Here is a 72,089-nt window from a genome sequence, read left to right as displayed (position 1 = left end):
ATAGACTATAGGGACAGATCACTACTGGGTATAGACTATAGGGACAGATCACTACTGGGTATAGACTATAGGGACAGATCACTACTGGGTATAGACTATAGGGACAGATCACTACTGGGTATAGACTATAGGGACAGATCACTACTGGGTAAAGACTATAGGGACAGATCACTACTGGGTAAAGGGACTGGGTATAGACTATAGGGACAGATCACTACTGGGTATAGACTATAGGGACAGATCACTACTGGGTATAGACTATAGGGACAGATCACTACTGGGTATAGACTATAGGGACAGATCACTACTGGGTATAGACTATAGGGACAGATCACTACTGGGTATAGACTATAGGGACAGATCACTACTGGGTATAGACTATAGGGACAGATCACTACTGGGTATAGACTATAGGGACAGATTAGACTATAGGGACAGATCACTACTGGGTAAAGACTATAGGGACAGATCACTACTGGGTAAAGGGACTGGGTATAGACTATAGGGACAGATCACTACTGGGTATAGACTATAGGGACAGATCACTACTGGGTATAGACTATAGGGACAGATCACTACTGGGTAAAGACTATAGGGACAGATCACTACTGGGTATAGACTATAGGGACAGATCACTACTGGGTATAGACTATAGGGACAGATCACTACTGGGTATAGACTATAGGGACAGATCACTACTGGGTATAGACTATAGGGACAGATCACTACTGGGTATAGACTATAGGGACAGATCACTACTGGGTATAGACTATAGGGACAGATCACTACTATAGGGACAGATCACTACTGGGTATAGACTATAGGGACAGATCACTAATGGGTATAGACTATAGGGACAGATCACTACTGGGTATAGACTATAGGGGCAGATCACTACTGGGTAAAGACTATAGGGACAGATCACTACTGGGTAAAGACTATAGGGACAGATCACTACTGGGTATAGACTATAGGGACAGATCACTACTGGGTAAAGACTATAGGGACAGATCACTACTGGGTAAAGACTATAGGGACAGATCACTACTGGGTATAGACTATAGGGACAGATCACTACTGGGTATAGACTATAGGGACAGATCATACTGGGTATAGACTATAGGGACAGATCACTACTGGGTATAGACTATAGGGACAGATCACTACTGGGTATAGACTATAGGGACAGATCACTACTGGGTAAAAAGTTTATCGAAATGATACACAAATAATCAGCTGGTTACCAGCACCACACTCTAACACACACACACACACACACACACACACACAGTAACACACAACACACAAAACACACATTGTAACACACACACACACACACAATGTAACTCACACACTGTAACCACGACCTCTGTGACCCTCCAGAATGTATTAATAAAGCCCAGCTGCCCCAGTCTCCACTTTACAGGACTAATCTCTCTCCAGGTCCAGTCTCTTGATAACAGGACTAATCTCTCTCCAGGTCCAGGACCAGTCTCCTGATAACAGGACTAATCTCTCTCCAGGTCCAGGTCCAGTCTCCTGTTAATAGGACTAATCTCTCTCCAGGTCCAGGTCCAGTCTCCTGTTAACAGGACTAATCTCTCTCCAGGTCCAGGTCCAGTCTCCTGTTAACAGGACTAATCTCTCTCCAGGTCCAGTCTCCTGATAACAGGACTGATCTCTCTCCAGGTCCAGGTCCAGTCTCCTGTTAACAGGACTAATCTCTCTCCAGGTCCAGTCTCCTGATAACAGGACTAATCTCTCTCCAGGTCCAGGTCCAGTCTCCTGTTAACAGGAATAATCTCTCTCCAGGTCCAGTCTCCTGTTAACAGGACTAATCTCTCTCCAGGTCCAGGTCAAGTCTCCTGTTAACAGGACTAATCTCTCTCCAGGTCCAGTCTCCTGTTAACAGGACCAATCTCTCTCCAGGTCCAGTCTCCTGATAACAGGACTAATCTCTCTCCAGGTCCAGTCTACTGTTAACAGGACTAATCTCTCATCCAGGTCCAGTCTCCTGTTAACAGGACTAATCTCTCTCCAGGTCCAGGTCCAGTCTCCTATTAACAGGACTAATCTCTCTCCAGGTCCAGGTCCAGTCTCCTATTAACAGGACTAATCTCTCTCCAGGTCCAGTCTCCTGTTAACAGGACTAATCTCTCTTCAGGTCCAGGTCCAGTCTCCTGTTAACAGGACTAATCTCTCTCCAGGTCCAGGTCCAGTCTCCTATTAACAGGACAAATCTCTCTCCAGGTCCAGGTCCAGTCTCCTGTTAACAGGACTAATCTCTCTCCAGGTCCAGGTCCAGTCTCCAGTTAACAGGACTAATCTCTCTCCAGGTCGAGTCTCCTGATAACAGGACTAATCTCTCTCCAGGTCCAGTCTCCTGTTAACAGGACTAATCTCTCTCCAGGTCCATTCTCCAGTTAACAGGACTAATCTCTCTCCAGGTCCAGTCTCCTGTTAACAGGACTAATCTCTCTCCAGGTCCAGGTCCAGTCTCCTGTTAACAGGACTAATCTCTTTCCAGGTCCAGTCTCCAGTTAACAGGACTAATCTCTCTCCAGGTCCAGTCTCCTGTTAACAGGACTAATCTCTCTCCAGGTCCAGTCTCCTGATAACAGGACTAATCTCTCTCCAGGTCCAGTCTCCAGTTAACAGGACTAATCTCTCTCCAGGTCCAGTCTCCTGTTAACAGGACTAATCTCTCTCCAGGTCCAGTCTCCTGATAACAGGACTAATCTCTCTCCAGGTCCAGGTCCAGTCTCCTATTAACAGGACTAATCTCTCTCCAGGTCCAGGTCCAGTCTCCTGTTAACAGGACTAATGTCTCTCCAGGTCCAGTCTCAAGTTAACAGGACTAATCTCTCTCCGGGCCAGGTCCAGCCCGTCGGCTCCCCCAGGTCCGTCCCTGATAACAGGACTAATCTCTCTCCAGGTCCAGGTCCAGTCTCCTGATAACAGGACTAATCTCTCTCCAGGTCCAGGCCCCCCAGGTCCTCCCTGTTAACAGGACTAATCTCTCTCCAGGTCCAGGCTCCCAGGCTCTCCTCAGGTCGAGTCCCGAACAGGACTAATCTCTCTTCGGCCAGCCCGTCGGCACCCCCGGTCCAGTCTCCTGATAACAGGACTAATCTCTCTCCAGGTCCAGGTCCCCAGGTCTCTCCCTGAGTCTCCAACAGGACTAATCTCTCTCCAGGTCCAGGTCGACAGGCTCTCCTCAGGTATCCCAGACAGGACTAATCTCTCTCCAGGTCCAGTCTCCTGTTAACAGGACTAATCTCTCTCCAGGTCCAGGTCCAGTCTCCTGATTAACAGGACTAATCTCTCTCCAGGTCCAGTCTCCTGTTAACAGGACTAATCTCTCTCCAGGTCCAGGTCCAGTCTCCTGTTAACAGGACTAATCTCTCTCCAGGTCCAGTCTCCTGTTAACAGGACTAATCTCTCTCCAGGTCCAGTCTCCTGTTAACAGGACTAATCTCTCTCCTGGTCCAGGTCCAGTCTCCTGTTAACAGGACTAATCTCTCTCCTGGTCCAGGTCCAGTCTCCTGTTAACAGGACTAATCTCTCTCCAGGTCCAGTCTCCTGTTAACAGGACTAATCTCTCTCCAGGTCCAGTCTCCAGTTAACAGGACTAATCTCTCTCCAGGTCCAGGTCCAGTCTCCTGTTAACAGGACTAATCTCTCTCCAGGTCCAGGTCCAGTCTCCTGTTAACAGGACTAATCTCTCTCCAGGTCCAGGTCCAGGTCTCCAGGTGTTGAACAGGACTAATCTCTCTCCAGGTCCAGTCTCCTGTTAACAGGACTAATCTCTCTCCAGGTCCAGGTCCAGTCTCCTGTTAACAGGACTAATCTCTCTTCAGGTCCAGTCTCCTGTTAACAGGACTAATCTCTCTCCAGGTCCAGTCTCCTGTAACAGGACTAATCTCCAGGTCCAGTCTCCTTTAACAGGACTAATCTCTCTCCAGGTCCAGGTCCAGTCTCCTGTTAACAGGACTAATCTCTCTCCAGGTCCAGTCTCCTGTTAACAGGACTAATCTCTCTCCAGGTCCAGTCTCCTGTTAACAGGACTAATCTCTCTCCAGGTCCAGTCTCCTGTTAACAGGACTAATCTCTCTCCAGGTCCAGTCTCCTGTTAACAGGACTAATCTCTCTCCAGGTCCAGTCTCCTGTTAACAGGACTAATCTCCAGGTCCAGTCTCCTGTTAACAGGACTAATCTCTCTCCAGGTCCAGGTCCAGTCTCCTGTTAACAGGACTAATCTCTCTCCAGGTCCAGTCTCCTGTTAACAGGACTAATCTCTCTCCAGGTCCAGTCTCCTGTTAACAGGACTAATCTCTCTCCAGGTCCAGTCTCCTGTTAACAGGACTAATCTCTCTCCAGGTCCAGTCTCCTGTTAACAGGACTAATCTCTCTCCAGGTCCAGTCTCCTGTTAACAGGACTAATCTCTCTCCAGGTACAGGTCCAGTCTCCTATTAACAGGACTAATCTCTCTCCAGGTCCAGGTCCAGTCTCCTGTTAACAGGACTAATCTCTCTCCAGGTCCAGGTCCAGTCTCCTGATAACAGGACTAATCTCTCTCCAGGTCCAGTCTCCTGATAACAGGACTAATCTCTCTCCAGGTCCAGTCTCCTGATAACAGGACTAATCTCTCTCCAGGTCCAGGCCCAGTCTCCTGTTAACAGGACTAATCTCTCTTCAGGTCCAGTCTCCTGATCACAGGACTAATCTCTCTCCAGGTCCAGTCTCCTGATAACAGGACTAATCTCTCTCCAGGTCCAGTCTCCAGTTAACAGGACTAATCTCTCTCCAGGTCCAGTCTCCTGTTAACACGACTAATCTCTCTCCTGGTCCAGGTCCAGTCTCCTGTTAGCAGGACTAATCTCTCTCCTGGTCCAGGTCCAGTCTCCTGTTAACAGGACTAATCTCTCTCCAGGTCCAGTCTCCTGTTAACAGGACTAATCTCTCTCCAGGTCCAGTCTCCAGTTAACAGGACTAATCTCTCTTCAGGTCCATGTCCAGTCTCCTGTTAACAGGACTAATCTCTCTCCAGGTCCAGGCCCAGTCTCCTGTTAACAGGACTAATCTCTCTCCAGGTCCAGTCTCCTGTTAACAGGACTAATCTCTCTCCAGGTCCAGTCTCCTGTTAACAGGACTAATCTCTCTCCAGGTCCAGTCTCCTGTTAACAGGACTAATCTCTCTCCAGGTCCAGGTCCAGTCTCCTGTTAACAGGACTAATCTCTCTCCAGGTCCAGGTCCAGTCTCCTGATAACAGGACTAATCTCTCTCCAGTTCCAGGTCCAGTCTCCTGTTAACAGGACTAATCTCCAGGTCCAGTCTCCTGTTAACAGGACTAATCTCTCTCCAGGTCCAGGTCCAGTCTCCTGTTAACAGGACTAATCTCTCTCCAGGTCCAGTCTCCTGTTAACAGGACTAATCTCTCTCCAGGTCCAGTCTCCTGTTAACAGGACTAATCTCTCTCCAGGTCCAGTCTCCTGTTAACAGGACTAATCTCTCTCCAGGTCCAGTCTCCTGTTAACAGGACTAATCTCTCTCCAGGTCCAGTCTCCTGTTAACAGGACTAATCTCCAGGTCCAGTCTCCTGTTAACAGGACTAATCTCTCTCCAGGTCCAGGTCCAGTCTCCTGTTAACAGGACTAATCTCTCTCCAGGTCCAGTCTCCTGTTAACAGGACTAATCTCTCTCCAGGTCCAGTCTCCTGTTAACAGGACTAATCTCTCTCCAGGTCCAGTCTCCTGTTAACAGGACTAATCTCTCTCCAGGTCCAGTCTCCTGTTAACAGGACTAATCTCTCTCCAGGTCCAGTCTCCTGTTAACAGGACTAATCTCTCTCCAGGTACAGGTCCAGTCTCCTATTAACAGGACTAATCTCTCTCCAGGTCCAGGTCCAGTCTCCTGTTAACAGGACTAATCTCTCTCCAGGTCCAGGTCCAGTCTCCTGATAACAGGACTAATCTCTCTCCAGGTCCAGTCTCCTGATAACAGGACTAATCTCTCTCCAGGTCCAGTCTCCTGATAACAGGACTAATCTCTCTCCAGGTCCAGGTCCAGTCTCCTGTTAACAGGACTAATCTCTCTCCAGGTCCAGGTCCAGTCTCCTGATAACAGGACTAATCTCTCTCCAGGTCCAGGTCCAGTCTCCAGTTAACAGGCCTAATCTCTCTCCAGGTCCAGGGTTTCAGGAGTTCCATGAGACTTGCTCACACAGGGCCTACACTACACAGAGGCAGGGACAGATAACAGCACTAGGTGTGTGTGTGTGTGACAAAGAGGGAGAGAGTATTTGTGCAGCTCTCTCCCCTGTCCTTGACTCCATGCAGGCACTTCCCGTTAACATCATCGAGAGACTAATGGAGGGTTTATCACTGGAAGCTCATCTTGAAGACATAATACATTTTCTCCTCAACTCTGTTTGTTATGCATCAACACGAATCACCATGGTTACACACACACGCGCACACTAACACGCACACGCACACACACACACACCACTCTACAGATCCTAATCAGTGTTGAGGAGTAGTAATTTAACTACAATTTGCAGTAGCTTATTGGTAGTTGAACTAAATGTTAATCTAGGTAATGTTTTCAGTAGTTCATTTTTTTGTTGTTGCCATGTAGCGGTGTAGCTAACTACTGGAACTACACACTACTGTTTAACCATGTAGCGGTGTAGCTAACTACTGGAACTACACACTACTGTTTTACCATGTAGCGGTGTAGCTAACTACTGGAACTACACACTACTGTTTTACCATGTAGCGGTGTAGCTAACTACTGGAACTACACACTACTGTTTTACCATGTAGCGGTGTAGCTAACTACTGGAACTACACACTACTGTTTTACCATGTAGCGGTGTAGCTAACTACACACTACTGTTTTACCATGTAGCGGTGTAGCTAACTACTGGAACTACACACTACTGTTTAACCATGTAGCGGTGTAGCTAACTACTGGAACTACACACTACTGTTTAACCATGTAGCGGTGTAGCTAACTACTGGAACTACACACTACTGTTTTACCATGTAGTGGTGTAGCTAACTACTGGAACTACACACTACTGTTTTACCATGTAGCGGTGTAGCTAACTACTGGAACTACACACTACTGTTTTACCATGTAGCGGTGTAGCTAACTACTGGAACTACACACTACTGTTTTACCATGTAGCGGTGTAGCTAACTACACACTACTGTTTTACCATGTAGCGGTGTAGCTAACTACTGGAACTACACACTACTGTTTAACCATGTAGCGGTGTAGCTAACTACTGGAACTACACACTACTGTTTTACCATGTAGTGGTGTAGCTAACTACTGGAACTACACACTACTGTTTTACCATGTAGCGATGTAGCTAACTACTGGAACTACACACTACTGTTTAACCATGTAGCGGTGTAGCTAACTACTGGAACTACACACTACTGTTTTACCATGTAGCGGTGTAGCTAACTGATGGAACTAAACACTACTGTTTAACCATGTAGCGGTGTAGCTAACTACTGGAACTACACACTACTGTTTTACCATGTAGTGGTGTAGCTAACTACTGGAACTAAACACTACTGTTTAACCATGTAGCGGTGTAGCTAACTACTGGAACTACACACTATTATTTCAGCAAAAAGAAAATATTGGTGAATTAGCAATCATTTTCAAAATGTTCCTAATTCTCAAGTGAAACATTGTTTTTTTTTTGTTTAATAGGCTAATTTACACATTCTGTTAACATCTGATTCCAGAGTGATCTGTTCTTGCAATTTGTAGTCTATGACGGTTCAGATTTACATATCATATTTTTCTCCAAAGTAGTTTTGGATGTAAACTTACTTAAGTAAACTATATTTTTCTTAAAAGGTAGCTTTAATATAGCTTAACTTCTGTCAGTGTGAAGTAATTATTAGCTTGGTCTTCCAGGCCAGAGTACTGTAAGTGTTGTGTTATTTACAGATGTAAACAAATGTTTACACATCAACGGGGTGAAGGGCGGTCAGCTTACAAGGACACCCACTTATCTCAACAACTTCTCTCTTTCCACAACTCCAAGTGTCCCCTGAAGGAGGTTCAAAGAGACAAAGAACAGACGTTTTCCTGTAGAGCAACAGACCATCTTTTCCTATTTACATGTGTTACAGGGGTTTACCAACTAGACTTTCGGGCACCTTAGATGTGGATTCCAAGAAAAGGGGGTTGAGGTTATGATAATCCTTATAAAAAGAGGGGAAAAGTATCACCAACTGCGCCAGTGACATTTTGAACAAACTGAAGGATTCATAACATCTTGGTACAACTTGAAGGATACTGTGAAATTTTCCTTCTGATGTTTCTACGTCATAAAAAAAAAAGGGGGGGGGGGGGTATAATGTGTATTTGCTGTAACGTGAAATGTACAGTGCATTCGGAAAGTATTCAGACCCCTTGACTTTTTCCACATTTTGTTACGTTACACTTTTATTCTAAAATGGATGAAATAGTTTTTTTTTTCCTCGTCAATCTACCCACAATACCACATAATGTAAAGCAAAAACAGTTTATACTTTTTTTTATTTTTTGCAAATATTGTAAAAATAAAAACAGAAATATCACATTTACATAAGTATTCGGACCAGTTACTCAGTACTTTGTTGAAGCATCTTTGGCAGCGATTACAGCCTTGAGTCTTCTTGGGTATGACGCTACAAGCTTGGCACATCTGTATTTGGGGAGTTTCACCCATTCTTTTCTGCAGATCCTCTCAAGCTTGGTCAGGTTGGATGGGGAGCGTCGCTGCACAGCCATTTCCAGGTCTCTCCAGAGATGTTCGATCGGGTTCAAGTCCGGGCTCTGGCTGGGCCACTCAAGGACATTCAGTTCAGAGACTTGTCCTGAAGCCACTCCTGAGTTGTCTTGGCTTTGTGCTTAGGGTCGTTGTCCTATTGGAAGGTAAACCTTCACCCCAGCCTGAGGTCCTGAGTGCTCTGGAGCAGGTTTTCATCAAGGATCTCTGTACTTTGCTCCGTTCATTTTTTCCCTCAATCCTGACTAGTCTCCCAGTCCCTGTCGCTGAAAAACATCCCCACAGCATGATGCTGCCACCACCATGCTTCACCGTAGGGACGGTACCAGGTTTCCTCCAGATGCGACAGTTGGCATTCAGGCCAAAGAGTTCAATCTTGGTTTCATCAGACCAGAGAAGGTTGTTTCTCATGGTCTGAGAGTCTTTAGGTGCCTTTTGACAAACTCAGTGAGCTGTATTTTATTACTATGGATCCCAATTAGCTATTTTCCATTTTCCATTAAGCTTCGCTGAACACGGAAGCCAGCTGGACCAATGTGATTGTTATGATCAGTGATTAGCTGCCTTTGAAGTGAGGGATCTAACATTAAGTAGCCCTATTTTGAGATGTGAGATATCACGATCTCTTTCAATAATGACAGGAATGGAGGAGGTCTTTATACTAGTGAGATTGCTAAGGCGAACACCGCCATGTTTAGTTTTGACCAACCTACTTGTAGATCGAGGCACAGACACGGTCTCAATGGGGAAAGCTGAGCTGACTACACTGACTGTGCTAGTGGCAGACTCCACTAAGCTGGCAGGCTGGCTAACAGCCTGCTGCCTGGCCTGCACCCTATTTCATTGTGGAGCTAGAGGAGTTAGAGCCTTGTCTATGTTCGTAGATAAGATGAGAGCACCCCTCCAGCTAGGATGGAGTCTGTCACTCCTCAACAGGCCAGGCTTGGTCCTGTTTGTGGTTGAGTCCCAGAAAGAGGCCCACTTATCTACAGATTCTATCTTTTGGGAGGGGCAGAAAACAGTTTTCAACCAGCGATTGAGTTGTGAGACTGCTGTAGAGCTCATCACTCCCCCTAACTGGGAGGGGGCCAGAGACAATTACTCGATGCCGACACATCTTTCTAGCTAATTTACACACTGAGGCTATGTTACATTTGGTGACCTCTAACTGTTTCATCCTAACATCATTGGTGCCAACATGTTTTAATTTAAAAAAATATATTTCTCCTTTATTTAACCTGGTAGACCAGTTGAGAACAAGTTCTCATTTACAACTGCGACCTGGCCAAGATAAAGCAAAGCAGTGCGACACAAACAACAACACAGAGTTAAACATGGAATAAACAAACGTACAGTCAATAACACAATAGAAAAAGTCTATATACAGTGTGAGCAAATGAGGTAAGATTAGGGCGGTAAGGCAATAAATAGGCCATAGTGGCGAAATAATTATAATTTAGTGTCACGCCCTGACCTTAGAGATCCTTTTATGTCTCTATTTTGGTTGGTCAGGGCGTGAGTTGGGGTGGGCATTCTATGTCCTTTTTTCTATGTTTGGTATTTCTTTGTTTCGGCCGGGTGTGGCTCTCAATCAGGGACAGCTGTATATCGTTGTTGCTGATTGGGAGTCATACTTAGGCAGCCTGTTTTCCTTTGGGTTTTGTGGGTGGTTTATTTTCTGTTTAGTCATTTTGTTACCTGACAGAACTGTTTGGCTGTTGTCGTTGGTTTATTTTGTAAAGTGTTCTCTTTTTCCATTAAATTACAAAGATGAGCACTAACCACACTGCGCCTTGGTCTACTCCATTCAACAGCGGTTACATATAGTAATTAAACACTGGAATGGTAGATGTGCAGAAGATGAATGTGCAAGTAGAGATACTGGGGTGCAAAGGAGCAAGATAAATAAATAAATACAGTATGGGGATGAGGTAGTTAGATAGATGGGCTATGTACAGGTGCAGTGATCTGTGAGCTGCTCTGACAGCTGGTGCTTAAAGCTAGTGAGGGAGATATGAATCTAGGAACTGCCTCGTTCAGAACGACAGATTTGTACATTGTCAGCTCAGGGATTTGAACTTACAACCTTTCGGTTACAAGTCCAACGCTCTAACCACTAGGCTACGCTGCCGCGCCGTACAAATCAATGATCAAAACCATGTCTACTCCTGGTTGGAAACCTCTCTACGGTTTCACGGCCGACGTCGACCTCTCAAATTCTCTCTTTCAATTAATAAGATCATATGGTTCTCAGAAGTCCTGTTATGTGCTGTTGTATTCGCAGCCTACTGATCAGTGGAGATTCTCAATAACTGGGTTGCATGTATCTGGGTTGCATGTATCTGGGTTGCATGTATCTGGGTTGCATGTATCTGGGTTGTATCTGGGTTGCATGTATCTGGGTTGTATCTGGGTTGCATCTGGGTTGTATGTATCTGGGTTGCTATCTGGGTTGCATCTGGGTTGCATCTGGGTTGTATGTATCTGGGTTGCATGCATCGGGTTGCATGCATCTGGGTTGCATGTATCTGGGTTGCATCTGGGTTGCATGTATCTGGGTTGCATCTGGGTTGCTGATCTGGGTTATATCTGGGTTGCATGTATCTGGGTTGTATCTGGGTTGCATGTATCTGGGGTTGCATGTATCTGGGTTGGCATGTATCTGGGTTGTATCTGGGTTGCCATCTCAATGTACCCGGTCTTGTTATCGTATATTTTAATTACCACATTTTCCAACTTATTTCGTCATGTAAATAAAACCTTGAATTAAGAGTTTGTGGTATTGAAGTGACTTGTGAGAGACTGGGTTTGAGCCCAGAACCTCATCAGAGAGAGAACATAGTATCTGACTGTTGATATAGTGATTAATAAGGATAAAAGGGTTTCTCTATATCCTTAATTAATGGTGCCCCTCTTAATCTGCAAAAACATATTCAGCACATCAATCAGTAAATGATCTTGAATATCAATATTAGGTAATAACAGTGTGTGTGTGTGTGTGTGTGTGTGTGTGTGTGTGTGTGGTGTGTCTGTGTGTGTGTTTTGTGTTGTGTGTTGTGTGTTGTGTGTGTGTGTGTGTGTGCTGTCAGCAGCAGACGGATCCTAGCGCTCCTTCAGACTCTCAGAGCCTTTCTGGGTGACCACTCAGGACAAAAACACACACCTACAGCTGCTGCTAGGAAGAGGAGAGGGGGAGGAGAGAAGAGAGGAAGAGAGAGGGGAGGAGAGAAGAGAGGAGAGGGAAAGAGAGTAGAGGGGAGGGGAGGAGAAGGAGAGGAGAAGTGAGGAGAGGAGAGAGGAAGAGAGAGAAGAGAGGGAAGAGAGAGTAGAGGGGAGGCGAAGGAGAGGAGAGAGATTGGAGGAAAGGGGAGGAGAGAGAGAAGAGAGAGGAGAGGTGGAGGGGAAATGAGAGGAGAGGGGGAGAGCAGTGGGAGTGGCTATACTGGCCAGAAGTAAAACATTCACACAACATAACTACAGATCAGTGAGGGTTGATATACCGACCACAACATAACTACAGGCTGCCACCCTCACACACAGAGAGACAGAGAGACAGAGAGACAGAGAAAGAAAGAAAGACCGAGCGACAGAGGAGAGAGAGAGAGGAGAGAGAGAGAGAGGAGAGAGAGAGAGGAGAGAGAGGAGAGAGAGAGGAGAGATAGAGAGGAGAGAGAGAGGAGGAGAGGGCGGGAAGCAGGAGAGAGGATCAACTAGTTTGGTCACATCACTCAACTGTCTCTGTCTGTGTGTGTGTGTGTGTGTGTGTGTGTGTGTGTGTGCATAGGTGCGCATGTGTGTGTGCATAGGTGTTTGCATAGATGCGCATGTGTGTTATCTTGTGTGTGTGTGTGTGTGTGTGTGTGTATCAGAGTTTCACTCAGTCAGGGTGACTCATGTAAATATACAGTTGATCTGTCTACAATTAATATTATCATGATGTGTGTGGAGCTACTGAGATGGAACCCGCCTGGTCTTTAGTCAGGTTATTGAGACAACTCTATGGAGTGGAGCTACTGAGAGGGAACCCACCTGGCCCTTAGTCAGGGTATTGAGACAACTCTATGGAGTGGAGCTGCTGAGAGGGAACCCACCTGGCCCTTAGTCAGGGTATTGAGACAACTCAATGGAGTGGAGCTGCTGAGAGGGAACCCACCTGGCCCTTAGTCAGGGTATTGAGACAACTCAATGGAGTGGAGCTGCTGAGATGGGACCCACCTGGCCCTTAGTCTGGGTATTGAGACAACTCAATGGAGTGGAGCTATTGAGATGGGACCCACCTGGCCCTTAGTCAGGGTATTGAGAGTGGAGTGTCATGACTCTTCTGTGACGATCTGAAGGATCAGGTTACAGCGGGTCCGTTCTACAGCGTGCTCTCTCTCGTAGAGGGGAGGGGGGGAGGAGGAGGGGGAGGAGTGGGTTGTCGGCTGTTTTATGGCGGTCATAAAATACGCTGCCTCTATGCGCTGTAGTGTTTCGAGAGTGGAATGTAAACTGTGGAACACAGAGAGAAACTAGGACAATCAAAATATTTTTTTTTTGAGAACGTGTGTATTTAATAAAGAACAATCCTGTCAAAGTGTGTTTCATTTGGTGACCTCATGAAAAGACAGGGTCCCACCATTGCTGTATCTCTGGTTGTGTACACTTTTCAATGATCAGATTCACATCTAGGATGTTGGATAAAATGAATAAGGAAATATGAAACTATTTGTGAGAAGATGTGATGTGATGTTGGCCTTCTAAACGAGATACTTGTTAAGGTGTAAAGTTTTAACTAGTCAGTGGCCACGCCCACGTGAGCATAGACTTGGTCGGTGTCATGGACCACCTCCCCTTTCTTCCACAGAGTATAAAACCCACTTCCTACAAAACGTACATTAGGTCAGAGAACGCCGGGACGGAATCTGGTTACAATTCTGTAGGCCGTTTGACCAGAAAGGCGAAGGAAAGGAGAGGTAGCTACCTTGTTGAAATGGTTAAGAACTACAACTCTACCAAAAGGACAAGACCAGAGAACGTGGAGATCATTCCCACGTTGAAACGGCGAAGAAATCTACAAACTAAAGAATAATTATTCAGACTGCAGCTGTTTAAATACTTCAGTCCGATTCTAAGAACAGTTCCGAATGGAACTCTGATGTATTTATTCTAACTACGACAGACTGTGACTTCTGGGAGAACCCAACCAGAGACGTTTCTGTCGACTCTCTCCAGCGAATGGACCGGTGACCACAGAGAGAGGGAGAGAGAGGGAGAAAGAGAGAGAGAGAGAGAGAGAGAGAGAGAGGGAGAGAGGGAGAAAAAGAGAGAAAGAGAGAGAGAGAGAGAGAGAGAGAGAGAGAGAGAGGGAGAAAAAGAGAGAGAGAGAGAGAGAGAAAAAGAGAGAGAGGGAGAGGGAGAAAAAGAGAGAGAGGGAGAGAGAGAGAGAGAGAGAGAGAGAAGGAGAGAGGGAGAAAAAGAGAGAGAGAGAGAGAGAGAAAAAGAGAGAGAGAGAGAGAGGGAGAGAGGGAGAAAAAGAGAGAGAGAAAGAGAGAGAGAGAGAGAGAGCGCGAGGGAGAAAGAGAGAGAGAGAGAGAGAGAGAGAGAGAGAGAGAGAGAGAGAGAGAGAGAGGCGAGGGACTACAAGAGAGAGAGAGGGAGAGACAACAAAACATACGCTTGTAAATATGGAAATTGCAATTTCTTTTCAAATGAGCGGTTGTTGAAATTCAGAGTTTTAGCAATATTCTATGAGTGTAGGTATCAGCTATGTGTTTCCCGCACTTGAGCGGTCCCCAACCCCCTTTCCTTTGTCTACCAAGCCGTCATATCAGTTTGGTCCGCTAGGGACTTTTTCTTTGTATCATGTAACACCCAATGTATAACTAATTGTGTGCGTGATTATGTAATTCTGTGAGATTTTATTAAGTTAGTTAGTAAATAAATAATTTAACCAATTTGTATATCGCCGATTCATGATTTAGGCTAGGGTTCGCAGATATCCAATGGTTTGCGAAGTTCAAGAATATGACTGATGAGGTAATAACGATACATTAATACAAGACTGTACTCAATAAGATATGAAAACATCTGAAGAGTTATATTCAGCAATTGAAACTCTATAAACAACATATTCCCGTGGTGCCCCGACTTAATAGTTAATTCAAGTTACATGATTAGTTTAATCAAGGTAATTAAATGACAGAGAATTGATTTGATAAGATACAGTCTTCAAATTTAATGATCGTCAACGACACAACAGGAGCTACTGAGACGTGACCCGTCCAAGCCCCGTCTAACAGCCCAAGCCCCGTCTAACAGCCCAAGCCCCATCTTACAGTCCAAGCCCCGTCTAACAGTCCAAGCCCCGTCTAACAGCCCAAGCCCCGTCTAACAGTCCAAGCCCCCTTTAACAGCCCAAGCCCCGTCTAACAGTCCAAGCCCCGTCTAACAGTCCAAGCCCCGTCTAACAGTCCAAGCCCCGTCTAACAGTCCAAGCCCCGTCTAACAGTCCAAGCCCCCTTTAACAGTCCAAGCCCCGTCTAAGAGTCTAAGCCCCATCTAACAGTCCAAGCCCCGTCTAACAGTCTAAGCCCCATCTAACAGTCCAAGCCCCGTCTATAGAATTGTTTTAAGGTCATACCAAAGATAATTTTGATACTTGATTTTGAATTGTAAGACCCCTTGAAGTATCAAAAAATGTATAGAAACACATTGAATAACAGATATTCCTTACTGCTATTAGCCCATAGAAACACATTGAATAACAGATTACTGCTATTAGCCCATAGAAACACATTGAATAACAGATTACTGCTATTAGCCCATAGAAACACATTGAATAACAGATTACTGCTATTAGCCCATAGAAACACATTGAATAACAGATTACTGCTATTAGCCCATAGAAACACATTGAATAACAGATTACTGCTATTAGCCCATAGAAACACATTGAATAACAGATTACTGCTATTAGCCCATAGAAACACATTGAATAACAGATTACTGCTATTAGCCCATAGAAACACTTTGAATAACAGATTCATTACATGGAACAACAGATAGTCCCCAAAATATAATCTATAGGAAGTTTGTTCTGAAGTGTCTGTATCTGAGAGATAGAAGAGAGAGATCTTATCTTTGGAACTGAACCATCTCCATATATGCTTCCAATCATTTCGTTCAACTGGTACCGGGTGTATCGATGTACGAGTCGGGAAGCAAATTCAGGGAGTGAATACAATTTAATAAATAAACAAAACAGCGCACCGACATGAAAAGCAACAGAAACAATGACGACTGGGGAAGAAACCAAAGGGAGTGACATATAAAGGGCAAGTAAACCAGGAGGTGATGGAGTCATTATGCGCATAGCGCTGGTGACAGCAGCCTGGTGACCAAGAGGCCGGAGAGGAATCACACGAGTCACCGGGGAATCTTCAGACGAGTCACCGGGGAATCTTCAGACGAGTCACCGGGGAATCTTCACACGTGACACCGGGGAATCTTCAGACGTGACACCGGGGAATCTTCAGGCGTGACACCGGGGAATCTTCAGGCGTGACACCGGGGAATCTTCAGGCGTGACACCGGGGAATCTTCAGGCGTGACACCGGGGAATCTTCAGGCGTGACACCGGGGAATCTTCAGACGAGTCACCGGGGAATCTTCAGACGAGACACCGGGGAATCTTCAGACGAGTCACCGGGGAATCTTCTGACGAGTCACCGGGGAATCTTCAGACGTGTCACCGGGGAATCTTCAGACGAGTCACCGGGGAATCTTCAGACGAGTCACCGGGGAATCTTCAGACGAGTCACCGGGGAATCTTCAGACGAGTCACCGGGGAATCTTCAGACGAGTCACCGGGGAATCTTCAGACGAGTCACCGGGGAATCTTCAGACGTGACACCGGGGAGTCTTCAGACGAGTCACCGGGGAATCTTCAGACGAGTCACCGGGGAATCTTCAGACGAGTCACCGGGGAATCTTCAGGCGTGACACCGGGGAATCTTCAGGCGAGTCACCGGGGAATCTTCAGACGAGTCACCGGGGAATCTTCAGACGAGTCACCGGGGAATCTTCAGACGAGTCACCGGGGAATCTTCAGACGTGACACCGGGGAATCTTCAGACGAGTCACCGGGGAATCTTCAGACGAGTCACCGGGGAATCTTCAGACGAGTCACCGGGGAATCTTCAGACGAGTCACCGGGGAATCTTCAGACGAGTCACCGGGGAATCTTCAGACGAGTCACCGGGGAATCTTCAGACGAGTCACCGGGGAATCTTCAGACGAGTCACCGGGGAATCTTCAGACGAGACACCGGGGAATCTTCAGACGAGTCACCGGGGAATCTTCAGGCGTGACACCGGGGAATCTTCAGACGAGTCACCGGGGAATCTTCAGACGAGTCACCGGGGAATCTTCAGGCGAGTCACCGGGGAATCTTCAGGCGTGACACCGGGGAATCTTCAGACGAGTCTTGTGTAAAACACAACATGTGTTTATGAGAGTCTCAACATTTAGAGAGGTCATAATAGTTATTTTAGGCCAAACCGTTCGGACGCTACAGACGATTTTGTGAGAAGACAGATTTTCAGGATGTCTCATGGTGTGAAAAACACCACCCTAGCTCTGTCACCTTTTTACCGCAGATGAGGAAGTGCGACATAGACGGATGTGGTGGATTGAGAGACATCCAATGCACAAACATCTCTAGCTTAAACTGATGAATTTTTATGGAGATGTTTTTAATTATGCTAGAAAGGCAGGAACCTATGAAAAACCCTAGAGGCACCAGGCTCTGAGGGGTGGCCAGTCCTCTACTGGCTGTACTGGGTAGACCAGAGGAACCAGGCTCTGAGGGGTGACCAGTCCTCTACTGGCTGTACTGGGTAGACCAGAGGAACCAGGCTCTGAGGGGTGACCAGTCCTCTACTGGCTGTACTGGGTAGACCAGAGGAACCAGGCTCTGAGGGGTGGCCAGTCCTCTACTGGCTGTACTGGGTAGAGAGGAACCAGGCTCTGAGGGGTGACCAGTCCTCTTCTGGCTGTACTGGGTAGACCGAGGAACCAGGCTCTGAGGGGTGGCCAGTCCTCTACTGGCTGTACTGGGTAGACCAGAGGAACCAGGCTCTGAGGGGTGGCCAGTCCTCTACTGGCTGTACTGGGTAGACCAGAGGAACCAGGCTCTGAGGGGTGACCAGTCCTCTTCTGGCTGTACTGAGTAGAGAGGAACCAGGCTCTGAGGGGTGGCCAGTCCTCTTCTGGCTGTACTGGGTAGACCAGAGGAACCAGGCTCTGAGGGGTGGCCAGTCCTCTACAGGCTGTACTGGGTAGACCAGAGGAACCAGGCTCTGAGGGGTGACCAGTCCTCTACTGGCTGTACTGGGTAGAGAGGAACCAGGCTGTGAGGGGTGACCAGTCCTCTTCTGGCTGTACTGGGTAGAGAGGAACCAGGCTCTGAGGGGTGGCCAGTCCTCTTCTGGCTGTACTGGGTAGAGAGGAACCAGGCTCTGAGGGGTGACCAGTCCTCTTCTGGCTGTACTGGGTAGAGAGGCACCAGGCTCTGAGGGGTGACCAGTCCTCTACTGGTTGTACTGGGTAGACCAGAGGAACCAGGCTCTGAGGGGTGACCAGTCCTCTACTGGCTGTACTGGGTAGAGAGGAACCAGGCTCTGAGGGGTGACCAGTCCTCTACTGGCTGTACTGGGTAGAGAGGCACCAGGCTCTGAGGGGTGACCAGTCCTCTACTGGCTGTGCCGGGGGGAGATTATAAGAGTACATGGCCATTAAGGCTAGATCGTTCATCAAGACGTTCAGAGAGCCAGACTACATTCGATCATAGGACCTACTGAATAGATGACTACTGACTTACCTCTAGGTTTCCCATCCCTCTCTCCTCCCCTTTTCTCCTCTAATAATCCCTCCCCTCCTCTGCCCATTCCTCCCGTCCTCTCTCCATCCCTCTCCTCCTCCTCTCTCCATCCCTCTCCTTCCCCCTTTGTCCATCCCTCTCCTCTCCTGTCTCTCTGCTCTTCCCTCTCCTGTGCTTCAGTCCTCATCCTCTTCTCTCCTTCGCCCATTCCTCGCGTCCTCTTATCCTCTGACTAGGACAGAGCTGTGGATAAAACATTAACAGCATGTCACTACTAGGGCTGTGACGGTCAAGACATTTCGTCAGCCGTTGATTGTCAAGCAAATAACTGCCCGTCTCACTGTAATTGACCGTTAATTAACATAAACACATTTAGCATCTCCTGGCTTCCACACACAGCCTACAAGCCACTGATGCAGACCCTGGAACATCTACATTTTAATATAGTCTACACCATCACAATAAATCCATTGTTTATTTTAGACAGGTCTAAAGAAACATGATATGAAGAAAATGTAGTCTATTTCAGAAGAACAGAATAGCATACTCTGAGTTGTCCTGATGTTAGGTCCTGATCTGGCTGTGCCAAATGGCTGTGGGGCTACGCTGGTTCATTTAGCAGACTAGATTTGCTTAGAATTCAGTGGCATTATTTTATATTATTTTATAGTATGAAGAATACAATTGAAAAAAGCTGAATAAAATAGAAAATATATTTTCTCCAAACGATTTTACGGAGTGCGCATGGCTGTTCTGTGTTGAGTGGTTAACAAAGAAATAGGTCCTCCTATATGCTTAATTTAGAGTTATTAATGTAACTTTAGTTGTTCTACAAACGTTGGACTATATGTCTAGATTTATAATACATTGTAAGGCTGCATGACGAGACTAATGGTGATTTGAAAAAAGTCACTTGAAAGGCATGAGCTCTGCTTTGTTTTTTTGCGCAGGCTGAACACACTTCATCAGTCTCTCTCATTCACAATTTGACAAGTACTTGATAATGTCTCGAATTTCCCGGCAATATCCCCTTTGTGTGGCCGTAATGCCCCCCAAAAAGAATCCCTGCCTTTTGCGGCCAGTAGCCGTTGTGCTCTTGGGCTGAATATAACAATGATAATTCCCTTCTCCCGGCTGTGTGCTCCGAAGCACCTCTCACTTACATGCCTCTCTCAGATATCTAAATTCTTATCAGCCAACGCCCGTCACGTGATCGGCTCTTTCTCACAGGCTACAAGTGAAGACAGACACATCGGAGACTCAACTGCGCACGTCCTTATCTGAGGCGCACGTTGAAGATATTGGAAGAACTGTCCACATTTACCTTTCGTCGTTTTGAAATCTCACAGTATCAACTTCGCTCTATCTTTCTTTTACGCCTGCTACGTTACTGCAGACGCGGTCATCTGAGACATCCGAATTGCCAGCGGTAGGCTTATAGTGCACTTGATTTACTCTCTGGGCCCGCCGGGAAGGCAGAGTTTATACCTTCAGTCACATGAAATGGTTCAAAATGGCAACAGTTGCCTACCCGGCACTCAGGATGGCTGAATCGGGTGCACCTACTGCCAACAGCCCATGAATAATACAATTAAAAATAGCAAGACAAGGCTTTATCGTTGGGTTTTTTTACAGAAATGTTTGGCGACCGACTAGAAATGCCTTTAAGATGGACCAGTGGACCGTGATCGCCTAGGAATGCCTTGGAGATGGACCAGTGGATCGTGATGGACTAGGAATGCCTTGGAGATGGACCAGTGGATCGTGATGGACTAGGAATGCCTTGGAGATGGACCAGTGGATCGTGATGGACTAGGAATGCCTTGGAGATGGACCAGTGGATCGTGATGGACTAGGAATGCCTTGGAGATGGACCAGTGGATCGTGACCGACCAGTTGGTGACCACCGCTCTAGAAAGTGGAGTGAGGTTCAGTCTCCTGCTTCTCTCTGTGGGCTGATATTTGGGAGCTGAGCTGTAGTCTTGGGCTACTGCATGCATGCCCGTACACGCTCAGATTAGAGGGAACATCTCCACCCCGCTGATCCTCAACACTGGGGCCCCACATGGGTGCGTTCTCAGCACTCTCCTGTACTCCCTGTTCACCCATGACTGCGTGGCCATGCACGTCTCCAACTCAATCATCAAGTTTGCAGACGACACTACAGTGGTAGGCTTGATTACCAACAACGACGAGACGGCCTACAGGGAGGAGGTGAGGGCCCTCGGAGTGTGGTGTCAGGAAAATAACCTCTCACTCAACGTCAACAAAACAAAGGAGATGATCGTGGACTTCAGGAATTCAGGAAACAGCAGAGGGAGCACCCCCCTATCCACATCGACGGGACAGTAGTGGAGAAGGTGGAAAGTTTTAAGTTCCTCGGCGTACACATCACGGACAAATTGAAATGGTCCATCCACACAGACAGCATGGTGAAGAAGGGGCAACAGCACCTCTTCAAACCTCAGAGGGCTTAAGAAATGTGGCTTGTCGCCAAAAACACTCACAAACTTTTACAGACGCACAATCGTGAGCATCCTGTCGGGCTGTATCACCGCCTGGTACGGCAGCTGCTCCGCCCACAACCGTAAGGCTCTCCAGAGGGTAGTGAGGTCTGCACAACGCATCACCGGGGGCAAACTACCTGCCCTCCAGAACACCTACAGCACCCGATGTCACAGGAAGGCCAAAAAGATCATCAAGGACAACAACCACCTGAGCCGCTGCCTGTTCACCCCGCTATCATCCAGAAGGCGAGGTCAGGACAGGTGCATCAAAGCTGGGACCGAGAGACTGAAAAACAGCTTCTATCTCAAGGCCATCAGACTGTTAAACAGCCATCACTAACATTGAGTGGCTGCTGCCAACATACTGACTCAAATCTCTAACCACTTAATAATTAAAAATTGGATGTAATAAATGTATCACTAGTCACTTTAAACAATGCCACTTTATATAATGTTTACATACTCTACAATACTCATATGTATATACTGTATTTTATACCATCTACTGCATCTTGCCTATGCCGTTCGGCCATCGCTCATCCATATATTTATATGTACATATTCTTATTCATTCCTTTACACTTGTGTGTATAAGGTAGTTGTTGTGAAATTGTTAGATTACTTGTTAGATATTACTGCATGGTCGGAACTAGAAGCACAAGCATTTCGCTACACTCGCATTAACACCTGCTAACCATGTGTATGTGACCAATACAATTTGATTTGACATTGTTCACAAGTGATAATATTGTCACCCACAGACTATTCTTGATTTAATCTCATCTTTACATATATTAAATAATTTACGTGTTAGAATGGACCATTATCATACAGCTGTATCAAAACAGGGGAAAAATACATGTCGTGGCCAAAAGATTTGAGAATGACAGAAATATAAATTTTTCACAAAGTCTGCTGCCTTAGTTTGTATGATGGAAATTTGCATATACTCCAGAATGTTATGAAGAGTGATCAGATGAATTGCAACTGAATCCCCCAAAAAACATTTCCACTGCATTTCAGCCCTGCCACAAAAGGACCAGCTGACATGTCAGTGATTCTCTCGTTAACACAGGTGTGAGTGTTGACGAGGACAAGGCTGGAGATCACTCTGTCATGCTGATTGAGTTCGAATAACAGACTGGCAGCTTCAAAAGGAGGGTGGTGTTTGGAATCATTGTTCTTCCTCTGTCAGCCATGGTTACCTGCAAGGAAACACGTGCCGTCAGCATTGCTTTGCCCAAAAAGGGCTTCACAGGCAAGGATATTGCTGCCAGTTAGATTGCACCTAAATCAACCATTTATCGGATCATCAAGAACTTCAAAGAGAGCGGTTCAATTGTTGTGAAGAAGGCTTCAGGGCACCCAAGAAAGTCCAGCAAGCGCCAGGACCGTCTCCTAAAGTTGATTCAGCTGCGGGATCAGGGCACCACCAGTACAGAGCTTGCTCAGGAATGGCAGCAGGCAGGTGTGACTGCATCTGCACACACAGTGAGGCAAAGACTTTTGGAGGATGGCCTGGTGTCAAGAAGGGCAGCAAAGAAGCCACTTCTCTCCAGGAAAAACATCAGGGACAGACTGATATTCTGCAAAAGGTACAAGGATTGGACTGCTGAGGACTGGGGTAAAAGTCATTTTCTCTGATGAATCCCCTTTCCGATTGTTTGGGGCATCCGGAAAAAAGCTTGTCCGGAGAAGACAAGGTTAGCGCTACCATCAGTCCTGTGTCATGCCAACAGTAAAGCATCCTGAGATCATTCATGTGTGGGGTTGCTTCTCAGCCAAGGGAGTGGGCTCACTCACAATTTTGCCTAAGAACACAGCCATGAATAAAGAATGGTACCAACACATCCTCCGAGAGCAACTTCTCCCAACCATCCAGGAACAGTTTGGTGACGAACAATGTCTTTTCCAGCATGATGGAGCACCTTGCCATAAGACAAAAGTGATAACTAAGTGGCTCGGGGAACAAAACATCGATATTTTGGGTCCATGGCCAGGAAACTCCCCAGACCTTAATCCCATTGAGAACTTGTGGTCAATCCTCAAGAGGCGGGTGGACAAACAAAAACCCACTAATTCTGACAAACTCAAAGCGTTGATTATGCAAGAATGGGCTGCCATCAGTCAGGATGTGGCCCAGAAGTTAATTGACAGCATGCCAGGGCGGATTGCAGAGGTCTTGAAAAAGAAGGGTCAACCCTGCAAATATTGACTCTGCATCAACTTCATGCAATTGTCAATAAAAGCCTTTGACACTTATGAAATGCTTGTAATTATACTTCAGTATTCCATAGTAACATCTGACAAAAATATCTAAAGACACTGAAGCAGCAAACTTTGTGAAAATTAATATTTGTGTCATTCTCAAAACTTTTGGCCACGACTGTATGCCCTTAAATAGTGACTGGAGGACGCTTTTCATGCCAGCCAGGTAGGCTATACTCCTGTTGTAAAGAGAAGCAATGTGCTTTATATTAAGAATGTTGAGAAATAAATATAGTAGACCTAGCTTATAGAAAGCTGATGGGATCCTCCTCTTTTTAGTAGAGGCCATCACTCCCGTTTTCTCATGCAATCGCATAGCCTATAGAACTGTTACGCAACATGAGCTCATGGGCTCTCATGAAGTGTTTGATTAGATTTTCCATTACATTTGCATTGATGTCAGAGTGATTAGAGGGACAATAGAGTGCTGAGTACCAGGCAGTTAGCAAGTTTGGTAGGTTACTAATGACCAGCAGGAGCAGCAGAGCTTGGAGAAGCCTAATGACCGTGACTAAAAGGTCACATTGAATTTGACTGCCTTCATGACTCGTGACCACCGGCGTGGCGGTAATACGGTCACCATAACAGCCCTGCCTCTGGCCACCGTAACGTTCTACAAGGGGCTTGGCGGTTAAGACTAACGTTCTACAAGGGGCTTGGTAGTTAAGACTAACGTTCTACAAGGGGCTTGGTAGTTAATACTAACATTCTACAAGGGGCTTGGCGGTTAAGACTAAGGTTCTACAAGGGGCTTGGTAGTTAAGACTAACGTTCTACAAGGGGCTTGGTAGTTAAGACTAACGTTCTACAAGGGGCTTGGTAGTTAAGACTAACCTTCTACAAGGGGCTTGGTAGATAAGACTAACCTTCTACAAGGGGCTTGGTAGATAAGACTAACCTTCTACAAGGGGCTTGGTAGATAAGACTAACCTTCTACAAGGGGCTTGGTAGTTAAGACTAACCTTCTACAAGGGGCTTGGTAGATAAGACTAACCTTCTACAAGGGGCTTGGTAGTTAAGACTAACGTTCTACAAGGGGCTTGGTAGTTAAGACTAACGTTCTACAAGGGGCTTGGTAGTTAAGACTAACATTCTACAAGGGGCTTGGTAGTTAAGACTAATGTTCTACAAGGGGCTTGGCGGTTAGGACTAAGGTTCTACAAGGGGCTTGGTAGTTAAGACTAACGTTCTACAAGGGGCCTGGTAGTTAAGACTAACGTTCTACAAGGGGCTTGGCGGTTAGGACTAAGGTTCTACAAGGGGCTTGGTAGTTAAGACTAACGTTCTACAAGGGGCTTGGTAGTTAAGACTAACGTTCTACAAGGGGCTTGGTAGTTAAGACTAAGGTTCTACAAGGGGCTTGGTAGTTAAGACTAACCTTCTACAAGGGGCTTGGTAGTTAAGACTTCTACAAGGGGCTTGGTAGTTAAGACTAACGTTCTACAAGGGGCTTGGTAGTTAAGACTAACGTTCTACAAGGGGCTTGGTAGTTAAGACTAACATTCTACAAGGGGCCTGGTAGTTAAGACTAATGTTCTACAAGGGGCTTGGCGGTTAGGACTAAGGTTCTACAAGGGGCTTGGTAGTTAAGACTAAGGTTCTACAAGGGGCTTGGTAGTTAAGACTAATGTTCTACAAGGGGCTTGGTAGTTAAGACTAAGGTTCTACAAGGGGCTTGGTAGTTAAGACTAAGGTTCTACAAGGGGCTTGGTAGTTAAGACTAATGTTCTACAAGGGGCTTGGTAGTTAAGACTAAGGTTCTACAAGGGGCTTGGTAGTTAAGACTAACATTCTACAAGGGGCTTGGTAGTTAAGACTAACGTTCTACAAGGGGCTTGGTAGTTAAGACATGTCCGTGTTCTGAACTCTGTAATAACCTTATAGAGACTCAACAGGATCTCAAGATGCACAGCTGAGTAGGTCAGAGCAGCTGCATTATAAGGAGGGGCGGTGAGGGTCAGCCGCCCACCCACCCACCCAACCCACCATACCACACACAGACACACACACAGCTGGGGGAGAGGGAATGTGGTGTGTAGTCGTGTACACCGACACACCCACCAGGACAGAAACGTGAGGAACATGACCGTTCGGTTAATATTTTATTACAGCTCGTCGGTTTAACAGTAGGTCTTCATCTCAGTGTTGAAACAGTTTAATGTGATTCCATCATGCTGAAAACAGCCTACGACAGCACCGTGTCGCTATACACACACACACACACACACACACACACACACACACCACCACATCACCACCGTTACGTCATACACATCGTCACCTTCATTTATGCTTTTAAAAACCTCTCGTCTTGAGTAGCAAATAGCTATAAAAACCCATTTCTATATATATATATAAAAAAAATCTAAAAAAAGAAGGAAGAAGAAGTACAGGATAAGTTAAATAAAAGAAAAACCCTGACGGTGTCATTGAGTTCAGAAGAAACAGAAAGGAGGTTGAACCCTGAACTATGACCTCTGTGACCTGGGCCATAGAACATGCACCTGATGCATACACGTCGTCCGTCCGTCCGTCCGTCCGTCCATGTGTGTGTGTGTGTAGTGACAGCACCATTAACACAATATGTGTGTCTAAGAGTATCAGCAGTGTTTGTGATCTTTGTCTGCCAGAGCCCTGAGAGTGAGAGACTGAGCTGCACTTCCTGACCTCCTGCTAAATGTGTAACCAAATTACAGACACATATTTCACACAGAACCACAAAGAATTTGAAAAAAAAAAAAATAAAAAAAAATAATAATAATCTAAATAAAATCAAACATTGACTATTTGAAATGTTGATATTTTTGTAAAAACCTTTTTTGGAGTGCAATGTTTACTGTTAAATTCTAATCGGTTTTTTTTTTTGGTTGTTGATGTTTTGTCTTCTCGCTTTTGTTTATTATTTTTTTTCACTTGTAAACATGTTCTCCCGTGCCAATAAAGCCCCTTGACAGAGAGAGAATGTCTATTATCAACCTCCACCATCTCAGGACGTAGAAATGTATTGTGTAGAACAAACACGGAGGTCTGTTATGTAGAACAGGGACTCGTTCCAGCTCTAGTTAATCTATTTCTATCTGCAACGTTCTGAACGCTTCACCTCAACGATAAAGCACTGGAGCTGACAGAGAGTATGATGTCACTCCTCTGTCTCCTTTAACCTCTCCTACTGCCCCTCCCTGACAACGCCGCGGCAACCACGGCAGGCTCCATAGCGACCGCTGAGTGACAGGGAGGTGTGGCATGTGCTACTTCTTTCCTCTCGCCTTTCAACATCCCTCCCTCCCTCCCTCCCCAGGCTGCTTCCAACATCCCTCCCTCCCTCCCTCCCCAGGCTGCTGGTAAACGACAGAGATATACCCACATTAGTGTTAAAGAGCTGCACTCTCCCTCTCTCTCTCTCTTTCTCTCTCTCTTCTCCTCCCCCCACCACATACCAACAGGGAGCGATAACGAGAGATAAACACTCTGTAAACATTGATTTAATAAACATTGTGATTTAGCAGAGAGATAGCCCAGTCTCTGGCTCAGCTCAATGATCTAACGAGGTGATCTGTGATGAAAGCTATTTTTCTGTGGACAGGAGTGTAGGTGGCAGAGAGGACCTGTAACATCAGCATGAAGTGGAGGTGCAGAGAGGACCTGTAACATCAGCATGAAGTGGAGGTGCAGAGAGGACCTGTAACATCAGCATGAAGTGGAGGTGCAGAGAGGACCTGTAACATCAGCATGAAGTGGAGGTGCAGAGAGGACCTGTAACATCAGCATGAAGTGGAGGTGCAGAGAGGACCTGTAACATCAGCATGAAGTGGAGGTGCAGAGAGGACCTGTAACATCAGCATGAAGTGGAGGTGCAGAGAGGACCTGTAACATCAGCATGAAGTGGAGGTGCAGAGAGGACCTGTAACATCAGCATGAAGTGGAGGTGCAGAGAGGACCTGTAACATCAGCATGAAGTGGAGGTGCAGAGAGGACCTGTAACATCAGCATGAAGTGGAGGTGCAGAGAGGACCTGTAACATCAGCATGAAGTGGAGGTGCAGAGAGGACCTGTAACATCAACATGAAGTGGAGGTGCAGAGAGGACCTGTAACATCAGCATGAAGTGGAGGTGCAGAGAGGACCTGTAACATCAGCATGAAGTGGAGGTGCAGAGAGGTCCATGTCCCGTCAGAAGGACCTGTAACATCAACATGATTCATTGACTTTTATAAGCTGGTTGTTGCTACATGATCCAACAGATCTCCTTTAGCCCTTATATATAGACACTACACCGCCCATACAAGGGCAGACACACGTGTGTGTGTGTGTGTGTGTGTGTGTGTGTGTGTGTGTGTGTGTGTGTGTGTGTGTGTGTACATGTTTTAGTTGTAATTTCAGTCAGCTGTGTCGTGCTAGGACAACAACCAAAACGTTGTACCCAAGAGGGGACCCCGGGACCGAGTTTGAGAAACCTGCTGTACAGCAAAACACACTGGAGATGAAAGCAGCCGATCCTGACTGATTAAAGCCCATAGAATAACATGTAGAACAGCTATGACCTCTAGGACCCTGGAGCTCCAAGCCAGCGTCACTGTTCCCCTCTAATCAGGGACTGATTTAGACCTGGGACACCAGGTGGGTTATTCCCCTCTAATCAGGGCCTGATTTAGACCTGGGGACACCAGGTGGGTTATTCCCCTCTAATCAGGGCCTGATTTAGACCTGGGGACACCAGGTGGGTTATTCCCCCTCTAATCAGGGCCTGATTTAGACCTGGGGACACCAGGTGGGTTATTCCCCTCTAATCAGGGCCTGATTTAGACCTGGGGACACCAGGTGGGTTATTCCCCCTCTAATCAGGGCCTGATTTAGACCTGGGGACACCAGGTGGGTGATTCCCCTCTAATCAGGGACTGATTTAGACCTGGGGACACCAGGTGGGTGATTCCCCTCTAATCAGGGCCTGATTTAGACCTGGGGACACCAGGTGGGTTATTCCCCCTCTAATCAGGGACTGATTTAGACCTGGGGACACCAGGTGGGTTATTCCCCTCTAATCAGGGACTGATTTAGACCTGGGGACACCAGGTGGGTGATTCCCCTCTAGTCAGGGACTGATTTAGACCTGGGGACACCAGGTGGGGGATTCCCCTCTAATCAGGGACTGATTTAGACCTGGGACACCAGGTGGGTGATTCCCCTCTAATCAGGGCCTGATTTAGACCTGGGGACACCAGGTGGGTGATTCCCCTCTAATCAGGGACTGATTTAGACCTGGGACACCAGGTGGGTGATTCCCCTCTAATCAGGGACTGATTTAGACCTGGGGACACCAGGTGGGTGATTCCCCTCTAATCAGGGACTGATTTAGACCTGGGGACACCAGGTGGGTGATTCCCCCTCTAATCAGGGACTGATTTAGACCTGGGGACACCAGGTGGGTGATTCCCCTCTAGTCAGGGACTGATTTAGACCTGGGGACACCAGGTGGGTGATTCCCCTCTAATCAGGGACTGATTTAGACCTGGGGACACCAGGTGGGTGATTCCCCTCTAGTCAGGGACTGATTTAGACCTGGGGACACCAGGTGGGTGATTCCCCTCTAATCAGGGACTGATTTAGACCTGGGGACACCAGGTGGGTGATTCCCCCTCTAATCAGGGACTGATTTAGACCTGGGACACCAGGTGGGTGATTCCCCTCTAATCAGGGACTGATTTAGACCTGGGACGAATGATAAAAGGTAGGAGAGCAGCAGGGTCAGAGCTGCTCTAAGGTGTCTACGTAGTAATCACTGAGTCAGTCAACCTGCTGTAAAAACCTTTATATCGTCTGTCCAACGGGCCGTTCATCCACACACCTTCAGATACAATTCTAAATCAACACCTGGAGTGTCCACACGTTTCCCCCCCCCAAAAAAAATCATTAAAAAACACAGAAAAACCAAAAGAGAAAATAACTTTAAAACCTCCTGGGTTGTGTCCATCTGTCTATGAGACCAGTTTGGGCAGCACGGTGCGGAGGGGTACGGACCCTGCTGAGTCTCCCATCATGTTGGCTCTCAGTTTGTTGTGATTTGCCGCTGCGCCGCTCCCTCCTTTAGCCGGCAGGATGGACGGGAAGGAGGTAGAGTGATGTTCCGTCGCTCCCTTCTTCTCCCCGGCGGCGGGGCCCAGGGGTTTAGGCAGACGTCGATACAACCAGGGGTGTCTGAGGGCCTGACTAGGGGTCAGTCTGCTGGAAGGGTCCCAATCTAGACACCTTTTAATAAAGTCCGTGAAGGTGAGATCTTCACATCCCTTCAGGGCCGCGCTCCACTCTTTACTAGCCGGAGGACCCCGGAGCTTCCCCCTGCGCGATCGGGAGCCTGTGAAAACCGTGGCCCCGCTGGGCAAGGTGTTAGCTCCGCAGTAGCGCGGGTGGCCCTTGGAAGAGATGAAGTTCTTGGCCCTCTTGGCTTGCTCCAGTAGCTTGGTAGGGGGCATGCCCAGTAGCTCCATGACACAGGCTAGCTGATCCCCTTCGTCCTCCCCGGGGAACATGGGATATCCTGTCAACAGCTCAGACAGGATACAGCCAAATGACCACATGTCAATGGGGAGACCGTAGCGTGACCCCAGGATGACCTCGGGGGCGCGGTAGAAGCGGGACTGGATGTACGTGTAGACACGCTGGTGATGGAAACATGACGAACCGAAGTCTATCACCTGGGGGGAGAGAGAGAGAGAGAGAGAGAGAGAGAGAGAGAGAGAGAGAGAGAGAGAGACAGAGACAGAGACAGAGACAGAGACAGAGACAGAGAGAGAGAGAGAGAGAGAGAGAGAGAGAGACAGAGACAGAGACAGAGACAGAGACAGAGACAGAGACAGAGAGAGAGAGAGAGAGAGAGAGAGAGATAGAGAGAGACAGACAGAGAGAGACAGAGAGAGAGAGAGAGAGAGAGAGAGAGAGAGAGAGAGAGAGAGAGAGAGAGAGAGAGAGAGAGAGACAGAGAGAGAGAGAGAGAGAGAGAGAGACAGAGACAGAGAGAGAGACAGAGAGAGACAGAGAGAGAGAGACAGAGTGAGACAGAGTGAGACAGAGAGAGACAGAGAGAGACAGAGAGAGACAGAGAGAGAGAGACAGAGAGAGAGAGAGAGACAGAGTGAGACAGAGAGAGAGAGACAGAGAGAGACAGAGAGAGAGAGAGAGAGAGACAGAGTGAGACAGAGAGAGAGAGTGAGACAGAGAGAGAGAGAGAGAGAGAGAGAGAGAAGAGGGAGAGGGAGAGGGAGAGGGAGAGGGAGAGAGAGAGAGAGAGAGAGAGTTAGGGATCTGGTGATGGAAACATAACGAACCAAAGTCGATCACCTGGACGGAGAGCGACACAGACAGAAATAGCGAGGAGCAAACCCTGCGTGTGCTCCTGTGTGTGCGTGTGTGTGTGTGTGTGTGTGCGCGTGTGTGTGTGTGCGTGTGTGTGTGTGTGTGCGCGTGTGCTCCTGTGTGTGCGTGTGTGTGTGTGTGTGCTCCTGTGTGTGCGTGTGTGTGTGTGTGTGTGTGCGTGCTCCTGTGTGTGCGTGTGTGTGTGTGCGTGCTCCTGTGTGTGTGTGTGTGTGTGTGTGTGTGCGTGTGTGTGCGTGTGTGTGTGTGTGTGCGTGTGTGTGCGTGTGCTCCTGTGTGTGCGTGCGTGAGCGCGTGCGTGCGTGTGTGCGCGTGTGCGTGTTCCTGTGTGTGTTCCTGTGCGTGCGTGTGCGTGTGCGTGTGTGTGTGCGTGTAGTCGTCCCTCCTCACCTTGATTCCACTCCGTCCTTGCTGTTTCAGCAGTATATTCTCCGGCTTCAGGTCACAGTGGATGATCCGGTGTCGGCTCAAAGCCTCCAGACACTGCAGGATGCTGTGGGCAAACTTCCTGACGAGCGGCAGGCTGAAGCCCTGGAATTTATTCCTCTTGATCAGCTCATACAGGTTCATGCTGAGCAGTTCAAAGGTCATGCAGATGTGGTTTCTGAAGGTGAAGTGTTCTAGCATGTGGACGGCGTTCATGGTTCCGGAGCGGTCCTGCTTACGGAGGTGCTCCAGGATACGTATTTCCTCCTGCGCCTGGCGGTGGAAACGCTTCTCGTTACGGACCATCTTCAGCGCCAGGTGTTGCTGCAGCTTGTGGTCGTACACCTTCGCCACCTGGTCATCAGATCAATATATTTGTCAATAAGTCTGTTGTCCCATCGATACATCAATCAGTTTAATCAATCAAAAACTAACCAATAGGCTATTGTAGCACCTTGAGGGGACTAGGGTCAGGGTTCATGGGTTAAGGGTCAGGTTGCATAAAACATCTTTCACTTGTTTCACTTGTATCAAACTCATTCCATGGAGATCACTGATCAGTAAGGAACTCCCCTCACCTGGTTGTCTCAGTAAGGAACTCCCCTCACCTGGTTGTCTCAGTAAGGAACTCCCCTCACCTGGTTGTCTCAGTAAGGAACTCCCCTCACCTGGTTGTCTCAGTAAGGAACTCCCCTCACCTGGTTGTCTAGGTCTACCCACACCTGGTTGTCTAGGTCTCAGTAAGGAACTCTCCTCACCTGGTTGTCTAGGTGTCAGTAAGGAACTCCCCTCACCTGGTTGTCTAGGTCTCAGTAAGGAACTCCCCTCACCTGGTTGTCTAGGTCTCCCCTCACTCTGGCTCACAGAGTAGCTAACTAGCCAGCTAGCTCACAGAGTAGCTAACTAGCCAGCTAGCTCACAGAGTAGCTAACTAGCCAGCTAGCTCACAGAGTAGCTAACTAGCCAGCTAGCTCACAGAGTAGCTAACTAGCCAGCTAGCTCACAGAGTAGCTAACTAGGCAGCTAGCTCACAGAGTAACTAACTAGCCAGCTAGCTCACAGAGTAGCTAACTAGCCAGCTAGCTCACAGAGTAGCTTAGGCTAACTAGCCAGCTAGCTCACAGAGTAGCTTAGACTAACTAGCCAGCTAGCTCACAGAGTAGCTATAGCTAACTAGCCAGCTAGCTCACAGAGTAGCTATAGCTAACTAGCCAGCTAGCTCACAGAGTAGCTATAGCTAACTAGCCAGCTAGCTCACAGAGTAGCTATAGCTAACTAGCCAGCTAGCTCACAGAGTAGCTATAGCTAACTAGCCAGCTAGCTCACAGAGTAGCTATAGCTAACTAGCCAGCTAGCTCACAGAGTAGCTATAGCTAACTAGCCAGCATTGATAGTGCACCTTTCATTGTTTAGCTAAGTAGCTAGCTGGTTGATATTTTCCTTTTGTAACCTGAGCAGATGAAAGCAACATTCACCTCCACAAATGCAGTTCACATTGATATCCATACTGAATGAAGACATTAAGGGACCTCATGGGCCTTTTGCCTTTTTGGTAGGCCGTCATTGTAAATAACAATTTGATCTTAACTGACTTGCCTAGTTAAATAAAGGTTAAATAATACAACATTTTAAACGTTTCACTTAATTTAAAAGGGGGAAATTTGCCTTAAAATGTTTTGTGCAACTAACTTAAAGTTAAGGAAACTATAAGAGAAAAGATGAGGGGGAAATTAACCGGGTCCAGGGGTCAGAGGTTAAAGTGTTACCTGTCCGAAGCTGCCCTTGCCGATGACTTTGAGGAACTCGTATCTGAAGGCCAGGTGATCGTGGGGTACATGGATGTACCCACCCTGCTCGTCATCAAAACCCCCATTGTTGTTGCCCCCAGCAACCGCAGGACGCTTCTTAGCGTTGGGACCCAGGAAATACACCTGGTGGAACCATAATAATTATTAACAAATGAATCACGGAATTGTTTTAATGTAACAAAACACATTTTTGTGTGTGTGTGTGTGTCTGAGTGTGTGTGTGCGCATGCATGCATGCATGTCTCAGGAGGCTGAAGAAATGTTGCTTGGCACCTAAAACTTTAACAGATGCACAATCGTGAGCATCCTGTCGGGCTGTATCACCGCCTGGTACGGCAACTGCTCCGCCCACAACCGTAAGGCTCTCCAGAGGGTAGTGAGGTCTGCATAACTCATTTAGGGGTCAGTCTGGCCACAATCACTGGCCACTTTAATAATGTAACACTAGTCACTTTAATAATGTTCACATATCTTGCATTACCCATCTCATATGTATATACTGTATTATATTCTATTCTACTGTATCTTAGTCTATTGTATCTTAGTCTGACTTTGCTCATCCATATAATTATATATTCTTAATTCCATTCCTTCACTTTAGATGCGTGTATTTCTGTGAAATAGTTAAGATATGACTTGTTAGACATTACGGCATTGTTGGAGCTAGAAGCATTTCACTACACCCGTAATAACATCTGCTAAATGTGTATGTGACCCCAAAAATGTTTTTGAACTGTAAAGTTTGGTGGAGGAGGAATAATGCTCTGGGGTTGTTTTTCATGGTTCGGGCTAGGACCCTTAGTTCCAGTGAAGGGAAATCTTAACGCTACAGCATACAATGACATTCTAGACGATTCTTTGCTTCCAACTTTGTGGCAACAATTTGGGGAAGGCCCTTTCCTGTTTCAGCATGACAATGCTCCCGTGCACAAAGCGTGGTCCATACAGAAATGGTTTGTCGAGATTGATTTGGAAGAACTTGACTGACCTGCACAGAGCCCTGACCTCAACCCCATCGAACACCTTTGGGATGAATTGGAACGCCGACTGCGAGCCAGGCCCTAATCGCCCAACATCAGTGCCAGACTTCACGAATGATCTCGTGGCTGAATGGGAAGCAAGTCCCCGCAGCCAATGTTCCAACATCTAGTGGAAAGCCTTCCCAGAAGAGTGGAGGGCTGTTATAGCAGCAAACTTTCATATTAATGCAAATGGTTTTGGAATGAGATGTTCGACAAGCAGGGTTCCACATACTGTATCTAAAAATCAGGCAAAAAACCCCCTGTCAAAATTCTGACTGAAGCCTTCAATGCATTTTCAGGGTCGGTTACGGGTCTCCGATTTTCACATTATCATAGTCGACTGTTGCGGATGGGTTTTTAAAATCAGGACGAACAAACAGCTGACGTGAACCACTAGTGCAGGTCTCTACGCTGAAAATTTACAGGGAGCATGCTGGCGTCTAAGTTTAGAAACTTAGGACCACAATGAAAAATATTTCAGGTAACAAGACATTTTAAAATGGTAGTAAAGATGCAAAGACATTCAAATTAAAAACTGAAATGTCACATTTACATAAATATTCAGACCTTTTTACTCGGTACTTTGTTGAAGCATCTTTGGCAGTGATGACAGCCTCGAGTCTTCTTGGGTATGAAGCTATATGCTTGTGCACACCTGTATTTGGGGAGTTTCTCCCATTCTTCTCTGCAGATCCTCTCAAGCTCTGTCAGGTTGGATGGGGAGCGTTGCTGCACAGCTATTATCAGGTCTCTCCAGAGATGTTTGATCAGGTTCAAGTCTGGGTTCTGGCTGGGCCACTCAAGGACATTCAGAGACTTGTCCTGAAGCCACTCCTGCGTTGTCTTAGCTGTGTGCCGTTGTCCTGTTGGAAGGTGAACCTTCGCCCCAGTCTGCGGTCCTGAGTGCTCTGGAGCAGGTTTTCATCAAGGATCTCTCTGTACTTTGCTCCGTTCATCTTTCCCTCGATCCTGACTAGTCTCTCAGTCCCTGCCGCTAAAAAAACATCCCCACAGCATAATGCTGCCACCACCATGCTTCACCGTAGGGATGGTGCCAGGTTTCCTCCAGACGTGACACTTGGCATTCAGGCCAAAGAGTTCAATCTTGGTTTCATCAGGCCAGAGAATCTTGTTTCTCATGGTCTGAGTCCTTTAGGTGCCTTTTGGCAAACTCAGTGGGCTGTCATGTGCCTTTTACTGAGGAGTGGCTTCCGTCTGGCCACTCTACCATAAAGGCCTGATTGGTGGAGTGCTACAGAGATGGTTGTCCTTTTGGAAGGTTCTTCCATCTCCACAGAGGAACTCTGGAGCTCTGTCTGAGTGACCATCGAGTTCTTGTTCACCTCCCTGACCAAGGCCCTTCTCCCCCTGATTGCTCAGTTTGGCCGGGCGGCCAGCTCTAGGAAGAGTCTTGGTGGTTCCAAACTTCTTCCATTTTAGAATGATGGAGGCCACTGTGTTCTTTGGGATCTTCAATGCTGCAGAAATGTTTTGGTACCCTTCCCCAGATCTGTGCCTCGACACAATCCTGTCTCGGAGCTCTAAGGGCATTTCCTTCGACCTCATGGCTTGGTTTTTTGCTCTGATATGCACTGACAACTGTGGGACCTTATATAGACAGGTGTGTGCCTTTCCAAATCATGTCCAACCAATCAAGTTGTAGAAACATATCAAGTATGATCAATGGAAACAGGACACTCCTGAGCTCAACTTCGAGTCTCATAGCAAAGGGTCTGAATACTTACGTAAATAAGCTAAACATTTTTTTTTATTTAATACATTTGCAAACATTTCTAAAAACCTGTTTTCGCTTTGTCATTAAGGGGTATTGTATGTAGATTGATGAGGAAAATGTTTCATTTAATCCAGTTTAGGCTGTAATGTAACAAAATGTGGGAAAAGGGAAGGAGTCTGAATACTTTCAGAGTACAATGGTCACACTGTAGAGGCCTGGTGTAAATGTGTGCCCCAGCGTGTGTGAGTCCCACTGTGTGTGTGTGTGTACCTCTGGGTAGGAGTGTATCTCACTCTGTTCCGGGATAGTAAGTTGTGAGCGGTACTGTCTGAGGGCCTGTTCAGGAGTCAGGGGCCCCACCAGTTTGCCCCCCCAGGGTCCGGTGCTCTCTGACGACCCCTTACTGGATCCCGTACTGTCTGCGCTGCGTTCTTTAGACAGTCCAAGCACCGATGCTGGTTTACCGGTGATCTGTCCAGCGGAGCGCTCTTTAGACTGTCCAGGCACCGATGCTGGTTTACCGGTGATCTGTCCGGCGGCGCTGTTGCCGTTGTGCGTTGTCGCGGTAACAGCATTGACCTTGCGGTTGTAGGTGGAGTCTTCGTACGGGTACTTGACCTTCAACTGAGCCCCGCTAACACTGATCTGGTCCCGCATCACACCTGGCTTATTCACCTGGGGGAGGGAGAAGAGAGACAGAGTTAGAGAGAGGGGGGGAAGTGGGGAGAGAACCAGTGGAATAGGAACTAATTCCTGCCAGACGATGTTGTCCGGTAACAGGGTCAGGTGCAGCAAAGAAAGACTCATCAATGCTGTAGCTGGCTCAAAATAGAGCTGTAGCTGGCTCAAAACAGACCTGTAGCTGTCTCAAAACAGACCTGTAGCTGGCTCAAAACAGATCTGTAGCTGGCTCAAAACAGATCTGTAGCTGGCTCAAAACAGAGCTGTAGTTGGCTCACAACAGAGTTGTAGCTGGCTCAAAATAGAGCTGTAGCTGGCTCAAAACAGAGCTGTAGCTGGCTCAAAACAGATCTGTAGCTGGCTCAAAACAGAGCTGTAGCTGGCTCAAAACAGATCTGTAGCTGGCTCAAAACAGAGCTGTAGCTGGCTCAAAACAGAGCTGTAGCTGGCTCAAAACAGAGCTGTAGCTGGCTCAAAACAGGTGTTGAATTCATTAATTGAGGACTGCATTGTAGTGGTTAATCGAACCCACAACCCTGGCGTTGCAAACACCATGCTCTACCAACTGAGCCACACGGGACCCCCAGGTACTTCTATGTGGTCACTTTATGGACTGGTCCCCATTGATCTTTGTAGGGGGTAGTGGAGTTGTGTTCCATCTCAAATCAATTTCCATCTCTTTTGTATTCTTAATGTTTATTTCAAGAAAGTTATCTGCACACCACTGGACGAACATGGTCAAAGCCAAGTACTCCCTCTCCCGTCCTGCTGCTGAAACCCTCATACCTGCATTCATCTCCCGTCCTGCTGCTGAAACCCTCATACCTGCATTCATCTCCCGTCCTGCTGTTGAAACCCTCATACCTGCATTCATCTCCCGTCCTGCTGCTGAAACCCTCATACCTGCATTCATCTCCCGTCCTGCTGCTGAAACCCTCATACCTGCATTCATCTCCCGTCCTGCTGCTGAAACCCTCATTCATCTCCCGTCCTGCTGCTGAAACCCTCATACCTGCATTCATCTCCAGTCCTGCTGTTGAAACCCTCATACCTGCATTCATCTCCAGTCCTGCTGCTGAAACCCTCATACCTGCATTCATCTCCTCCAGTCTTGACTACTGCCACTCATTCCTCTCCCTCATCAACTCAAAGTCCCACCATAAATTCCAAATGGTTCAGAACTCTGAACCAGGATCGGGACACATCACTGCACTCTATACTCCTCTGTAAACTGGTCATCTCTGTATACCCGTCACAAGACCCACTGGTTGATGCTTATTTATAAAACCCTCTTAGGCCTCACTCCCCCCTATCTGAGATATCTACTGCAGCCCTCATCCTCCACATACAACACCCGTTCACTCCCCCCTATCTGAGATATCTACTGCAGCCCTCATCCTCCACATACAACACCCGTTCACTCCCCCCTATCTGAGATATCTACTGCAGCAGCCCTCATCCTCCACATACAACACCCGTTCACTCCCCCCTATCTGAGATATCTACTGCAGCCCTCATCCTCCACATACAACACCCGTTCACTCCCCCCCTATCTGAGATATCTACTGCAGCCCTCATCCTCCACATACAACACCCGTTCACTCCCCCCCTATCTGAGATATCTACTGCAGCCCTCATCCTCCACATACAACACCCGTTCACTCCCCCCTATCTGAGATATCTACTGCAGCCCTCATCCTCCACATACAACACCCGTTCTGCCAGTCACATTCTGTTAAAGGTCCCCAAAGCACACACATCCCTGGGTCGCTCCTCTTTTCAGTTCGATGCAGCTGGCGACTGGAACGAGCTGCAACAAACACTCAAACTGGACAGTTTTATCGCCATCTCTTCATTCAAAGACTCAATCATGGACACTCTTACTGACAGTTGTAGCTGCTTTGCGTGATGTCTTATTGTCTCTACCTTCTTGCCCTCTGTGCTGTTGTCTGTGCCCAATAATGTTTGTACCCTGTGTGTGCTGCTACCATGTAAGTCGCCAATTTGTAAGTCGCTCTGGATAAGAGCGTCTGCTAAATGTCTTAAATGTAAATGTTGTGCTGCTACCATGCTGTGTTGCTACCATGTTGTTGTCATGCTGTCTTGCTACCATGCTGTGTTGCTACCATGTTGTGTTGTTACCATGCTGTTGTCATGTTGTGTTGCTGCCATGCTGTTGTCATGCTGTGTTTCTACCATGCTGTGTTTCTACCATGCTGTGTTGCTACCATGTTGTGTTGTTACCATGCTGTTGTCATGTGTTGCTACCATGTTGTGTTGTTACCATGTTGTGTTGCTACCATGTTGTGTTGCTGCCATGATGTTGTCTAAGCGCAGCTTAGAGGGACAGGGGGAGGGGCACAGCTTAGAGGGACAGGGGGAGGGGCGCAGCTTAGAGGGACAGGGGGAGGGGTGCAGCTTAGAGGGACAGGGGGAGGGGCACAGCTTAGAGGGACAGGGGGAGGGGCACAGCTTAGAGGGGGAGGGGCACAGCTTAGAGGGACAGGGGGAGGGGCGCAGCTTAGAGGGACAGGGGGAGGGGCGCAGCTTAGAGGGACAGGGGGAGGGGCACAGCTTAGAGGGGGAGGGGGAGGGGCACAGCTTAGAGGGACAGGGGGAGGGGCACAGCTTAGAGGGGGAGGGGGAGGGGCACAGCTTAGAGGGGGAGGGGCGCAGCTTAGAGGGACAGGGGGAGGGGCACAGCTTAGAGGGGGAGGGGCACAGCTTAGAGGGACAGGGGGAGGGGCGCAGCTTAGAGGGACAGGGGGAGGGGCACAGCTTAGAGGGACAGGGGGAGGGGCGCAGCTTAGAGGGACAGGGGGAGGGGCACAGCTTAGAGGGGGAGGGGCACAGCTTAGAGGGACAGGGGGAGGGGCACAGCTTAGAGGGACAGGGGGAGGGGCACAGCTTAGAGGGACAGGGGGAGGGGCACAGCTTAGAGGGACAGGGGGAGGGGCACAGCTTAGAGGGACAGGGGCGCAGCTTAGAGGGACAGGGGGAGGGGCGCAGCTTAGAGGGACAGGGGGAGGGGCACAGCTTAGAGGGACAGGGGGAGGGGCACAGCTTAGAGGGACAGGGGGAGGGGCACAGCTTAGAGGGACAGGGGGAGGGGCACAGCTTAGAGGGACAGGGGGAGGGGCACAGCTTAGAGGGACAGGGGGAGGGGGAGGGGCGCAGCTTAGAGGGAACATTTGTTATGAGGTGGAAACACACTCCTGAAATACGCAATCCTTCCCCCCAGCTGAGAAGTGAGAGTGTGGGGCAGGCGTGTGTGTGTGTGTGTGTGTGTGTGTGTGTGTGTGTGTGTGTGTGTGTGTGTGTGTGTGTGTGTGTGGGGCAGGCGTGTGTGTGGGGGGCAGGCGTGTGTGTGTGTGGCAGGTGTGTGTGTGGCAGGCGTGTGTGTGTGGCAGGCGTTAGTGCGTGCGCGTGTGTGTGTGTGTGTGTGTGTGTGTGTGTGTGTGTGTGTGTGTGTGTGTGTGTGTGGTGTGTGTGATCCCTGAATAGCTGTGGGTGTGCAGCAGCAGGCATTCCTCCTAGATCAGCTGAACACACAGACAGAGAGACAGAGAGACAGACACACAGACAGACACACAGACAGAGAGACACAGACAGAGAGACACAGACAGACAGACAAAGAGACAGACAAAGAGACAGACAAAGAGAGAGACAGACAAAGAGAGAGACAAAGAGAGAGAGACAAAGAGAGAGACAGACAGACAGACAGACATTGATCATTGGATGTCCTCCCTCTCTCTAATTCTCTTGTCCTTCTCTGTTCCTCACCTTCTCGTTCGTGTGCAAGACAAGAAAGAGTGTACAAACACACTGGTCTGCATGGGAGGAACAGAGGAATGGGAATTGAGAGTGCGTGAGAGAGAGAGAGAGAGAGTGTAAGTATGCCATGTTGTAGCAGAGAATACTTCTCTGTGCTCGTGGATTATAACCTGTCAGAAGAGAAGGGGAGAGAGGAGAAGAGAGGGGTAATGGTGAATGTGTTAGGTCGGATTTTCAAGCCTAGTAAATCTTTACAAACTATCGGACCTTGTTTCCTGCCTGCTGTGTGCTCTGCCTAATGGGTCTGGATGTAAAACAGCCCCTCTGGCAGTTAAGCCAATCAGAGAGCATCGTTCAAGAGGACCTACTGGGTCTGGTTCCAACACTAACACATCCCTCCTTCACATCCCTCCTTCACATCCCTCCTTCACATCCCTCCTTCACATCCCTCCTTACGGTTCAAATTAACCTGTTAGGGCTAGGGGGCAGCATTTGCACGTCTGGATAAAAAAAATGTACCCGATTTAATCTGGTTACTAATCCTACCCAGTAACTAGAATATGCATATACTTATTATATATGGATAGAAAACACTCTAAAGTTTCTAAAACTGTTTGAATGGTCTCTGTGAGTATAACAGAACTCATTTGGCAGGCAAAACCCTGAGACATTTTCTGACAGGAAGTGGATACCTGATGTGTTGTATTGACTTTAAACCTATCCCATTGAAAAACACAGGGGCTGAGGAATATTTTGGCACTTCCTATTGCTTCCACTAGATGTCACCAGCCTTTACAAAGTGTTTTGAGTCTTCTGGAGGGAGATCTGACCGAACAAGAGCCATGGAACGATGATGTCCCATTAGACACCTGGCGCGCGAGTTCATGTTGGGTACCCTCGTTCCAATACGTTATAAAAGAGTATGCATTCGTCCACCTTGAATATTATTCATGTTCTGGTTAAAAAAGGCCCTAATGATTTATGCTATACAACGTTTGACATGTTTGAACGAACGTAAATATATTTTTTCCCCTCGTTCATGACGAGAAGTCCGGCTGGCTTAGATCATGTGCTAACAAGACGGAGATTTTTGGACATAAATGATGAGCTTTTTTGAACAAAACTACATTCGTTATGGACCTGTGATACCTGGAAGTGACATCTGATGAAGAGAATCAAAGGTAATGGATTATTTACATAGTATTTTCGATTTTAGATTTCCCCAACATGACGTCTAGTCTGTATCGCAACGCGTATTTTTCTGGGCGCAGTGCTCAGATTATTGCAAAGTGTGATTTCCCAGTAAGGTTATTTTTAAATCTGGCAAGTTGATTGCGTTCAAGAGATGTAAATCTATAATTCTTTAAATGACAATATAATATTTTACCAATGTTTTCTAATTTTAATTATTTAATTTGTGACGCTGACTTGACTGCCGGTTATTGGAGGGAAACGATTTCCTCAACATCAATGCCATAGTAAAACGCTGTTTTTGGATATAAATATGAACTTGATAGAACTAAAAATGCATGCATTGTCTAACATAATGTCCTAGGAGTGTCATCTGATGGAGATTGTAAAAGGTTAGTGCATCATTTTAGCTGGTTTTATGGTTTTGGTGACCCTGTCTTTGACTTGACAAAACATTACACACAACTCTTGTAAATGTACTGTCCTAACATACTCTAAATTTATGCTTTCGCCGTAAAACCTTTTTGAAATCGTAAAACGTGGTTAGATTAAGGAGATGTTTATCTTTGAAATGGTGTAAAATAGTTGTATTTTTGAAAAATTTGAATTTTGACATTTATTTGGATTCAAATTTGCCGCTCTTGAAATGCACCTGCTGTTGATGGAGTGCACCACGGGTGGCACGCTAGCGTCCCACCTAGCCCATAGAGGTTAAGATGATGGAGAGGGAGACGAAGGACTAAGAGGATAAGGAGGGAGAGAGAGAGACGAAGGACTAAGAGGATAAGGAGGGAGAGAGAGAGACGAAGGACTAAGAGGATAAGGAGGGAGAGAGAGAGAGACGAAGGACTAAGAGGATAAGGAGGGAGAGAGAGAGAGACGAAGGACTAAGAGGATAAGGAGGGAGAGAGAGAGAGACGAAGGACTAAGAGGATAAGGAGGGAGAGAGAGAGAGACGAAGGACTAAGAGGATAAGGAGGGAGAGAGAGAGAGACGAAGGACTAAGAGGATAAGGAGGGAGAGAGAGAGACGAAGGACTAAGAGGATAAGGAGGGAGAGAGAGAGATGAAGGACTAAGAGGATAAGGAGGGAGAGAGAGAGAGACGAAGGACTAAGAGGATAAGGAGGGAGAGAGAGAGAGACGAAGGACTAAGAGGATAAGGAGGGAGAGAGAGAGAGAGAGACGAAGGACTAAGAGGATAAGGAGGGAGAGAGAGAGACGAAGGACTAAGAGGATAAGGAGGGAGAGAGAGAGACGAAGGACTAAGAGGATAAGGAGGGAGAGAGAGAGACGAAGGACTAAGAGGATAAGGAGGGAGAGAGAGAGACGAAGGACTAAGAGGATAAGGAGGGAGAGAGAGAGACGAAGGACTAAGAGGATAAGGAGGGAGAGAGAGAGACGAAGGACTAAGAGGATAAGGAGGGAGAGAGAGAGAGACGAAGGACTAAGAGGATAAGGAGGGAGAGAGAGAGAGAGACGAAGGACTAAGAGGATAAGGAGGGAGAGAGAGAGAGACGAAGGACTAAGAGGATAAGGAGGGAGAGAGAGAGACGAAGGACTAAGAGGATAAGGAGGGAGAGAGAGAGAGAGACGAAGGACTAAGAGGATAAGGAGGGAGAGAGAGAGAGACGAAGGACTAAGAGGATAAGGAGGGAGAGAGAGAGACGAAGGACTAAGAGGATAAGGAGGGAGAGAGAGAGAGACGAAGGACTAAGAGGATAAGGAGGGAGAGAGAGAGAGACGAAGGACTAAGAGGATAAGGAGGGAGAGAGAGAGAGACGAAGGACTAAGAGGATAAGGAGGGAGAGAGAGAGACGAAGGACTAAGAGGATAAGGAGGGAGAGAGAGAGACGAAGGACTAAGAGGATAAGGAGGGAGAGAGAGAGACGAAGGACTAAGAGAATAAGGAGGGAGAGAGAGAGAGACGAAGGACTAAGAGGATAAGGAGGGAGAGAGAGAGACGAAGGACTAAGAGGATAAGGAGGGAGAGAGAGAGACGAAGGACTAAGAGAATAAGGAGGGAGAGAGAGAGACGGACTAAGAGGATAAGGAGGGAGAGAGAGAGAGATGAAGGACTAAGAGGATAAGGAGGGAGAGAGAGAGACGAAGGACTAAGAGGATAATGAGGGAGAGAGAGAGACGAAGGACTAAGAGGATAAGGAGGGAGAGAGAGAGAGACGAAGGACTAAGAGGATAAGGAGGGAGAGAGAGAGAGACGAAGGACTAAGAGGATAAGGAGGGAGAGAGAGAGACGAAGGACTAAGAGGATAAGGAGGGAGAGAGAGAGACGGACTAAGAGGATAAGGAGGGAGAGAGAGAGAGATGAAGGACTAAGAGGATAAGGAGGGAGAGAGAGAGACGAAGGACTAAGAGGATAAGGAGGGAGAGAGAGAGACGAAGGACTAAGAGGATAAGGAGGGAGAGAGAGAGACGAAGGACTAAGAGGATAATGAGGGAGAGAGAGAGAGAGAGAGATGAAGGACTAAGAGGATAATGAGGGAGAGAGAGAGACGAAGGACTAAGAGGATAATGAGGGAGAGAGAGAGAGAGAGAGATGAAGGACTAAGAGGATAAGGAGGGAGAGAGAGAGGGGAAAAGGAGGGAGAGGGGAAAAGGAGGGTGAGGGACATGTATTTGTATCGTTTTGTACAATGGTCATCCTGTATTGCAACAAAAGGTCTCAGTAACAGTGGTTTAGGACAGGACAGTGACAGTGTGTGCGTACCAACAGTGCGTTTGGGTATGGGAGGCAGGCAATACCTGGGTTTTTTCTAGATCAAAAAGAGGCTTAGGTGATGGACAAAAAAAATTATGTAAAAAAATCCAAGATGGCGCTGCAGTAGGACGTGTGTATCTGTCTTTGTCTTATCCCGTGTAAATAGCCGGTCTTTTTCATATATATCTTAACCTCTCCTTCTATCTACGAACTAAATATACTTTCCTGCAACCTGCCTCACCCAATGAGGTACGGATCTGCTATTTATATTCCTTATAACGGGAACTTCCATCAGGAGCTAGCCAGCTAACTAGCCAGCTAACTAACTGGAACTTCCATCAGGAGCTAGCCAGCTAACTAGCTACTAGTCTTTGTTAGCCACGGCTAGCAGTCCTCGCCCCCCCCCCAGTCATCAGCCAGCCTCAGCTCGGACAACACCTGCCAGTCTGCACAGCGCGATATCAACCCAGAGTATATCGAACTGCTTCTCTCTACCATTTCACCGGATTCCTGCCGCTCTGGATCATTACACCGGATCATTAGTCCTAGCTAGCTGCTAGCTAGCTGCAAACGAGTGGCTACTGTTAGCTAACACCTCTGCCCCGAAGCAAGCACCAGCTAGCCTTGAGTTAGCCTCGAGCTAGGCCCATACGACAGCTAATTCTAGGGCTACAATACCTCCTTTGCCACTTGGCCTGGACCCTTCATTGTCGACACGGAGCTCCGCCGATCCATCACGACTGGTCTGCCGACGTGATCGCCCGATGTGGTCTCAACAGGCTATTCTGTTACGATGTCGCCGAAGAACCATCTACTATCCCCGGCCCGCTAGCTTTTCTGAACGCCGTGTCCCCTGCTCGCCTAGCGTAGTAGTGACCACCGAACAGCACACTGACTCACCTATTGCTGCTCTTCTGACCCTATGATCACTCAGCTACACAGCTGATGCACCCTGGACTGTTTCAATAACACGGTACCTCACTTTGTTTATCTGTCGGCCCCCAGCCTCGAACTCAGGTCCTGTATGTACCTAACTGACCCGCTCTGCCCAGTCATCGCCAATTACCCGTTGTTGTCTTAGCTCTCCTGATCAACACCTGTGATTGCTTTATACCTCTCTCTAACGTCAAAACTGCTGTCTTGGCTAGTTTTGACTGTTTTATTTCACTGTTGAGCCTCCAGTCCCACTCAAAATGCCTTAGATTAACTCTTTCGTCCCACACAACACACATGCGGAGACATTACCTGGCTTAACTGGTGCCTCCAGAGACGAAACCTCTCTCATCGTCACTCAACGCCTAGGTTTACCTCCACTGTACCCGCATCCTACCATACCCTTGTCTGTACATTATGCCCTGAATCTATTCTACCACGCCCAGAAATCTGCTCCTTTTATTCTCTGTCCCCAACGCACTAGACGACCAGTTCTTATAGTCCTTTACCCGTACCCTTATCCTACTCCTCCTCTGTTCCTCTGGTGATGTAGAGGTTAATCCAGGCCCTGTAGCCCCAGAAGCCTCCTCCCTAAGTTTGTTTTATTCACTGCTTTAGCACACTCTGCCAAACCTGACGTCCTAGCCGTGTCTGAATCCTGGCTTAGGAAGGCCACCAAAAATTGTGATATTTCCATCCCCAACTACAACATTTTCCGCCAAGATAGAACTGCCAAAGGGGGTGGAGTTGCAATCTACTGCAGAGATAGCCTGCAGAGTTCTGTCATGCTATCCAGGTCTGTGCCCAAACAGTTCGAGCTTCTACTTTTAAAAATCCACCTTTCCAGAAATAAGTCTCTCACTGTTGCCGCTTGTTATAGACCCCCCTCAGCCCCCAGCTGTGACCTGGACACCATATGTGAATTAATTGCCCCCCATTTATCTTCAGAGTTTGTACTGTTAGGTGACCTAAACTTGGATATGCTTAACACCCCAGCCGTCCTACAATCTAAGTTAGATGCCCTCAATCTCACCCAAATTATTATGGAACCTACCAGGTACAACCCTAAATCCGTAAACACGGGCACCCTCATAGATATCATCCTGACCAACCTGCCCTCTAAATACACCTCCACTGTCTTCAACTAGGATCTCAGCGATCACTGCCTCATTGCCTGCGTCCGTAATGGGTCCGCGGTCAAACCACCACCACTCATCACTGTCAAATGCTCCCTAAAACATTTCTGCGAGCAGGCCTTTCTAATCGACCTGGCCCGGGTATCCTGGAAGGATATTGACCTCATTCCGTCAGTAAAGGATGCCTGGTTATTCTTTAAAAATGCTTTCTTCACCATCTTAAATAAGCATGCCCCATTCCAAAAATGTTGAACTAAGAACAGATATAGCCCATAGCTCACTCCAGACCTGACTGCCCTTGACCAGCACAAAAACATCCTGTGGCGTACTGCATTAGCATCGAATAGCCCCCGCCATATGCATCCTTTCAGGGAAGTTAGGAACCAATATACAGAGGCAGTTAGGAAAGCAAAGGCTAGCTTTTTCAAACAGAAATTTGCATCCTGTAGCACAAACTCCAAAAAGTTCTGTGACAGTCCATGGAGAATAAGAGCACCTCCTCCCAGCTGCCCACTGCTCTGAGGATAGGAAACACTGTCACCACCAATAAATCTGCGATAATTGAGAATTTCAATAAGCATTTTTCTATGGCTGGCCATGCTTTCCACCTGGCTACCCCTTCACCGGTCAACAGCCCTGCACCCCCCACAGCAACTTGCCCAAGCCTCCCCCATTTCTCCTTCACCCAAATCCAGATAGCTGACATTCTGAAAGAGCTGCAAAATCTGGACCCATAAATTTTTTTTTTCAAAATCAGCCGGGCTAGACAATCTGCACCCTCTCTTTCTAAAATGATCCGCTGCAATTGTTGCAACCCCTATTACTAGCCTGTTCAACCTCTTTCGTATCGTCTGAGACCCCCAAAGATTGAAAAGCTGCCGCGGTCATCCCCCCTCTTCAAAGGGGGAGAGACTCCAGACCCAAACTGTTACAGACCAATATCTATCCTACTCTGCCTTCCTAAAGTCTTCGAAAGCCAAGTTAATAAACAATTCACCGACCATTTCGAATCCCACCGTACCTTCTCCGTTATGTAGTGAAGGATGGTTTCCGAGCTGGTCATGGGTGCACCTCAGCCACGCCCTAAACAATATCATAACCGCCATCGATAAAAGACAATACTGTGCAGCAGTCTTCATCGACCTGGCCAAGGCTTTCGACTCTGTTAATCACAACATTCTTATCAGCAGACTCAACAGCCTTGATTTCTCAAATGACTGCCTCGCCTGTGTTAACAAACCTCCAGACGCGCTTCAATGCCATACAACTCTCCTTCCGTGGCCTCCAACTGCTCTTAAATCCAAGTAAAACTAAATGCATGCTCTTCAACCGATCGCTGCCTGCACCCGCCCGCCCGTCCAGCATCACTACTCTGGACGGTTCTGACTTAGAATATGTGGACAACTACAAATACCTAGGTGTCTGGTTAGACTGTAAACTCTCCTTCCAGACTCACATCAAACATCTCCAATCCAAAGTTAAATCTAGAATTGGCTTCCTATGTCGCAACAAAGCATCCTTCCCTCATGCTGCCAAACATACCCTCGTAAAACTGACTATCCTACCGATCCTTGACCTCGGCGATGTCATTTACAAAATAGCCTCCAATACCCTACTCAACAAACAGGATGCAGTCTATCACAGTGCCATCCGTTTTGTCACCAAAGCCCCATACACTACCCACCACTGCGACCTGTATGCTCTTGTTGGTTGGCCCTCACTTCATACTCGTCGCCAAACCCACTGGCTCCAGGTCATCTACAAGACCCTGCTAGGTAAAGTCCCCCCTTATCTCAGCTCGCTGGTCACCATAGCAGCTTCCACCTGTAGCACGCGCTCCAGCAGGTATATCTCTCTGGTCACCCCCAAAGCCAACTACTCCTTTGGCCGTGTCTCCTTCCAGTTCTCTGCTGCCAATGACTGGAACGAACTACAAAAGTCTCTGAAACTGGAAACACTTATCTCCCTCACTAGCTTTAAGCACCAGCTGTCAGAGCAGCTCACAGATCACTGCACCTGTACATAGCCATCTATAATTTAGCCCATACAACTACCTCTTCCCCTACTGTATTTATTTATTTATTTATTCTGCTCCTTTGCACCCTATTATTTCTATTTCTACTTTGCACTTTCTTCCACTACTAATCTACCATTCCAGTGTTTTACTTGCTATATTGTATTTACTTTGCCACCATGGCCTATTTGCCTTTACCTCCCTTATCTCACATCATTTGCTCACATTGTATATAGACTTATTTTACTACTGTATTATTGACTGTATGTTTGTTTTACTCCATGTGTAACTCTGTGTTTTTGTATGTTGTCGAACTGCTTTGCTTTGTCTTGGCCAGGTCGCAATTGTAAATGAGAACTTGTTCTCAACTTGCCTACCTGGTTAAATAAAGGTGAAATAAATAAATAAATCAAATAAATATGCTGCCCAGTCCCATCTCATGACTACAATACACACAGTAGTGTGCGTAGATAGCAACCCCATAGTAAGTCAATAGGGCTATAATAATGACTAGCCATCTAGTCATCTCCCTTGCATTACATTAGATGTAGGTTGTTTTTGCCTGTTAAACTTGCTGGTTCGCTAGATTATTACGATTCCCATATAGCTAGCTGATAATTCTGAAGTTCTAAGTTTGTTTATGTGGCTCTCTTGTCATCTGGGTTACCATTAGCATGGCTGGCAGCAGGTTGGAGTGAATAGGCAGTACGACACAGGGCATAGTCGTGAGGTGATTGATGAACGCGTGTAGTCTCCCGCCCTCTCACTTAAAAAAAAACTTCTAGCTGAACCTCCTCCAGAGGGATGTTCTCCCACTGTCGCCCGTCTAGCTGCCCTCCTCCAGAGGGATGTTCTCCCACTGTCGCCCGTCTAGCTGCCCTCCTCCAGAGGGATGTTCTCCCACTGTGGCCCGTCTAGCTGCCCTCCTCCAGAGGGATGTTCTCCCACTGTCTCCCGTCTAGCTGCCCTCCTCCAGAGGGATGTTCTCCCACTGTCGCCCGTCTAGCTGCCCTCCTCCAGAGGGATGTTCTCCCACTGTCGCCCGTCTAGCTGCCCTCCTCCAGAGGGATGTTCTCCCACTGTCTCCCGTCTAGCTGCCCTCCTCCAGAGGGATGTTCTCCCACTGTCTCCCGTCTAGCTGCCCTCCTCCAGAGGGATGTTCTCCCACTGTCGCCCGTCTAGCTGCCCTCCTCCAGAGGGATGTTCTCCCACTGTCGCCCGTCTAGCTGCCCTCCTCCAGAGGGATGTTCTCCCACTGTCTCCCGTCTAGCTGCCCTCCTCCAGAGGGATGTTCTCCCACTGTCTCCCGTCTAGCTGCCCTCCTCCAGAGGGATGTTCTCCCACTGTCTCCCGTCTAGCTGCCCTCCTCCAGAGGGATGTTCTCCCACTGTGGCCCGTCTAGCTGCCCTCCTCCAGAGGGATGTTCTCCCACTGTGGCCCGTCTAGCTGCCCTCCTCCAGAGGGATGTTCTCCCACTGTGGCCCGTCTAGCTGCCCTCCTCCAGAGGGATGTTCTCCCACTGTGGCCCGTCTAGCTGCCCTCCTCCAGAGGGATGTCCTCCCACTGTGGCCCGTCTAGCTGCCCTCCTCCAGAGGGATGTTCTCCCACTGTGGCCCGTCTAGCTGCCCTCCTCCAGAGGGATATCCTCCCACTGTCGCCCGTCTAGCTGCCCTCCTCCAGAGGGAGTTCCTCCCACTGTCGCCCGTCTAGCTGCCCTCCTCCAGAGGGATGTCCTCCCACTGTCTCCCGTCTAGCTGCCCTCCTCCAGAGGGATGTTCTCCCACTGTCGCCCGTCTAGCTGCCCTCCTCCAGAGGGATGTTCTCCCACTGTCGCCCGTCTAGCTGCCCTCCTCCAGAGGGATGTTCTCCCACTGTCGCCCGTCTAGCTGCCCTCCTCCAGAGGGATATCCTCCCACTGTCGCCCGTCTAGCTGCCCTCCTCCAGAGGGATGTCCTCCCACTGTCGCCCGTCTAGCTGCCCTCCTCCAGAGGGATATCCTCCCACTGTCGCCCGTCTAGCTGCCCTCCTCCAGAGGGATATCCTCCCACTGTCGCCCGTCTAGCTGCCCTCCTCCAGAGGGATATCCTCCCACTGTCGCCCGTCTAGCTGCCCTCCTCCAGAGGGATGTTCTCCCACTGTGGCCCGTCTAGCTGCCCTCCTCCAGAGGGATGTTCTCCCACTGTGGCCCGTCTAGCTGCCCTCCTCCAGAGGGATGTCCTCCCACTGTCGCCCGTCTAGCTGCCCTCCTCCAGAGGGATATCCTCCCACTGTGGCCCGTCTAGCTGAACCTCCTCCAGACGGATGTTCTCCCACTGTGGCCCGTCTAGCTGCCCTCCTCCAGAGGGATATCCTCCCACTGTGGCCCGTCTAGCTGAACCTCCTCCAGACGGATGTTCTCCCACTGTGGCCCGTCTAGCTGAACCTCCTCCAGAGGGATGTTCTCCCACTGTGGCCCGTCTAGCTGCCCTCCTCCAGAGGGATATTCTCCCACTGTCGCCCGTCTAGCTGCCCTCCTCCAGAGGGAGTTCCTCCCACTGTGGCCCGTCTAGCTGCCCTCCTCCAGAGGGATGTTCTCCCACTGTGGCCCGTCTAGCTGCCCTCCTCCAGAGGGATGTTCTCCCACTGTCGCCCGTCTAGCTGCCCTCCTCCAGAGGGATGTTCTCCCACTGTCGCCCGTCTAGCTGCCCTCCTCCAGAGGGATGTTCTCCCACTGTCGCCCGTCTAGCTGCCCTCCTCCAGAGGGATGTCCTCCCACTGTGGCCCGTCTAGCTGCCCTCCTCCAGAGGGATGTCCTCCCACTGTGGCCCGTCTAGCTGCCCTCCTCCAGAGGGAGTTCCTCCCACTGTGGCCCGTCTAGCTGCCCTCCTCCAGAGGGATGTCCTCCCACTGTGGCCCGTCTAGCTGCCCTCCTCCAGAGGGATGTTCTCCCACTGTGGCCCGTCTAGCTGCCCTCCTCCAGAGGGATGTTCTCCCACTGTCTCCCGTCTAGCTGCCCTCCTCCAGAGGGAGTTCCTCCCACTGTCTCCCGTCTAGCTGCCCTCCTCCAGAGGGAGTTGCTCCTAGCCGTTGGGGTGTGTGTGTGTGTGTGTGATCATCCAGATGGTTATCTGTATCGTAGCTAGATTCAGGTTATATTTGCATGTTTTCCCAGGGTTGACAGAGTCCCTGCAGGCTGTGTATTAACTCATGGATCATGAAAAGTGATGTGATAGCTAGCTAACTTGCTAAATAACCATTATGATCAGTGATAACCTATTAGGTACTGCACTAGCAACTTGCTTTTTACTAGTAGACTCATCATCTATGGCGCCTTCTCCCGCTAGAATGAACTTGGTGCATCTTCTATCCATCTAATTGATAGGAAAGGCGCAGTCACAAGGTGAACGATGACAGGAAAACACGTCTACACGTCCGGTATCTGGGTGTGTGTGTGTGTGTGTGTGTGTGTGTAGCGTGTGTTGTGTGTGTGTAGTGTGTGTGTGTGAGTGTGTGTGTAGTGTGTGTAGTGTGTGTGTGTGTGTGTGTGTAGTGTGTGTGTAGTGTGTGTGTAGTGTGTGTGTAGTGTGTGTGTGTACACTGTGGTTACAGTCACGTGTTTTTACACAGAGGCAGAGAGCAGGATGATCCTTCAACGTCTTTGTATTTTGCGTGTTTCATATGCAGCCAGCGAGTGGTAGCGTATAGGCTATTTACCGTGCTTTGACAGACTGAATGAAGCTGGACCAGGTTTATAAAAGGTGTGGAACAGACTGAATGAAGCTGGACCAGGTGATTAAAAGGTGTGGAACAGACTGAATGAAGCTGGACCAGGTTTATAAAAGGTGTGGAACAGACTGAATGAAGCTGGACCAGGTTTATAAAAGGTGTGGAACAGACTGAATAAAGCTGGACCAGGTGATTAAAAGGTGTGGAACAGACTGAATAAAGCTGGACCAGGTTTATAAAAGGTGTGGAACAGACTGAATGAAGCTGGACCAGGTTTATAAAAGGTGTGGAACAGACTGAATGAAGCTGGACCAGGTGATTAAAAGGTGTGGAACAGACTGAATGAAGCTGATGTCGTCTATCCTTGCCATTCATAAATCATTCATACAGTATGTCCATGGTATCGCGTCAGGACAACTAAAGAGCTCGTTTGTTTCCATCAGGACTTCCCAGACAGTGACTCGTCAGTAGTCTGCCGCATCAGTAAGAGAGACGTTCATTTGGCTTCCTAATTTGTATACTGGTAGGGGCTTTTCTGCAGATAAATGACGAAAATATTAAAATGAACCTGGTGAATCATTCTCACTGCACGAACAATAGGGTAGAGGCTATTGTTCGTCATTCTGGTTCAAAATATGACAAAAGAAAAAACAGATTGTATTGATAAAAGGCCAACTGATGTAATCAATGTGCTGGTTTCAGTGTAGCAAAGCCCCATATTTAACACCTGCTTCCTTCTTCAAATCACACCTGTATTTCAGGATGCCGTGGACGTCAACAGACTCTTACATGACGACATATTAAAAAAAAAAAAAAAGTAGTTCTGGAATACAAAAATCAACGGTTTACCCGATATGAATGAAAATACCCTCCAATTAAAGCTGACAGTCTGCACTTTAACCTCATAGTCATTGTTTGGTTTCAAATCCCAAAGTGCTGGAGTACGGAGCCAAAACATCCATAAAAGGTGTCACTGTGCCAAAACTTTTGGAGCTCACTGACAAAGGCTAAGTTTCCGAACCTTCCCAACAATACAGAGAGAAAGAAAACAGATGTAATAAAAAGGTAAAAAACGTAATAATAATTACACAATGATAACTAGGTTATATACACAGGGTACCAGTACTGAGTAATGATAACCAGGCTATATACACAGGTTACCAGTACTGAGTAATGATAACTAGGTTATATACACAGGGTACCAGTACTGAGTAATGATAACTAGGTTATATACACAGGGTACCAGTACTGAGTAATGATAACCAGGCTATATACACAGGGTACCAGTACTGAGTCCATGATAACTAGGCTATATACACAGGGTACCAGTACTGAGTCAATGATAACTAGGTTATATACACAGGGTACCAGTACTGAGTAATGATAACTAGGTTATATACACAGGGTACCAGTACTGAGTAATGATAACTAGGTTATATACACAGGGTACCAGTACTGAGTCCATGATAACTAGGTTATATACACAGGGTACCAGTACTGAGTAATGATAACTAGGTTATATACACAGGGTACCAGTACTGAGTCAATGATAACTAGGTTATATACACAGGGTACCAGTACTGAGTAATGATAACTAGGTTATATACACAGGGTACCAGTACTGAGTAATGATAACTAGGTTATATACACAGGGTACCAGTACTGAGTAATGATAACTAGGTTATATACACAGGGTACCAGTACTGAGTAATGATAACTAGGTTATATACACAGGGTACCAGTACTGAGTAATGATAACTAGGTTATATACACAGGGTACCAGTACTGAGTAATGATAACTAGGTTATATACACAGGGTACCAGTACTGAGTAATGATAACTAGGTTATATACACAGGGTACCAGTACTGAGTAATGATAACTAGGTTATATACACAGGGTACCAGTACTGAGTAATGATAACTAGGTTATATACACAGGGTACCAGTACTGAGTAATGATAACTAGGTTATATACACAGGGTACCAGTACTGAGTAATGATAACTAGGTTATATACACAGGGTACCAGTACTGAGTAATGATAACTAGGTTATATACACAGGGTACCAGTACTGAGTAATGATAACTAGGTTATATACACAGGGTACCAGTACTGAGTAATGATAACTAGGTTATATACACAGGGTACCAGTACTGAGTAATGATAACCAGGCTATATACACAGGGTACCAGTACTGAGTAATGATAACTGGGCTATATACACAGGGTACCAGTACTGAGTCCATGATAACTAGGTTATATACACAGGGTACCAGGTTATATACACAGGGTACCAGTACTGAGTAATGATAACTAGGTTATATACACAGGGTACCAGTACTGAGTAATGATAACTAGGTTATATACACAGGGTACCAGTACTGAGTAATGATAACTAGGTTATATACACAGGGTACCAGTACTGAGTAATGATAACTAGGCTATATACACAGAGTACCAGTACTGAGTCCATGATAACTAGGTTATATACACAGGGTACCAGGTTATATACACAGGGTACCAGTACTGAGTAATGATAACTAGGTTATATACACAGGGTACCAGTACTGAGTCAATGATAACTAGGCTATATACACAGGGTACCAGTACTGAGTAATGATAACCAGGCTATATACACAGGCTACCAGTACTGAGTAATGATAACTAGGTTATATACACAGGGTACCAGTACTGAGTCAATGATAACTAGGTTATATACACAGGGTACCAGTACTGAGTAATGATAACTAGGTTATATACACAGGGTACCAGTACTGAGTAATGATAACTAGGCTGTATACACAGGGTAGCAGTACTGAGTCAATGATAACTAGGTTATATACACAGGGTACCAGTACTGAGTCAATGATAACTAGGTTATATACACAGGGTACCAGTACTGAGTAATGATAACTAGGTTATATACACAGGGTACCAGTACTGAGTAATGATAACTAGGTTATATACACAGGGTACCAGTACTGAGTAATGATAACTAGGTTATATACACAGGGTACCAGTACTGAGTAATGATAACTAGGTTATATACACAGGGTACCAGTACTGAGTAATGATAACCAGGCTATATACACAGGGTACCAGTACTGAGTAATGATAACTGGGCTATATACACAGGGTACCAGTACTGAGTCCATGATAACTAGGTTATATACACAGGGTACCAGGTTATATACACAGGGTACCAGTACTGAGTAATGATAACTAGGTTATATACACAGGGTACCAGTACTGAGTAATGATAACTAGGTTATATACACAGGGTACCAGTACTGAGTAATGATAACTAGGCTATATACACAGAGTACCAGTACTGAGTCCATGATAACTAGGTTATATACACAGGGTACCAGGTTATATACACAGGGTACCAGTACTGAGTAATGATAACTAGGTTATATACACAGGGTACCAGTACTGAGTCAATGATAACTAGGCTATATACACAGGGTACCAGTACTGAGTAATGATAACCAGGCTATATACACAGGCTACCAGTACTGAGTAATGATAACTAGGTTATATACACAGGGTACCAGTACTGAGTCAATGATAACTAGGTTATATACACAGGGTACCAGTACTGAGTAATGATAACTAGGTTATATACACAGGGTACCAGTACTGAGTAATGATAACTAGGCTGTATACACAGGGTAGCAGTACTGAGTCAATGATAACTAGGTTATATACACAGGGTACCAGTACTGAGTCAATGATAACTAGGTTATATACACAGGGTACCAGTACTGAGTCCATGATAACTAGGTTATATACACAGGGTACCAGTACTGAGTCCATGATAACTAGGTTATATACACAGGGTACCAGTACTGAGTAATGATAACTAGGTTATATACACAGGGTACCAGTACTGAGTCAATGATAACTAGGTTATATACACAGGGTACCAGTACTGAGTAATGATAACTAGGTTATATACACAGGGTACCAGTACTGAGTAATGATAACTAGGTTATATACACAGGGTACCAGTACTGAGTAATGATAACTAGGTTATATACACAGGGTACCAGTACTGAGTAATGATAACTAGGTTATATACACAGGGTACCAGTACTGAGTAATGATAACTAGGCTATATACACAGGGTACCAGTACTGAGTCCATGATAACTAGGCTATATACACAGGGTACCAGTACTGAGTAATGATAACTAGGTTATATACACAGGGTAGCAGTACTGAGTCCATGATAACTAGGCTATATACACAGGGTACCAGTACTGAGTCCATGATAACTAGGTTATATACACAGGGTACTAAACTTTATGGTGTTGGAGTCGTGTTTGGCCACGCAGTCGTGGGTGAACAGGGAGTACAGGAGGGGGCTAAGCACACACCCCTGAGGGGCCCCAGTGTTGAGGATCAGCGTGGCGGATGTGTTGTTGCCTACCCTCACCACCTGAGGGGCGGCCCGTCAGGAAGTCCAGGATCCAGTTGCAGAGGGATGTGTTTAGTCCCAGGATCCTTAGCTTAGTGATGAGCTCGGATGGCGCTGTAGTGAACAGCATTCTCACATAAGTGTTCCTTTTGTCCAGGTGGGAAAGGGCAGTGTGGAGTGCAATAGAGATTGTCTAATCTGTGAGTCCGTTTTATTTTTTTTAATTTTTTTACATACATATATATTTTTTAACACCTTTATTCAACTAGGCAAGTCAGTTAAGAACAAATTCTTATTTACAATGACGGCCTAGGAACAGTGGGTTAACTGCCTTGTTCAGGGCCCGGGGAACAGTGGGTTAACTGCCTTGTTCAGGGCCCGGGGAACAGTGGGTTAACTGCCTTGTTCAGGGGCAGAACGACAGATTTTTACCTTGTCAGCTCAGGGATTTGATCCAGCAACCCTTTCGGTTACTGGCCCAACGCTCTAACCACTGGGCTACCTGCCACCCCATCTGTTGGGGCGGTTTGCGAATTGGAGTGGGTTGAAGGTGTCTGGGATTATGATGTTGATGTGAGCCATGACCAGCCTTTCAAAGCATTTCATGGTTACAGATGTGAGAACTACGGGTCGATAGCCATTTTGACAGGTTACCTTAGTGTTCTTGGGCACAGGGACTATAGTGGTCTGCTTAAAACATGTAGGTATTACAGACTCGGACAGGGAGAGGTTGAAAATGTCAGTGAAGACACTTGCTGGCTGGCGCATACTCTGAGTACACGTCCTGGTTATCCATCTGGACCCCCTGAGGCCTTGTGAACGTTGACCGGTTTTACTCACATCGTCAACGGAGAGCGTGTGTTAGTTTGCAAACCCTGACACATGCGACAAACATCAGAGCCGATGTCGTAGGATTCGATCTTCAGCCTTGTATTGACGCTTTGCCTGTTTGCTGGTTAGTCAAGAGGGCGTAGCAGGAACTATCTTGGTAAATGATATGGTCTTCAGATGATCTAACTCAGGTGAGCAGGACATCCTTAATATTAGAGATCGCACACGAGCTGTTGAGAAAAAGACACACACCTCCCCCATTGAGCTTACCCTCGCTGCCGTTCTATCCTGCCGATGTATAGAAAAACCAACTAGACGCATATTTTATCCATGTCCTCGTTCAGCCGCGACTCTGTGAAACATATGATATTACAGTTCTTCAGGTCCCGTTGATAGGATAGTCTCAAACGGAGCTCCATCCAGTTTATTCTCCAGTGATTGTTACGTTTCGCCAATAGAACGGAGGGCAGAGGCGGGTTATGTACTCGCCCGACGTAATTTCGTCAGGGTACCCTCACGTCAGCCTCTCTCTCTCTCTCACGTTGCCCTTTTTCGTGTCTCTGGGATTAGGGCCTGGTCCGAGGTGAGCAGTACGTTGCCCTTTTTCGTGTCTCTGGGATTAGGGCCTGGTCCGAGGTGAGCAGTACGACCTGCGCATCCCGATTCGTTGAAGTAGAATTCTACTTCCAAATGGGAGGTTCCCTGTTCTGATGTCCAGAATCTCTTTTCGGTCTTTACAGTCATAGGAAACGATGACGGAAACATAATTAATATAACTTTTTTTGGTACATTAAGTGCAATATGTAACCATTTGGGTGATCTGACCAAATTCCCATAGAAATGTGAGTTATATATATCTGTCATTCTCATTGAAAGCAAGACAAACAAGCGGTAGATCTGTTCTACGTGCTCTATTTCTATGCTTCCCATTCTTAAGTTTAATTTCAGCGTCTTTTACATTCGGTTTTGTACACCAGCTTTAAACCTGCTGAAAATACAATATTTATGGTTATGGAAAATATATTTAGCAGCTGTTTAGATTATACATTGATTCTCTACACAACACTTGCTTGTTATGTCACACAAACTGAAATGAGAATTTTAGGCTCTTGATCTCTGCTGTTACCAATAGAAGCTTGCTTTTGCAGGAAGCTAACCCCTTAGCTAGATAACTAGCCATCAAACTGCAGAGCCATTAGCACGTTTTAAACAGTTACCTTAATAGTTGTAAGATGTCTAGCTGGTAAATATCTCGTAGTGATTTCCCCTACTGTAACTAGATCACCTGGCGCCTGCTGGACAACATGGCTCTGGTCTCTCGTCATCACGTGCTTGCAAACAAAACAACATGTGACTGGGGACTACCGGTAAACTTCATCATGAAAAAAAATAGTTTCAATGAACGCAAATCTGCTTTATATCCTAACATATGGCACACGTAACGTAGACTGCAGGTATTTACTCTAAAGAGTAGCGACAAATAGAAAAACGTATTAAATTAGTACATTTCAACGGTATTGAAAAACCATCCCATGGCCATTTCCAAATATCCGGGTATACAGTATACTGCCCAACCCTAGTGTGTGTGTGTGTGTGTGTGTGTGTGTGTGTGTGTGTGTGTGTGTGTAGTGTTTTGGGGTATTGGGGGCAGGCCTGCGGGGCGGTGTGTGTGTGTGTGTGTGTGTGTGTGTGTGTGTGTGTGTGTGTGTAGTGTTTTTGGGTATTGGGGGCAGGCCTGCGGGGCGGTGTGTGTGTGTGTGTGTGTGTGTGTGTGTGTGTGTGTGTGTGTGTGTGTGTGTTTGTGTGTGTGTGTGCTCACAGTGTGTTTGGGTATCGGGGGCAGGCCAGCGGGGCAGTGTGTGTGTGTGTGTGTGTGTGTGTGTGTGTGTGTGTGTGTGTGTGTGTGTGTGTGTGTGTGTGTGTGTACTCACAGTGTGTTTGGGTATCGGGGGCAGGCCAGCGGGGCAGTGTGTGTGTGTGTGTGTGTGTGTGTGTGTGTGTGTGTGTGTGTGTGTGTGTGTGTGTGTGTGTGTGTGTGTGTGTGTGTGTGTGTGTGTGTGTACTCACAGTGTGTTTGGGTATCGGGGGCAGGCCAGCGGGACTGTGTGCGTCTGCTTCTTCCTTCAGTAGGTGGTCAGTTCTCATGTAGGAGTTATAGAGGCCGTCGCCATGACGCGCTGGTGGACACAACAACACAGGTCAGAGGTCACGCTCTGGATCAACTTTATTGACATTAACAATATAAATCAGACACATTTGTAATAAATAAATTGGTCTAACAGGAGCTCTCATATCGAAACAGTAACCTAACATAGACTGAGTACACCTTTTGCCCTCAGAACAGCCTCAAATCGTTGGGGCATGGACTCCACAAGGTGTCGAAAGCGTTCCACAAGGTAGGGTTCGGGTCACATTTTATCCTCGCCGTCCCGGTACCGCAATTTCAACTGTCCCAAACTTAACTTGAACCATCCCAAAATGAAAACACATGTTTGTTTTTTTTTTTTGTTTTTTTTTAAATGTGTTGATATGCCAACATGGGTCTAGCTCATTTACAATGCTTTTAAAGTAAAGTATTTCAGTCTATATTACATCAACTTCATTTGTTAACATAAAACTTTTTGGCATCTAAATGAAAATAAAAAAAACATAAATTAAATTATTAGAAAGTATAATGTATTAATGACATTATTAGATAGTATAATGTATTAATGACATTATTAGATAGTATAATGTATTAATGACATTATTAGAAAGTATAATGTATTAATGACATTATTAGAAAGTATAATGTATTAATTGAACATGCTAACCACATGTATAGAATATACAGTACCAGTCAAAAGTTTGGGCACACCTACTGATTTCTTTATTTTTACTACATTGTAGAATAATAGTGACGATATCAAAACTATAAAATAACACATATGGAATCACGTAGTAACCAATGGAATCAGTCTCAAGAAAGTTTGGCTCATTTTCAGTCTCCTCCCTTATATCAGCATCGGTCTGGACATGACAGGCTGTATGTAGCCAATAGGCATCGGCTATCACCTACACATCAACATAAAGGCTAATTACTTATGTACATTTACATACACTTTTGTTTTTCTTCACAGAATTCCTACAATTTTTCAGTTTTCAAATCAATTTACTTAGCAATTTTAGTTAATGGCCTTGCAGCCCTGGCAGAAGGCCTTGGTGCCCTGGCAGAAGCCTTTGGTGCCCTGGCAGAAGCCCTTGCAGCCCTGGCAGAAGCCCTTGGTGCCCTGGCAGAAGCCCTTGGTGCCCTGGCAGAAGCCCTTGGTGCCCTGGCAGAAGCCCTTGGTGCCCTGGCAGAAGCCCTTGGTGCCCTGGCAGATCGGGTACTTCTTAACTGGTACCTAGAGCAAAACAACCGACATGTACGTGTCCGTGGGAGTCTCACCGTTCCACAGAGGGGTCATATTAGTGTGTAGAACAAACTGTTTGGACGCTACAGACAGAAGTTGTCAGAAGAGGCTGTACCAACTTCAGACGAGTCCTGTGATGATGGTGGGGGGGGGGGGGGGGGGTCATAGAGCAAAACTAAGAACACCATCGTGTTCCTGAGAGTCTCATCTTTCTACAGAGTGGTAGTTTGTAGGCCAAACCAGTCGGAGACTACATACGTTTTCGTGAGAAGACCGATTTTCAGGATGTCTCAGTCTGACAAACATCGCTCTAACTCTGCCATCTTTCACCACAGATGGGGGAAGGGTCATACTGGCGGATGAAATGGATTGAGACACAGCCCATGCAACAACAACAAAAATTTCTGTAGTTTAAACAGATGGGGATTTCTGCATTATGTTCATTCGATTTCCGTGGAGCAACTTCTAATAACATAATTTCAGGCCTGTAGTTCCCCCTCTGTGTGCAGGTCTAAGGTGACACACATAGTCACGCATACTGTGGCATATCATAACCAGACCCTTTCCGGTTATCAGATCCCTTCCGTATTAATGATTCTATTTCTGATCACACCTGTGTGTGTCTGTGTTCCATCGCTTCAACGTGGATGCACAGAACAAAACAAACAAAAAAACGGTGGAGACAGACAGACAAGCGGAAAGATGCTGCCGTCACAGTAGCATCTGCTAGCCCCATTAATAGGCCAATAATAGGCCTACCACTTTGAGCAACAGTGGCTCTCTGGCAACCTTAAGCACCTGGCTAAGCCAGTCTGGGGCTGTGAATGGGGTTGACCGGTTCATGCTAGTAATAGCGTTAACCCATAGAGAGCTGTGTGGGGTTAGTTAGCATTTGCCAATAGGGAGCTGTGGTGCTAGCATTAGACCATAGAGAGCTATGGGGCTAGTTAGCATTAGCTAATAGGTATCCGTGGAATTCGCCTGCTAGCATTAATTAACCCATAGACCAGGGGTCTCCAACTACCAGTAGTCCGCAGCCCACCTATAAAAAGTACATGAAAGTACATGCATTTTTACATCACAAGCCGTCCTCAAAAGATCCCGGCTATTATCCAATCAAAACCACATCGACATTATCCCAACCCTGGTTAGCCACTATTGTCTTAAAAAGTCAAAACGTAACGATATCTGCCAGTTCATTTCCAGCAATATTGGCCGTCTGTCTGTTACAGACGTTTGTCTTTTACTCCGTATGTAGTAGCCAGTTAGCGATGCTAATAATTTCCCCCGAAAACCTTCTCAATTAAAAGTTAACTGCAAAGTAGGCTTACCTGACAGAAGTATATAGCATGAGTATTTGTTTTAATTGGGTGGCGATTATTTTGCAAACTCTTGCCATGATATTTTCTGCAGCAGTATGTCTAAACATCAGTAGAAACATCGCTAGACCGACACATTCCTCTCCTCCGTACAGGGAATTACACTCAAAACTAAATGTTAGTTTCTCTCCTTTATTAAGTAAAGAAAATGGTCTCCTGATGTGATTTAAGCCTCGACATGGACTCAGAACATTCATTTCCGTTGTTTCTCTAGGAATAATTGTAATATCGAGAGTAAAAAGATATAAAATCCCAAACCATGAAAAATAAAACAGACTGGTTTTAACAGTTTAGTTAGCCCCATAGATAACTGTGTAGCTAAGTTAGCGTTAGCCCCATAGATAACTGTGTAGCTAAGTTAGCGTTAGCCCCATAGATACCTGTGTAGCTAAGTTAGCGTTAGCCCCATAGATACCTGTGTCACTAAGTTAGCCCCATAGATAACTGTGTAGCTAAGTTAGCGTTAGCCCCATAGATAACTGTGTAGCTAAGTTAGCGTTAGCCCCATAGATACCTGTGTCACTAAGTTAGCCCCATAGATAACTGTGTAGCTAAGTTAGCTTTAGCCCCATAGATAACTGTGTAGCTAAGTTAGCGTTAGCCCCATAGAAAGATGTGTAGCTAGCTAGCGTTAGCCCATAGATAACTGTGTCGCTAAGTTGGCGTTAGTTGAAACGGACAGCAGTGTATTGCTATCAGTTTAGTTAGAGTTAGCCCTAAGAGAGCCATGTTAGCTAGGGATTAACCCATAGAGAGATGTGGGGTTAGTTAGAGCTGTGTTGCAGTGTCAAACAGACGGGCTGTGTTGTGGGGGTACAATACACACGGCCTGAATGAAAGGGGAGTTAAGACTGTGGATTCAGCACTTTACCCCCATATTCACATTCACTCTGGCCCCAAACATTACTACTGAACCCTCCCCCATAACATAACTCAAACCAAAAGGGTTGGCGTCAATTTCATGTGAATGGCACTGTTGTTATGGAAAAACGTAGCTATTTAGCAAACACACCGCCTGTGTCTGTATGCGGAAGGTGGTGGTCCAGGAGGGACAAACACCACAGAGAGTAGAGCGAAGGGAACAACCCCAGAACCCAGAAATGTTTCAGATCACGTGTCATAAACCAGACTATTAACAATGGTGCAACAACGTAGACACAGACTGCTGGCTAGACTATAGCTGACTCAACTGTCTGTCCATACAGAGCTACTGAGGAGATATCTATTTATTTCACAAGACTATATTGACTTGCCTAGTTAGCTAAATACAGAGTTCAGCACTTGTTCCAGTGTTGACTGGCTCTGGAGTCGAGTACTTACAGCCATGCAGGAGTCTAGTGTTTGTCTGATCAATAGACACAAAGTTGCAACAGTCAGAAAACAAACTTGTTTACCTCCACTGAGTGGAACTGATCCAACGCTATTATGACATCACAGTCTACAGGGCTCCACAGTGCTCCCATTTTGAGGGCATACGCTCCTAAATATATTGCTGTGCAACTTATAATTTTACATTTGGTAGCACCAGTGTCCCTAGAGAAAAATGAAAATCACCCAACTGCGTATTGCGGCTTTAATACCTCAAAACATTTGTTTTTTTTATTGTGTGCCTTCATTTATTTGTCACCGTAGGGTCCTGGTCTGCCTGACAAATCAGACTACGATTACCTCTGGTTCACAGTCTAAAGATTAATGCCATACAATTTGCTTGGAAAAACTTCCACTCACAAGCTATAAAGCCAGAATGTTCAATTATTTTTTTATTTTTGTATGTATCGGTTGTTTCGTGCAGCCGGTCTGGTGTTTGAGTTCAAATTCATATCATATAGTTCATATTTCTACCACCAGAAGCATGTGGAGAACCATGTAAACACGTGCATGAGCTCTGCAAACATGCATGTATTTTCATCTTGTGTACATGCTTCAGGTGACAAATCTGAACACACTACCAGCGCTTTGAAAAGTTAATACAATTATACTTTCCTGTGGATATATATATATATATAGTCTCACATTCCTACCTGCAAAAGAACCAACCGCACAGACAACCAGTGAAGTATCATTTTACTCAGCATTCTGTCTTGTAGAGGTCATGAGAGGAAACGTACCTGATCCAAAACACTAATTTTCTGCCTGACGTAGAATTGTAATGCAATTCCTCTTCGGTGGAGTTTAACGGCAGTTGGCATGTAATTATGTTGCATTACCGCCTCCAACTGAACTACAGTATATATCCATTACACGTTGTGATACAAAATGGGAAAAGGGGAAACTGGGAAAAATTTAAATAAATAGAAAAATACTAATATATAGTGTATTCAGAAAGTATTCAGACCCCTTGATTTTTTCCCACATCTTGTTATGTTACAGCCTTAAAAAAAATATATATATATACATTTTAGGATATCAGCCTATCCACAATACCCCATAATGACAAAGCGAAAACAGGTTTTTAGAAATGTTTGCAAAGATTAAAAACAGAAATACCTTATTTACATAAGTATTCAGACCCTTTGCTATGAGACTCGAAATTGAGCTCAGGTGCATCCTGTTTCCATTGATCATCCTTGAGATGTTTCTGCAACTTGATTGGACTCCACCTGTGGTCAATTCAATTGATTGGACATAATTTGGAAAGACACACACCTCAAGCCATGAGGTCGAAGGAATTGTCTGTAGAGCTCCGAGACAGGATTGTGTCGAGCCACAGATATGGGGAAGGATACCAAAAAAATGTCTGCAGCATTGAAGGTCCCCAAGAACACAGGGGCCTCCATCATTCTGAAATGGAAGAAGTTTGGAACCACCAAGACTCTTCCTAGAGCTGACTGCCCGGCTAAACTGAGCAATCGGGAGAGAAGGGCCTTGGTCAGGGAGGTGACCAAGAACCCAATGGTCTCTCGACAGAGCTCCAGAGTTCCTCTGTGGAGATGGGGACCCCGAAGGCCCTCTCGCAGAACTCCACCGATCAGGCCTTTATGGTAGAGTGGCCAGATGGAAGCCACTCCTCAGTAAAAGGCACATGACAGCCCGCTTGGAGTTTGCCAAAAGGCACCTGAAGACTCTCAGACCACGAGAAACAAGATTCTCTGGTCTGATGAAACCAAGATTGAACTCTTTGGCCTGAATGCCAAGCATCCCTACAGTGAAGCATGGCGGTGGTAGCATCATGCTGTGGGGATGTTTTTCAGCGGCAGGGACTGGGAGACTAGTCAGGATCGAGGGAAAGATGAACAGCGCAAAGTACAGAGAGATCCTTGATGAAAACCTGCTCCAGAGCACTCAGGACCTCAGACTGGGGCGAAGGTTCACCTTCCAACAGGACAACGACCCTAAGTACACAGCCAAGACAACACAGAAGTGGCTCCAGGACAAGTCTCTGAATGTCCTTGGTGGGCCCAGCCACAGCCCGGACTTGAAACCAATCGAACATCTCTGGAGAGACCAGAAAATAGCTGTGCAGTGACACACCCCCATCCAACTTGACAGAACTTGAGAGGATCTGCAGAGAAGAACAGGAGAAACTCCCCAAATACAGGTGTGCCGAGCTTGTAGCGTCACTCTAGAAGACTCGAGGCTGTAATCGCTGCCAAAGATGCTTCAACAAAGTACTGAGTAAAGGGTCTGAACTTATGTATATGTGCTATTTCAGTTGATTTAATACATTGGCAAAAATGTCTAAAAACCTGTTTTTGATTTGTAATTATGGGGTATTATGTGTAGATTGGGGGGGGGGGGCGGGAGGGCAATTTAATCAATTTTAGAATAAGGCTGAAACCTAACAAAATGTGGAAAAAGTCAAGAGGTCTGAATACTTTCCTCAGTTGTATTTATATCTCCTAGATTTAGGACAGACACTCAAAACCTTGTTTCTTATTTATTTTTTACTTTCCGCTTCGCCGAGTGCTGAAAAATATTTTACCCTCGGTTGCAACACTTACTACCGAGTTCCAAACTGCCTCTGGAAGCAACATGAGCACAATAACTTTATCAGGAGCTTCATGAAATGGGTTTCCATGGCCGAGCAGCCACACACAAGCCTAAGATCACCATGCGCAATGCCAAGTGTCGGCTGGAGCGGTGTAAAACTCGCCGCCATTGGACTCTGGAGCAGTGGAAACGCGTTCTCTGGAGTGATGAATCAAGCTTCACCATCTGGCAGTCAGACGGACGAATCCGGGTTTGGCGGATGCCGGTAGAAAGCTACCTGCCCCAATGCATAGTGCCAACTGTGAGGTTTGGTGGAGGAGGAATAATGGTCTGGGGCTGTTCGATGAGCAGGTGACCACATTCTTGAAAATACACTACGTGACCAAAAATAAGCAACAGTCCTTGACTCCCAAGCTATTTTGAGATGATCAACTGTCTTGAACCATGGGAACAAAATAATTCAGGGACAAATGTTACATTTGTGTTCAACAAAATGGCCAGCTAACAAATGATGGCCGGTGAAATGCCACTGTGTGCAATAACTGATACTAGAATCACATCTATCCTGACGCCTAGTCACTTTACCTTGCATTCATGTACATATCAATCTGAAATACCTCCTACCTCTGCACATTGATCTGGTACTCCCTGTATATAGCCCCATTCTTCTGTATTTCATTATATTCTTTGTGTTACTAACTTATTGTATTATTTGTAAACTCTGCATCGTTGTGAATGGCTCGTAAGTAAAGCATTTCACGGTAAAGTCAACACCAGTTGTATTCGGTACATATGACAAATATAATTAGCTTTGAGTACATTAATGTAACGTTACAGTAAGTACATTAGAACACAGTAAGAAGCCAATTATAATCAGTTAATTACCTGCTGTTATGGGGTCTTCTGCTTTTCTTTGTAATACCATCATGATTGCAGTTTAACGTTGAAGCCAGCATCCGAGGTGGAAGTTAAAAATCTTTTGTAAAAACAACCGTATAAAAAATAAAAATAAAAAATTTGCCAACACTTGGCTAGTTATAATAAAATACTTAAGAGGGCAGCTTGTATCACTTGCAATTCGTGCTCGTGTAGCTAGTTCAAGTGATCCAAAAATATCCCCTGCTAGCCAACTTCGTTGGATGAAATATAGCTACATAAGTTGGTTTTAATATAGCTTTGCTCACTTGCTCAACTTTAATATTCTAGCTAGGACTCTCTACCTACACAATCGGACCTTGCTCTCGTCCTAAAAACCATGGCTTTGCCAACTCGCTAGCCCTGCAGTCTGGAAAAAGTTCCAGCGATGGGGGTCGTTTCTCGTTTCCGTCAGCTAACGTTAGCACAGCCACAAAAACACACGTCCGACTGAGCAAACGTTAAATTACTCCCGCTGTCCAAAATAGTTGGAGTCCCAAAATGACAGCTTAGCTGTCTGACCCGTGTGGCCCTCGTCTTTCTCTGTCGGTTGATTACTATATCCACACAGAGAACCATTCCCAAAGGAAAAAAATCTCGAGTTTATTTGCGTTGACTGATTAGTTAGCAATGTAACTAGTGAGTTTCTTGCTTCGATCGGACCAGGATTCGTCCTTCTTCCGGAATGCTTGGGAAGCTGTTTTCTCTTGAGACGGGTTATCGTCGGTTAGCTAGCTAGCTAACATAGTAGCTAGCTAACGTTACCTCAACTCTGGGCAAAAGCCCTCCGTTCTCGCTGAATTCGGAGATCTCTTTCGGGTGATATTATATGTCCTCAGTGCGTTAGCGCCGTTTTAAAAACGACTTATGTTTTAACCAGTCTTGTCAACAGCAGGAGCTCCTATATTTTTTGTTGTTGAGTGTGATTGTCTGGTTTGTTGCTAAGGGCGTCTTCGCCGTGTTTCGAGTAGAGTCGTTAAACAGGTGGTAGGGGCTAGAGTGAGGCGGGGGTTAAAGCGCCGCCATCTTGGCTCAAAGTCACAGGGTGTTTCCACCAGGGTTCCATTGTTGTACCTATCGGGGGCGGGGGTTAAAGCGCCGCCATCTTGGCTCAAAGTAACAGGGTGTTTCCACCAGGGTTCCTATTGGGGGGGGGGTTAAAGCGGCGCCATCTTGGCTCAAAGTAACAGGGTGTTTCCACCAGGGTTCCATTGTTGTTTCTATGGGGGTATAAGCGGCGCCATCTTGGCTCAAAGTAAGAGGGTGTTTCCACCAGGGTTTCATTGTTGTTCCTATGGGGGGGGGGTTAAAGCGGCGCCATCTTGGCTCAAAGTAACAGGGTGTTTCCACCAGGGTTCCATTGTTGTTCCTATCGGGGGTTAAAGCGGCGCCATCTTGGCTCAAAGTAACAGGGTGTTTCCACCAGGGTTTCATTGTTGTTCCTATCCAGTGGTGTCTACATGGATATATATCGTGGCCATCCGAGTTACTAGCTACATGAAACAAGAAGATAGATAACGATCCGTGTACTTAGTGTTGGGGAAAACCGAGGCTTTCTGAAGGCTTCCGAGCTTTCAACAAATTGTGTCGGAATACGGTTCAATTTACTCGCAGCTTCATTAGAGGTTCACAATGCACGTTAGTGACATCTGCTGGTCAGCAATAAGTGCTTGTAAGATTCATGTTTTCCCCCGTCATTTTCAGCAAAACTCTGTGGCGCAGCGGTAAACTGTTGTTTTATTAGACCATAATTAGTTGGAATACCAGGCTCGAATCTTATATCGTGCTGCCCTTTTTGCCTTCAAATTGACTAATCTTAAAATACGAATTATTTGAACAACAATGCAGAATGTGTGCTTTCCAGTGGCGACCCGTCATTCAGGACAGGCGATTTGAGCCCCAAAATGTGTACAGTAGCTTTGATTGGACTGATCATGTCAACATCATACTTTCAAAACCTTAGCTAGCAGACATCATCATGAATGAAGTCGACAACCTACTGGCTAATCCTTTTCAATCCTTGTCATATGAAGAGAAATAATGAAGAGAAATGACAGATAAAACATATCGGTGCTCATCGGGCCATTAGACAAACATTACACAACAAGTTGGAAATCACAAATTCAACAATGAGTGGTTTGGAAGGAGTCAGTGACAGTGTCTAAATGCAAGCATTGCAAAGCAATCATTAGCCTGCTATTCAGTGGAGTGGCTGTGTGGTCCCAAATCTGGGATTAAGGGGCTCTTTTTCAAGTTTAAAATGACAAACATTAAACATTGGCCATGCTGTCATTGAAGCATGATTTGTTCTGCTCCCAAAACAACTGTTAACTCGGAACTGCGAAAACTTGACTTCAGTGAGTTCAAGACAACTGTGAAGCCGGGAATAAACGAGCTCCGACTGGGAAAATACGTTTTGAATGGTTATCCAACTAGGAATTGTAAATCCGGCCTCTTTCTAGAGCTACGACCTAAAGATGAATGACGTCATCATGATTAGACTTTTTCTGGGTTTCCAGTTATTTTGAAATTCCATAAATCCAGAGAATGCCAGACTTTTATGATAAAATTTGCCCACGAAGGACTGCCGCACCACCTTCCTGTTCAAATGAGTCCAAAAATATGTCTGCTGCTGCATAAATGATGTAATATGCCAGGGAGATGTGTATACTGTAGCTAAGAAAGTAATACTAAGTGTATGTTGTGTAGTAAGACGTTAGTAGCCCATGTGCCTCACCCTAATAATTCTATTTACCCCTCTTCATTTTGCCTACTGTTCTGACTTTGTGGTGCACATGTAGCCTATAACCTGTTTTAGAGAAATGTAATCATTGAATATTGTAAGAGCTTTCATTGTCTGTTTATATGCCCCCTTTATTTATCCTACAGTTGTGACTTGGTGTAAAGGGAGAACACTAAGAACGACCCATGTTCTGAATTCTGTCACTGTACATTTCAAAAGTGCTGATCAAATAGTTATTGACTACGTCAGTCCTAGCTCGCTCATTAATATCTTAATCAAAATTACGGATTGCCTCTAATCCGCTTGTCGTCCCCTTATGCAATAGCTCGTACATCTCAATTGTCATTAGAAACCACATTTGTTTAAGCAAGTCAGCCATATCGGCTATGTTTTTTTAAAAGGTAGTAAATGAGGCTGAATGAACTGTTTTGCTGCCAGACAAGGCTCTGCTGATAACCAGGTGTATCAGCGGTAAGCTGTTGGGACTGCATTATGTAGGCGGTTTGTGGGCGCCGTTTGTCACCGTTAAAGTGCAATTAATGTTTAGCGTTGTGTTGTTGTGGCTTTGCTGGCATGCATCCCACTTTTTTTCTTTTTTTTTACCCCATCAAGATTCACATGCTAAAATTCGCACTGGTGCTTTCACATAAAAAAAAAATAACATTTTCAAAATAGTGTGCCTTCAACGGGATTCGACTCTTACCCTCACGTCCCTGAATGTTCAATAGTTCCTTACTCTTCTTCTTCTTCTTTGGTATAATGGCTTTCGCAAGAATTATATTCCGTCATCTACTGTACAAGTGGATAATAAGGATACAAAAAGGAAAACATTTGGGTAAAAAGTAATAAAAAAATTACATGTTAAATGTATTTAATTCATCCTGACTCTCGTCCTGTCCCACCATGTTTAATTCATCCTGACTCTCGTCCTGTCCCACCTGCCACCATGTTTAATTCATCCTGACTCTCGTCCTGTCCCACCTGCCACCATGTTTAATTCATCCTGACTCTCGTCCTGTCCCATCTGACACCATGTTTAATTCATCCTCACTCTCATCCTGTCCCACCTGCCACCATGTTTAATTCATCCTCACTCTCATCCTGTCCCACCTGCCACCATGTTTAATTCATCCTCACTCTCATCCTGTCCCACCTGCCACCATGTTTAATTCATCCTCACTCTCATCCTGTCCCACCTGCCACCATGTTTAATTCATCCTCACTCTCATCCTGTCCCACCTGCCACCATGTTTAATTCATCCTGACTCTCATCCTGTTCCATTTCCTCCTCAAGCTCTTCCAAAAGTTCTGTGCGATCCTCCACACCATATTCACTCCTTTTTTTATTTGTCCATCATCTCGTTCTTCACCAGATCTCCCAGAAGGCCTGTGTAATCACCCACTCCATTTTTATTCATACTTTGAGGTTTTCCATCTGTCTTTCATCCAGAGATAGTGCTGGTTGTAACGACGGTCGTCAGGAATGGACCAAGGCGCAGCGGGTTGAGTGCTCATAATTAACTTTAATGAAAACACTTATACAAACAAAACGATGGACGACGAATACAGACTTGAAGGCAAACGACAGCAATTCAAGTGACAACCTCCCACAAATACAAACACACCCTAATATATAGGACTCTCAATCAAAGGCAACTAGACAACACCTGCCTTCAATTGAGAGTCCACACCCCAATTAACTAAACATAGAAACAGACTAACTAGAAAGAACATAGAAATAGACTAACATAGAGCAGTGACCAAAAAAACCCCGGAATACATAAATCAACTACCCTCTACATAATACACACACCACGAACCACATAAACCAAATACCCTCTGCCACGTCCTGACCAGCCTACACTAACAAAATAACCCTCATACTGGTCAGAACGTGACGCTGGTAAATCCTGTTCAGGTGTAATAAGTTGTTTTATAAAGATACATTATATATTTTGAATGCTACACTAATGTATTTATCCTTTATTAATGTATGTATAAAACATAGCTATTAACATAGCACAAATACCTTTTCCTGACTGTATTTCAGAGGCGTTGAGTTAAATGCGAATGACACATTTCAGTGGTACATCTGTCTAGTTATCAGTTACAGTGGTAGGGTTACAGTTGAAGTCGAAAGTTTACATGCACTTAGGTTGAAGTCATTAAAACTCGTTTTTCAACCACTCCACAAATTTCTTGTTAACAAACTATAGCTTTGGCAAGTCGGTTAGGAAATCTACTAAGTAATTTTTCCAACAATTGTTTACAGACAGATTATTTCACTTATAACTCACTGTATCACAATTCCAGTGGGTCAGAAGTTTACATACACTAAGTTGACTGTGTCTTCAAACAGCTTGGAAAATTTCCTGGAATTATGTCATGGCTTTAGAAGCTTCTTATAGGCTAATTGACATAATTTGAGTCAATTGGAGGTGTACCTGTGGATGTATTTCAAGGCTTACCTTCAAACTCAGTGCCTCTTTGCTTGACATCATGGGAAAATAAAAAGAAATCAGCAAAGAC

General features: G+C 46.3%; 1 protein-coding gene across 7 annotated transcripts; it reads right to left on the bottom strand.

Moving 5' to 3' along the window:
* Positions 1 to 25,531: 25,531 nt before the first annotated feature.
* dyrk3 (dual specificity tyrosine phosphorylation regulated kinase 3) lies at positions 25,532 to 67,815 on the bottom strand. Of its 7 annotated transcripts, none has more exons than XR_014382232.1 (7): positions 66,788 to 67,815; positions 59,269 to 59,378; positions 36,068 to 36,472; positions 32,999 to 33,163; positions 31,197 to 31,586; positions 27,622 to 30,130; positions 25,532 to 27,565 (listed from the first exon to the last, which is right to left on the bottom strand). XR_014382232.1 is itself a non-coding variant. In XM_074112242.2 (6 exons), the coding sequence occupies exons 1-6, from the start codon at positions 66,828 to 66,830 to the stop codon at positions 29,414 to 29,416; spliced, it is 1,830 nt and encodes a 609-aa protein (XP_073968343.2). In that variant the 5' UTR covers positions 66,831 to 67,815; the 3' UTR covers positions 25,532 to 29,413. The 7 variants fall into 7 exon arrangements, 1 of the variants encoding a protein (XP_073968343.2); XR_014382235.1 differs by having other exon boundaries at positions 25,532 to 27,528; XR_014382233.1 differs by having other exon boundaries at positions 25,532 to 28,046; positions 28,096 to 30,130.
* Positions 67,816 to 72,089: the final 4,274 nt, after the last annotated feature.

Source organism: Salmo salar, chromosome 22 (assembly GCF_965601325.2).
Source record: "Salmo salar chromosome 22, fSalSal1, whole genome shotgun sequence".
In the NCBI taxonomy this organism is placed as follows: Eukaryota; Metazoa; Chordata; class Actinopteri; order Salmoniformes; family Salmonidae; genus Salmo; species Salmo salar.
The sequence above is the reverse complement of the archived record's forward strand: the minus strand, read 5'-3'. Positions and strand labels throughout refer to the sequence as shown.

Coding starts and splice junctions, on each gene's coding strand:
- dyrk3 (XM_074112242.2), bottom strand. CDS start 66,830: ATGATGGTATTACAAAGAAAAGCAGAAGACCCCATAACAGCAG. Junction 59,379..66,787: donor AGAAGACCCCATAACAGCAG/GTAATTAACTGA, acceptor TGTGTCCACCAG/CGCGTCATGGCGACGGCCTC. Junction 30,131..31,196: donor AAGGACGGAGTGGAATCAAG/GTGAGGAGGGAC, acceptor CTCTCCCCCCAG/GTGATAGACTTCGGTTCGTC.